We start from the raw sequence: 71,751 nt of genomic DNA, 5'->3' as shown, positions 1-71,751 counted from the left end.
CGTTTGAAGGGGCGGGATGCTTTGATCAGGTGTGCGCGCTCGGGGCGGTAGAAGTGCGGTTTGCACTCTGCGAGATGTGGCAGTCACGGGTTACTGACCTGACTTCCACGATGGAGAAAGGCAGGTTGCGGGCCTTAATGAAATGGTAGAGGCGGGTCACCCCTGGATGGCTTAAATCTACTTACTTCAGAGCCAGCCTGTTACCCGTTGAACTCTCGATGAACTGCAGGCTGGCTCGGGACAAGGGTATTTATACAGCAGCCCAGGGGGAGGATTCATGGGTGGAGCCAAGCGTGGAGCCCTGTACAAACTCCTGAGCATTCCCAGAGCTACTCCCCCTGGTGGTCGGATAATGCTGCTGCGCTTACAATGGTATTGGTAAATACAGTGTGAATTACTAAGTTACATTCACCACAGTAATTAAAGGAATTGTATTTACTGTAATTAATAGTATTGTTTCAGGGGTAATTGTAAGCTATTTTCGGGTGTGATGTTAAAGAGTTTAACATTGTGTTAATAATAAAGTTTTGTTTTAAAAATAGCAAATCCTTATTTTTATGTGCAATCACTTTTGGAGCGAAATATTCTTTCTGTACAGTCTTAAAAAATAAACTAAAAATAAAAACTAGTAAAAAACTACTCATCAACATGGTCCAGGGAGGGTGGCATGTGGCACCGTGGTTAGCACTGGGACTACAGTGCTGAGGACCCGGGCTCGAATCCCGGCCCTGGGTAACTGTCCATGTGGAGTTTGTACATTCTCCCCATGTCTGCTTGGGTTTCACCCCCACAACCCAAAGATGTCAGTTGGTCTGTCAGTCAGGATTGTCAGTTTGAGTCAGTGGAACTCCCCTCTCCAGATTCATAGAATTTACAGTGCATGAGGAGGCCACTTGGCCCATTGAGTCTGCACCGGCTCTTGGAAAGAGCACCCTACCCGAGGTCAACACCTCCACCCTATCCCCATAACCCAATAACCCCACCCAACACTAAGGGCAATTTTGGACACTAAGGGCAATTTATCATGGCCAATCCACCTAACCTGCACATTTTTGGACTGTGGGAGGAAACCGGAGCACCCGGAGGAAACCCATGCCCACACGGGGAGGATGTGCAGACTCCACACAGACAGTGACCCAAGGCGGAATCGAACCTGGGACCCTGGAGCTGTGAAGCAATTATGCTATCCACAATGCAACCGTGCAGAGTGGGTTAATGTGCTGATCAAGGATGTGAGTGCAGGGCAGCACGGTGGCCTAGTGGTTAGCACAACCGTCTCACGGCGCTGAGATCCCAGGTTCGATCCCGGCTCTGGGTCACTGTCTGTGTGGAGTTTGCACATTCTCCCCGTGTATGTGTGGGTTTCGCCCCCACAACCCAAAAATGTGCAGAGTAGGTGGATTGGCCACGCTAAATTGCCCCTTAATTGGAAAAAATAATTGGGTAATCTAAATTTATAAAAAAAAAATTTAAAAAAGGATGTGAGTGCACAGACTGACCCTCCCAGTGCTGCGCTGTTGGAGTGCAGCACATCCTCAGCACTACCTTTTCACAAGGGGCTTTTCACAGTAACTTCATTGAAGTCTACTTGTGACAATAAGCTATTATTATTATATTACCACTCTGCCAGTGCAGCACACCCTCAGGACGTGGTTGGAATCAGAGGGTGGTTGGAATCTGGAACTCACTGCCTGAAAGGGAGTTAGAGCTGGGATCTCTCACAACTTTTAAGAATGATTTACATGCGCACTTGAAATGCCATTGCATAAAAGGCTATGGACCAAGTGCAGGAAAATTAGGTGTTTGATGGTTGGGACAGACACGATGGGCCGAAGAGCCTCTTTCTGTGCTCCATAATTCTATCAATTGAATACTAATGCCAGTTTTTGCCTTCTTTCCTTTCAGTGTCATCCGAATTCTACAATAAATTTGACTTGGCGATGTATTTTGACAGCAGAGGGTTTTCCTGCCTTTGGAAAATCTGCAATGAGGCGGGTTAAGCCAGCCTGGGGGTAGGGACATAGGAATAAAGGAATAAGGAGCAGAAGTAGGCAATTCAGCCCTTCAAGCCTGCTCCTCCACTCAATCGTATCACGGCTGACCTCTTCCTCGTCTCAAATCCACCTTCCTACCTGTTCCCCACATCCCTTTAACCAGCTTTTTATTAAAAATATATCTATCTCCTTCTTGAAACCATTTAATGACTCTGACTCCACCGCACTTTGGGGCAGCGAGTTCCACAAATTCACCACCCTCTGCGAGAAGCAGTTCCTCCGCATCTCCGTTTTAAATCTACCACCTCTCAGCCTATACCTGTGACCTCTCGTTCTAGATTGCCCCACAAGGGGAAACATTTGGTCTATGTTTATTTTATCAATCCCTTTTGGTATTTTATATACCTCGATCAGATCCCCTCTCGTCCTCCTAAACTCCAGTGAGTATAAGCCCAAACTGTTTAATCGCCCCTCGCACGTCAACCCTTTCATCCCCGGAATCAATCTGGTGAACCACCTCTGAACTGCCCCAATGCCCATCATCCTTCCTCAAATAAGGAGGCCAAAACAGGACACAATACTCCAGATGTGATCTCACCAACACCCTGTACAATTGCAACAACACTTCTCTACTTTTATACACCGATCTTTTGCAATAAACGCTAAAATTCCATTTGCCTTTTTAATTACATGCTGTATCTGCATATCGACTTTCTGCGATTCATGAACAAAGACATCCAAATCTCTCTTCCCAGGCGCATTTTGAATCTGCTTTCCATTTCAATAGTAATTTGCCTTTCTATTTTTTTCAGGCCAAAAGAATCATTTATATAGATTGTAAACAGTTAAGGTCCGAGGACTGACCCCTGTGGCACCCCGCCAGTTACAGTTCCCCAGCCAGTGAAGGACCCATTTATACCGATCCTCTGCTTTCTGTCAGTCAGCCAATCCTCAATCCAAACTAGTATTCTACCCCGAATCCCCAAGATCTCAACTTCTGGATCAGTCTTGTATGCGATACCTTGTCAAATGCCTTCTGGTCATTGTTAATGATCTACAACACTGCTCCCACTCACAGTCTATCAGGTATTGAATGTGATCAGGAACAGTTGAGGAAAGACTAAACTGTAAGATCTGCCCCAGTATTGGAGCTGGAATGACTGCAGCCCAGGATTGGGGATGGGATATTACAGACAGTTAGAAAATGACCAGCTGCCTGCTGGCACCGGACCCATCCCTCCCTCTCTTATTCTATCCCTCTCTCTTCAATTTTCCCTCTCTCTCAGCTGCTCTCTCTTTCCTCTTCCTCTACTTCCTCCTCCTCCCCCCCCCTCTATCTTTCCTTTCTTCCTCCCTCTCTCCCAGACACTGGAAGTTTGTGTTTTTCTCTCATCCTGAGCTCATTTCCTGTGGCTGAAGCTGAGCGGAGCGGATCGCAGACGGAGTGAGTGTGTGTGAGCGCGCGGGGGGGAGAGAGAGAGAGAGGGGGAGCGGGGACTCCGGGCTCGGCTCGGCTCAGCCACCCCGGCTGGGGTCGAGGGTTGAGGCCGGGGCCGCTGTGTCTCTGCCGGGAGGAGCCGGGTTTGACCCCCCCGGGTGGAGCGGGGTCTCCGGCACCTCCCCCGGGGCTCCGGCTGGACTTTCTGCAGTTCCCCCAAACTTCTCCCCTCCCCCAAAATCACCACCTCCAATCGCCACCCCAATCATCCTCTCCCCCCCCCCCCCCCCCCCCCATCGCCCTCTCTCCAATTCTCCAATACTCCTCCATCCCCTAATCTCCATCACGCAAAATCGTCCACCCTGGAAACCCCCTATTCCCCGAATTGCCCTATTCCCCGATTCACCCTATCCCCAATTCACCCTATCCCCAATTCCACCCTATCCCCAATTCACCCTATCCCCTCGAATCACCCTCTCACCTCGAATCGCCCTCTCCCCTCTCCACTCGAATCGCCATCGCCCCCCGAATTGCCCTTTCCCCCCGAATTGCCCTCTCCCCCGAATTGCCCTCTCCCCCGAATTGCCGCCTTCCCCCGAATTGCCTTCTTCCCCCTGAATCGTTCTCTTCCCCCCGAATCGTTCTCTTCCCCCCGAATCGCTCTCTCCCCCCCCCGAATCGCTCTCTCCCCCCCCGAATCGCTCTCTCCCCCCCCGAATCGCTCTCTTCCCCCCCCGAATCGCATCTCTTCCCCCCCACGAATCGCTCTCTTCCCCCCGGAATCGCTCTCCTTCCCCCGAATCGCTCTCTTCCCCCCGAATCGCTCTCTTCCCCCCCGAATCGCTCTCTCCTGCCCCGAATCGCTCTCTCCCGCCCCGAAACGCTCTCTCCCGCCCCGAAACGCTCTCTCCCCCCCGACCGAATCGCTCTCTCCCCCACGAATGCTCTCTCCCGCCCCGAATGGCTCTCTCCCGCCCCGAATGGCTCTCTCCCGCCCTGGCTCTCTCCCGCCCTGGCTCTCTCCCGCCCTGGCTCTCTCCCGCCCTGGCTCTCTCCCGCCCTGGCTCTCTCCCGCCCTGGCTCTCTCCCGCCCTGGCTCTCTCCCGCCCCGAATGGCTCTCTCCCGCCCCGAAACGCTCTCTCCCGCCCCGAAACGCTCTCTCCCGCCCCGAAACGCTCTCTCCCGCCCCGAAACGCTCTCTCCCGCCCCGAAACGCTCTCTCCCGCCCCGAAACGCTCTCTCCCGCCCCGAAACGCTCTCTCCCCCCGCCCCAAACGCTCTCTCCCGCCCCGAAACGCTCTCTCCCCGCCCCGAAACGCTCTCTCCCGCCACCGAAACGCTCTCTCCCGCCCCGAAACGCTCTCTCCCGCCCCGAAACGCTCTCTCCCGCCCCGAAACGCTCTCTCCCGCCCGAAACGCTCTCTCCCGCCCCGAAACGCCCTCTCCGCCCCGAACGCCCTCTCCCGCCCCGAAACGCTCTCTCCCGCCCCCGAATACGCTTTCTCCCCGAATCGCTCTCTCTCCCCCCGAATCGCGCTCTCCCCCAGAAGTGCTCTCCCCCGCAATCGCTCTCTCCCCATCCCCCCCGAATCACCCACTCCCCTATCTTCCCGGAATTGGCCCTCTCCCCAATACCCCGAATCGCCCTCTTCCCAATTCTCTCCACTAACCCCCCCGAATCGCCTTCCCCTATCCCACCGAATGCCCTCTCCCTAATTCCCCCAAATTGCCCTCTCGCCATCCCCCCGAATCACCATCACCCCTACTCCCCCGAATCGCCCTCTCCCCATCCCCCCGAATCGCCCTCTTACCCATCCCCCCGAATCACCCTCACTCCATTCCCCCGAATCGCCCTCTCCCCATCCCCCCGAATCACCCTCTCTCCCATCCCCCCGAATCGCCCTCTCCCCATCCCCCCCCGAATCACCCGCTTCCCCCCGAATCACCCTCTCCCCATCCCCCCGAATCACCCTCTCCCCATCCCCCCGAATCACCCTCTCCCCATCCCCCCCGAATCACCCTCTCCCCATCCCCCCGAATCGCCCTCTCCCATCCCCCGAATTGCCTCTCCCCATCCCCCCGAATCGCCCCTCTCCCCATCCCCCCGAATAACCCTTTCCCCTATCCCCCATACTCCTGAATTGCCCTCTCCCCTATTCCCCTGAATTACCCTATCCCCTATCCCCCATCCTCCCGAATCGCTCTCTCCCCTATTCCTCCGAACCGCTCTCGCCCCAACCCCCAAATTGCCCTATCCCACAAATCGGCCCCCTTTGCTATAACCCCCGAATCGCCTCCTATGCCCCTCGAATCGGCCTCCTATGCCCCCCTAATCGCCCTCACTCCTAGGCCCCTGAATCGGCCCATCCCCTTTACTCCTTTAATTGCCTTCTCCCCCCATCACCCCCTTTTCTCGATACCCTTGTGATCGCCACACTCCTGTGTTGTTTCTCTTTTCCTCTCGCACATTTCCTCCCCTTCTGGCTTCCCCTGTTTCCATCTGTGATTCCCTCCAGCTCTTCCAATTACCCCCCATCCCCTCTGATTTTCCTTCCGATTTCCCACTCCCCTCCCCATTTCCCCTTTCCCATACCCCCAATTTCCCCCTCCGATTTCCCCGTCCTTCCTTCTCATTTTCCCCTTTCTCTTTCCCTCCCTCCCACTGCTTTCTCCCCTCCTCCTTCCAATTCCACTCCCCATCGCTCCCCCCTCCAGCCTGGGTGGGGGTTCAACCCCCCTGGGTGGAGGTGGAGTTGGCATTCGTGGGGTTAGGGAAGTGGCAGTGTGGCAGGCTGTTGCGGGGAGGTGGGGAGTTAAGCTGCAGAGACAGACTGCTACCTGGCACTGTTTGCAGTCAGAGATTATCTGGTCTTGGGCCTCTGTGCTTGAGGTGAGTATGTGGTCTCGACTGGATTGCATTCTCTGTATTTTTAAAGCACAAGTATCCATTCACCATCCAGCCAGAATCTCGAGCAGGCAGGTAGAACGATTAGGTGGGTGGTGATTTGTTGAAGTGCTGTGTAACTATAGTGACCGGCGAAACAGCATATGGCGTCGACTCTATGTGTGCCTGGCACAGGCTTCTGTCCCCTCGATCTCTGCTTGTCATGTGAAAGCAGTCACAGATTTGGTGAAAGGTTTGTAGCTGCGTTCTCATCTCTTGAATCTCTTGTCTGTGTTTTCTCCCTCTGTCTGGTGTCTTTTGCTTCTCACTTGGTGACTTCCTTCATATCATGTCCCCCCCCGGGTTGAGTGTCACTTTACAGGAGCATTGTCACTATGGCAACAGAAACTGATACTGCATCTCGGTGTGTGTGTACGTACGTGTGTGTGGTGTAATAGTGTGTTGTATACGTGCGTACGTGTGTGTGTGCGTACGTGTGTGTGCGTACGTGTGTGTGCGTACGTGTGTGTGCGTACGTGTGTGTGCGTACGTGTGTGTGCGCACCTACGTGTGTGTGTATACGGCACGTGTGTGTGTGTCGTACGTGTGTGTGTGTGTGGTGTATAGTGTGTGTGGTGTATAGTGTACTTGGAGATCCTGAGTGAATTGACAGCTTTTAAAAATTACAAAATTATTGTTGCAGATCCGAGCAGCATTTCCAAAAGTTCCAATTCTGCCCTGCCCTTGTCAGACTGCCTCCGAGCTGCCTGAATTCAGTGCTTGTTTCCCAGGAGAAAGATATTTGTTTCTTTACAGACAGACAAGGTTCCGCCGTTCCATAAGATCATGGCCGATCTGGTTGTAAATTCCCGCTGCTTATCCTGCTCACCCCTTTGCTGATCAAGAATCTGTCTACCTCTGCCCTGAGAAATATTCAAAGGCACTGCTTCCACCGCCTTTTGGTTTATTTTCCAAGACTGGGGGGTGGATTGTGAGGTTGGAAATTCATTGCTGTAGATGGGGCTTGGTTCTCCAGATGGGGTGCTCCGTAGCTGCTTTGCTCCGGAGATCCAGCACAGGTTAACCTCACACTCCTGAGCTGCACTCATTGCATGGTGAGTAGCTGTTCCTTCTGCTGCCTCACGGGAATGGGTGAGATGAGACAGCTCATTGGGCCTCGTGCTCCCGTGAACATCACAGACTGTCGCTGTCTGCCCAGCTTTCTGGCCTCAGTCCCCCCTCTCTCAGCTGAGTGCAGCTGCTGAGCACTTCCTGCCTTGCATCCGAACAGCAATGACCTCCACTCCCTTGAAAGGATTGTTCCTGGGTTACAGCCAACTTCTGATAGCATGAACTTGGCAGGTGAATCTGTGATGGGTCCTCTACCCTCGATCCATCAGTTTGGGGTTCTCCTGACCTCGGATAAATGGGTAGCATCCCTAAAAGAGGTGCTGGGAACTAAACGCTTGGCGGGTGGAAATCTTAAATCAAATGTTGGAATAAACGCAGCAGGTCTGGTAGTATCTGAGGAGAGAGCAGCAGGGCTAACGTTTAGAACTCCATATGACTGTACAGAGCTGAAGAGGGATAGGAATATGACAGTTTTATACTGTTGAAAAGAGGGGCTGGAGCAGGTGGAGCAAATAGGAAAGTCTGGGATGGATGGGAGCAGGAGAGGTTCGGACTGGGGACGTTAATTCTGTTTCTCCACAGATGCCTGCTGGACCTGCTGTGCTTTCCAACATTTTTCTGTTTTCATTTCAGACTTCCAGCGCCTGCAGTATTTTGCTCTTATTGTTTGGGGAAAATCTTAATTGGCAGGGGTGAGAATTTATTGTGAGGCAATGACCTGGCGGTCCTAGGTTCCCTTGTTGCTTGTTGGCACTGAGTTGTGTTCAAGGTTGATATAAGCACAGGCTGAGTAATGAAGGCCTCTGCCAACTAAGACCCTGTTCCTGTACTTTAGGTTTAGCTTGTGTTAATTTCCTGGACTCTTGTTTTATATTATACTAAAAAAAGTGCTTGATCAGGACGTGGGGGGGGGTAAGGGGGCCAATGGGTGGGATTTCCTCACCCCACCCCCTGTCCCACCCTCACCATCTTGGCCGATCTGACGTTGATTCCAATCCCACATCCAGGATTGCAATTGTTGACAGAAAGGAGATGAGCAGCCATGCACGGTAGCATTGTGGATAGCACAAATGCTTCACAGCTCCAGGGTCCCAGGTTCGATTCCCGGCTTGGGTCACTGTCTGTGTGGAGTCTGCACGTTCTCCCCGTGTGTGCGTGGGTTTCCTCCGGGTGCTCCGGTTTCCCTCCCACAGTCCAAAGATGTCAGGTTAGGTGGATTGGCCATGATAAATTGCCCTTAGGGTCCAAATTGCCTTTAGGGTCCAAATTGCCCTTAGTGTTAGGTTGGGTTATTGGGTTATGGGGATAGGGTGGATGTATGGGCTTGGGTAGCGTGCTCTTTCCAAGAGCCGGTACAGACTTGATGGGCCGAATGGCCCTCTCTGCACTGCAAATTCTATGAAAAAAAAATGCATTCGTAGTGTTAGCTGGGTATCTGCTGGTTGCACCGTCAGGATGCGAGGGTGCATGCAGATCTGGCTGTAAAGTACATATTTCCCAGAGAGATTTTCGCTGTAAGCAATGTTTCTGTACCCCACTCCTGTACGGCATCAAGGAACATTCTCCATATTGCACATTCTCCCCTTATCCTTCTCTGCTTTAATGCTTTAAGGAGGACAACTTTTCCACCTAACTGAAATTCCGCAATTATGGTACCATTCCAGTAAATCTCCCCTGCACCCCATCCAAGGCTTTGACATCCTCCCTGAAAATGTGGAGCTCTTACTGGGCACCATGGCTCATAAACATTCGAAGAAAGTAATGGGACACTTTCCTTTATTGGCTGAGGCATAGAAATAAGAGCTGAGAGGGCTGTCATGGAGCTGTATAAAACGCTGGTTAGGCCACAACTCGACTACTGTGTACAGTTCTGGTCGTCACACTATAGGAAGGATATGATTGCATGAGAGAGAATGCAGAGGAGATTCATCAGGATGTTGCCTGGGCTGCAGTGTTTCAGCGATCATAAAGAGGCTGGATAGGCTGAGATTGTTTTTCTTATAGCAGAGAGGCCGAGGGAGGCCTCATCGGAGTGTATAACTTATGAGGCACATTGATCGAGTGGATAGGAAGGAACCTTTCCCTTAGTGGAGCGATCCGTAACAGGGGGCATAAATTTGAGGTAAGGAGCAGAGGTTTAGAGGGGACGTGAGGAAAAAACCTTTTCACCCAGAGCGTTGTGAATCTGGTACTCAATACCTGAAGGGTGATGGAGCCAGAGACCCTCGTGACATTTAAGAAGCATTTAGATGAGCATTTGAAATGCCATAGCGCACAAAGCTACTGACCAAGAGCTGAAAAATGGGGATTAGTATATATATATATAGGTGGTTGATGGCCGACACAGATGCATGGGCCGAAGGGCCTCTTTCCGTGATGTAAAAACTCTTATGACTCGAATTGGGCAGATAGAGACAAATTATTTCCTCTGGGGGGGTGGGCGGGGGCAGGGTGAGGTGCTGGGGTGCGCGGTCAAAAACGAGGAAAAGACAATTTTAATTTAAAAAATTATTTCCTGGGATGTGGGCAACATTGGCAGGGCCACGATTCGTTTCCCTCGAACCGAGTGGCTTGTCACACTATATTAGAGGGCAGTGAAGAATCAACCACATTGCTGAGGGCCTGCAGTCACTCAGGTAAAGGATGGTAACCTCCTTCCCTAAAGAACATTAGTAAACCAGTTGGATTTTACCATCTGATACTCATCATTACTGAGACTAGCTTTATAATTCCAGATTAATTAATACAATTTAAATTCCACCAGCTGCCAGAGGGGGGGATTTGAATGCACGGCCCCAGAGCATTAGCCTGTGCCACTGGATTACTGGTTTGTTGACATTACTGTTTCACCACCATCTTCCTTAATTAGAACTTGCTATGCAGGAATGAAAACAGTAAGCCCTTCTTAAGACAAAGGGTAGTGAAAATCTGGATCCCTCTCTCTCCCCAACGCTCCAACACAGTTGAGTTATCCGGATTTTTATTTATCAGAATGAATATCAAGCGATGGTGGTTAAATGAAGCTGATGTCCAAATCCGCCAGTGTCTAACTGCCTGGCAGAGCAGGCTTGAGGGGCTAAATAACCTGCTCCTGTTTCGAATACCTCTGAGCTTATGTCTTCTAAGATATGGGAGGAGATCCTTCCTGGCTCGCCAGCCCCGTTTTACTGGGCAACACACCCTCACCGGCACTTGATTCTCTGTTCCCCGCCACCTCTGCCAATGGGTTTCCATTGTGGCCAACCCACGCCTCTGGAAGCCTGCGGGCGTGGGTGCGTGCCAGCGCAATGGAGATTCTCAGCCGGCAGAGCATCCAGCTCATGGTTTCTTGCTGTTTGCTGGGCTCATTCTAATTCTGTTCTCACATTCTCACAAATCTAACATTTGGCTCGGTTCATTACCCAGTACCAAATCCAATGTGGCCCCCCCTCTTGTCGGCCTATCCACATATTGTGTCAGGAAACTCTTCTGCACACACTGTACAAAAACTACCCCATCCAAACTGTTCGACCTATCGAGGCTCCAATCAATATTTGGAATGTAAAGTCACCCATGACAACTACCCTGAGACCTCCACACCTATCCATAATCTGTATTGCAATTTCTTCCTCCGCATCTCTATTACTATTTGGGGCCCATAGAAAAGTCCTAACAATGTGACCCGCTCCTTTCCTATTTCTAACTTCAGCCCATATTACCTCAGTAGGCAGATCCCCTTCGAACTGCTTTCTGCAGCTGTTAAACTATCTTGATTAACGATGCTACTCCTCCATCTCTTTTACCACCTTCCCTACTCCTACTGAAACATCTATACCCCGGAACTTCCAACAACCATTCCTGTCCCTGTTCTAACCATGTCTCAGTAATGGCCACAACATCGTAGTCCCAAGTACCAATCCACGCTCCAAGTTCACCAACCTTATTCCGGATGCTCCTTGCATTGAAGTAGACACACTTCAACCCACCTTTCTGTCTGCCGATACACTCCTGCGACCTTGATACCCTCCTCAGTAACTCACTACTCTCAACACTGGCTTCTGGGACTACAGCTCGTTTTCCCAGCCCCCTGACAAATTAGTTTAAACCCCCCTGAAGAGCCGTAGCAAATTTCCCCTCCCAGGATATTGGTGCCCCTCTGGTTCAGATGCAAACCGTCCTGTCTGTACAGGTCCCACCTTCCCCAGAATGTGCTCCAATTATCCACGTACCCGAAACCCTCCCCCCCTACACCATCCCTGCAGCCAAGTGTTTATCTGCACTCTCTCCCTGTTCCTCACCTCACTAGCAACAAACCGGCACCGGCAACAAACCAGAGATGACAACATAGTTTGTCCTGGCTCTCAGCTTCCACCCTAGCTCCCTAACTTCCTGTTTAAATCCCCGTCCCTTCTCTTACCTATGTCGTTGGTACTGATGTGTACCACGACTTGTGACTGTTCCCCCTTCCCTTCCCCCTTAAGGATTCTGAAACACGGTCCAAGACATCACGGACCCTGGCACCCGGGAGGCAACATACCATCCGTGGTCTCTTTCGCTGCCACAGAACCGTCTATCTGTCCCTCTAACTATCGAGTCCCCAATAACTATTGCTCTTCTGCTCTCCCTCCTTCCCCTTCTGAGCCACAGGGACGGACTCAGTGCTGGAGATACGTTCACTGTGGCTTACCCCTGGTAGGTCATCCCCCTCAACAGTATTCAAAGGCGGTATACTTGTTACTGAGTGGGACGACCAGAGAGGATCCCTGCTCTGACTGCTTCCTCCCAGCCCCTCTCACTGTCACCCATCTATCTTGATTCTTCGGAGTAACTACATCCCTGAAGCTACTATCTATGACGACCTCTGCCTCCCGAATGATCTGAAGTTCATCCAGCTCCAACTCCAGTTCCCTAATGCGGTTTCTGAGGAGCTGGAGATGGGTGCACTTCCCACAGCAGGCGTCCCTCACCTCAAAAATTCTGCAGGAGGAACATTGCACTGCCTTCCCTGCCATCCCCTCTAGATTGAAAAAAAGAAAAAGAAAGAAGAGCTTACCTGTTATTCACTCTACCCCTTAGGTTAAAGGAGGTGGAAGGGTGGGGGACACTACAAGTGTAGTGTCTTGGGTTTAGGAACTGCCCAACTTAAACACAGGTAAAAATAAAACACTTAACCAGCAACCCCTGCGCCCCACACCACTACTTTGTGGTGGCAAAGTTGAGTCAGCCAAGCTCCTGGTGAAGCTGAGGGGAGTGGGGTTGGGCAGCTAGTGGAGGTTTGAGCTGGGCCCTGGTTCACATGACCCCAACTCAGAAATTCACGAGGTTGAGGGAGGGGTGGGGGTGGGGAAGATTTGTTGGGCAGCAGCTTTTCCCCCTCCCTAAATTGACAGAGACAGGGTAGGGTGCCAAGGATACCCACCCGGCCAATTATTCAAATTAATTGTCCTGTTTGTGTACGGAATTTGATATAAATGATTCTGGTGTGTCAATATTTTCAATTATTTTTTTCCAAGTTTGATATCAATCGTGTGTTTTGGTGGCTTTTTTAAAGCTTTGTTCAACATTTTAAATAGCTCTCACTATAGTATTAAGGGAAAATTAATAAGAGGTGTTCAAAATTACGGAAGGTTTTTGACAGCTTCGATAAGAGTAGCTGGCAAGAAGGGGGATTTGAGGGAAAACCTTTTAACCAGAGGGAGGTGACGGTCTGGAATGCACTGCCTGGGAGAGTGGTGGAGGCAGATTGCCTCACATCCTTTTAAAAGTACCCTGATGAGCACTTGGCATGTCATCACATTCAAGGCCAAGAGCTGACAAATGGCATTAGGTAGGCAAGTCCAGGGGTTTTTCATGTGTAGGTGCAGACTCGATAGGCCAAAGGCCTCTTCTACCAATTTGTGTGATTCTGGGGAAAAGAACGAGAGAGGCGATGAGGTGATTAATTGTACAAAGTGAGTTGTGAAGATCTGGTTTGTACTTTGTGAAATTCTGTACTAACTTTCAAAGTGTATTGGGTTTGTACCAATAACTTAGGAATAATTTAGAAGGTTATGAGGAAAGAGGAGGGAAGTGGGACTATTGGATAGATCATCCAAAGAGCTGGCACATGTATGATGGACCGAATAGCCTGCTGTATTGTAAACATCTGTGATGTTAAATATCTCGATCAGATCGCCTGTTGATCTTGCGGATGTGAATGACTGATGAATGCTTGGCGCTAGCTGGGAAACATTTAAGTGACCCATGGAAACATAGGCCGCAATTTCCACAATCAAAATGGGTAGCTTGAGCTGGCCTATTTCACAACTCAGCAGATTGCTTCAGCTTAAAGGGCTCTGGCAGACCAGGGAGACAGGGGTGGGACAGAGTTGGGCTTGTCGACCCTGGAAGCAGATCGTAGGTGGCCTGGGGGTGGGCGAGTGCCTGTGAGGGTTGTTTAGAAGTTACCCTCCCCCATCCGTTCCATGGGACAATTTACCTGTTGTTTAGGAGCTGCTAGGCCCTCTAGCCATCACCCCCATCTACCTCCCATGGTGTCTCTGTGCCAACTCATGCACCTTGCCCTTCCCTATGCCCTTTCATAGTTCCATATCACCTTCATGTTCCCTCTTGCCCCTCCATGAACCATCAATAGCGACTGACCCCATACCCGCCATAGGCAGACCCCAGGAGCCATTTGGAGATGAAAATAAATAAACTAACAATCAAATACAGCCCTGACTCATGCACACTTGATAGCAAAATCTCCCATCCATGGAAACCCATTCAAAGTTTTAAAATCTGAGTTGTTAATCAATCATAAAAACTAACATGCTTCTATTCATTAGCCATTCAAAGATAGCTCATCCTTTACTGCCTCTTTAAATTGTCAATCAGACTCTGAACTCCGAACCCCCTGCTGAGATAAGTGGTTTTAAAACTTAGCCAAGCATTCATAATGAAATAATAATAACCCCGAGGAAAATGCCAGCAAAGAATTCTATTGAAACTGGAATGGGTAGTTATGTTTTTGGTTCTACCCTTTCGCAGATGACCTGTCAATCAAGCAATGCAGCAGACTTTTTTTAAACTTTTACTGACAGCTTGAGCCTTTGTTCCCAAGTATAAATAGCAGGGATTGAAAAAAAACTTCAATCATGACACTGAACCAGACCTTATCTGCCCTTAGAGACTATTTACTGCCATCAGTTCAGGACTCCCACATTGTGAGTAAGGCCCTCGCAACAGACAAAATGGTGTCTGTTTGAACTCGGTTCGAAATTCAAATGAGCTTGCTGAGTTTGATTTTCCGCCTGTGTGATTCAAGCTCGCCCGCTTCCTCCTGTTTGCATAAGTTGGATCTGTCAAAGAGCGGGACTGGGACTTCTGCCCCTGGGCCCTGTCCGCCATTTTTAAAAGTCGACAAAGACTTCTTGACTCCACAAAAACCCAGCCCATAATCTTTTCTGCTTTAAAAGGTAACTCGTGATGGAACACAAAGTGTTATATTGAGCGCCTCCAACGGGCAGCTTCATTGCGAGCGGAGACTGAAGCTCAAAGGGTGTTATGTGATCTTGTGTCAGTCTCCCACAGTCCACGTCAGTTTTGTACCAAAAGGGCACTTTAGCAGTGGAACTGCCTCCTTATAAATAGTCGTTTAGTCTTTTAGTTTAAGTTTGGCCCAGTGAGTACACTTCCACACTGTAATGCATATTGCAGGAGTGTTGGGTGCATTTATCTGGTGTGATTGTTCTAAGACAAAGGATTGCCAGGTGTGTCCAGGCATGTTGTTTGGTCACTCGTTTCCAAGCACTCGGTAGCAACTGATACAACATAGCTACACCGAGGAGTACCTGCCGTTTGCTGCAGTTTAGGGGACTGAACCCAGCATGTTGGAGAAATGGTAAGGACTGGAGAGCAGAGTGTGACTTAGGTAGCGTGTATCATTGAGCCACCGTTTGACTGCTCCACATTATATGCAAAGCATGTCAAAATTCCTGTACCAGCGCTCTGCAGGCTCCTTCCTCCATAACTTCATAAATGCAAATTTACTTAACGTTAGCTATTCTGCTGTGGGATTGCTCGTGGATGGAGTGGCGTGCGTCCCTGATACTCGGCGTTCTTTCATCCAGGCTGTGGAAGGGTGCATAGCAAGTCACAGATATGAACACTACTGCATCTCAAGGGTTTGACAGTGTTGTGGTGACCAGTGGCCATCAGTCGGGGAAGCAAAATCTCTCCCTGTGACTGATTTGGAATCGGGTCACTGAACATTGAGATGCATATTTAAAGCAAGAGTATCTTTGAATGATTGATAGCAAGTGGTAAGCACTGCTGCCTCACAGCTCCAGGGACTTGGGTTCTATTCTGACCGTGTGGAATTTGAGGGTTCTTCCCGTATCTGTGTTGGTTTCCTCCCACAGTCCAAAAGTGTGCAGGTTAGGTGGACTGGCCATGCTAGATTGCCCCTCAGTATCCAAATGCTAAGTGGGATTGTGGGAATGGGATGGGGGATTGGGCCTGGGTGGGGTGCGGTGCTCTTTCAGAGGGTTGGTGCAGATTCGATGGGCTGAATGGCCTGCACTGTAGGAATTCTATCATTCAATGGTTCTAAGACTGGCCATCGATGAGTAAGCCTTAACTTCCTGTTTTTACGTTGTGTCCCGTCTTTGTTCCACATTCTATCAGCCATCGAGCATGAATGGCAAATTAAAATTTGGGTTTAAAGTCTACCAGAATAACTTGCGCATTGACACTGGTGGATTTTTTGGGTCTGCTATTTGGTTATTTTGTTAGGGATGTGATAAAACTTGAGGACCAGGCCTCCCGTACTGATGGAGGCTTCTAGAGGAGTTAAACAATTATCCAAAACAAATCAACCTAGTTGGAGAACATACTTTTGTGACTGAATTGTGTCCTCTTTCCCTTTGAGCTGCCTGCTGAAGCCCATCTTTGATTGGTAATTTTGAATCTGAATATTCTTGCTTTTGAATGGCTCTCTGTTCTCGGTCTGCTTTGTTGGTGTGCTATGATTGGGAAATTGAAGCCAATCAGTGTATGTCATAGAATCATAGACTCCTTACAGTGCAGAAGGAGGCCATTCGGTCCATCGAGTGTGCACCGACCCTGTGAAAGAGCACCCTACCCAGGCCTACCCCTCCACCCTATCCCCATAACCCCACCTAACCTACACATCCTTGGAAACTAAGGGGCAATTTAGCATGGCAAATCCACCTAACCTGCGCACTGTTTATGTGCCACTACCCTTTGGTGTGTCGTCGGCATGTGCTATTTTTTAGAGAACAATGGACAGTCTATTGCAAGGTCTACCACAAGTCGGAGTAAACCTGAATGAGTTTTTGATAAATGGCTGGTCAGAAGCTGAACACCGAGCTAACTTAATAATAATAATAATCGCTTATTGTCACAAGTAGGCTTCAATAAAGTTACTGTGAAAAGCTCCTAGACGCCACTTTCCTGCGCCTGTTCGGGAAGGCCAGTACGGAAATTGAACCCGCGCTGCTGACCTTGTTCTGCATTACAAGCCAGCTGTTTAGCCCACTGTGCTAAACCAGCTCCTGTTTGCAGGTGTTTGCACCTGAGGGAAGGTGCTAAAGACATTTCTAGAGGCTGGAGGAAGAAGGATAAATGTACTTTTCAAGCGACTGAGGTAGCCTATCTTTGGTATCGTGTAGATGCACAAGGATTACGTCCTATGGAAGATGAGGTCAAAGCCATAAAGAAGGCACCAGCCCCCAGAAGCACATTTGAGCTCAAGTCCTTCTTGGGAATGGTGAATTACTATGGGCATTTTCTGCCAAATTTGTTGACATTATTGGTCCCTTCGCATATGCTACTAAAGAAGCACCAGAGTTGGGTTTGGAGGACGCCTCAGAGAGAAGATTTAAACAGAGTAAAGCTATTGTTACATTCATTGAGTTTATTGGTGCATTTCAACCCGTCTAAGGCTGTGATGCCTCTTCAAATGGCGTTGGTGCAGTATTGTCCCATAAGAATATCTCGTGCACTCTGTGAGGCCAAAAAAGGCGACTCTCAGGCTCGTCAATAGTATGTGGGGTAAGTGAGTTCCACCAGTATGTACATGGCAGGCACATTATTGTTGTTACGGCCCACAAACCGCTCTTGGGTCTTTACAGAAGATAAAGCTATTCTGCCAATTGCATTGGCAATAATTCAGCATTGGGTGTTAATTCTGTCTGCCTACGAATATACATCCAAGCACTGACCTGGGACACATACCACAAATGCAGATGCGTTTAGTCACCTGTCTTTACCAGAGTGTAACACCACCCCCCAGTACCATGAGAAATTGTCATGGTGATGAATTTCTTGGATGTGTTGCCAGGTTTGGTGCAGCAAATCAAGTACTGACCAGCAGAGATCCGCTGTTGTCTACATTGAGGCACAGGATACCAAGTGATCCAGTGAGCCAGTTTGTGAAGTGGTCAAACCATACAATATAGGAAAGGATGAATTAAGTTGCGATGATGGCATCATACTTTGGGGAACCAGAGTAGGCGTCCTTGTACCAGAAGGGAGTTGCTCCTAACCGAATTGCACAGTACCCATCTAAAATGAAGGGTGGCTTTGAGCCAATCACAGCCCAAAAGACTTGGCTCTTGGCCAGAGTTATGCAAAGTGGCCTGGCGTTGATGCCAACATTGAGAGGAGGATCAGTGCCAAATGCAAGGTTGCCTGTTACAGCTCCCACTGTACCCTTGGGAATGGCTGGGCGGGCCATGGGTACGAATTCATGTTGATTATGTGGAGCCATTCTTGGGCTCAATGTTTTTGCTCCTTGTTGATGTCCATTCAAAGTGGATGGAAGTGTTTGAAATGAAATTGACGATGTCGTACACCGCAATTTAGAAATTGCATCAGTGTTTTTCGATCCACTGGACATCAGAAGTCATTGTGTTGGATAATGGAACAGCCTTCACGAGTGCTGACTTTCAAAATTTCACCTCCTTGAATGGTATCAAACACATCAGGACTGCGCCTAACCACCCAGTATCTATGAACTGGCTGACCGAGGAGTCCAAACCTCCAAGTCGTGTCTTAAGAAACAGTCGGGGCGACCCTGGAGACCAGAATCTCACCTTTCCTTCTGGGCTATAGAACCACTCCTACTCTACAACGGGAATGCCACCCAGCAGAGTGTCTTAGGACCAGACTGAGCCTGGTATTTCCCAATTTGCCAGGGAGGGTAGAGGCCAGTCTGCAGTCAAAAGAAAAATCATGATTCAGGCAAATCAACAAGGTTGTTTTTGTGTGTGTCAGAAATGTTGGATGCTGCTCGAGTTGGGTCCTGATGTTTTAGGCGGGTTGGTTTGACGTTGACTGCAACTGGATGCAGAGAAGCTAGAAACAAACGTCTAACACCGGAGATGATCCAACACGGTTTTATTTAAACTATGGACGGCTGTACATGTTCAGCTGTGGGTTGACTCTCTACTAATCCTACTGACGACCTCTTACTGGTTCGACCAGACTTACTAGCTACCACATGGCAATAATGTCCACTGACTTGTGCACTCAGACTGTCTCAGTGTCTGGGTCCCGAAAAGAGCGGGAGTCTTAATGCCCTGTGAGCTTTATAGTGGTGGTGTCTTGTCTGGTGATTGGTTGTTCTGTGTTGTGTGTTCATTGGTCATCCTATGTGTCAATCACTGCCTGTCTGCATCTCATTATATACATGAGTGGATATTATGACAGGTCCCAGGAGTTGTATCAAAAACAGGACCTTTGTCTTATGAGGTGGATGTACAAGGAAGAATCATCTGGATACATGTAGACCATTAACGAGGGTGACAATTGTCCCAGCAGTCACTACTGCCACCTAAAACCAGATTGCCAGCAGGAAACGCTGTTGACTATCCAAGCAGTGAAGTGAACGAGCCTGTGACATGCATGTCTGTCGTCCCCATGGAAACGGATGAAGCTGAGCTACCAGTATCTGAGGAGATGCTGGGTATAGTGGTTTCTGCAGAAATTTCCCCAGTGGAAGCACCCTCGACAGAGGAGTTACTCTTCTCCACTAGAAATCGGAAAACACCAGAAAGACTCAATATATGATGGACTGATTGCATGTGTTTATTATTCTAATTATTGGGGACTAAGTAACTTAATTATCATTGATGGGTAAAATAACTTGGAGAGGGAGGGATGCAGTGTTTGTCCTCTTTGTGGGGCGATCTGTTGAGAGGATGACATTGCCCGGTACCCAATCAGGGACCGGGGTGGGGGGGGAATCACTATAGAAAGTGTGGGGTTTCTATATCCGTTTGATCCTGGAACCTGACTTAGAGCCACAAGGCTGTGAGCCTCTGCATTGAGGTGGTATGGAAATAAACATTGCAGTTGCCATTTTTCGAACTGGTGAATGGGAAATATTACAGAACCGTAACAGTAATTTTGTGTCTCAATAAAAAAGCTAGTTGCTGGCTTCACAAGATTAATACCCGTAGGAGAAATAGTTCATTCCTTTGCTGCTGAAGATTCTGATTGTTTTATAACGGTATTGAATTCAATTTGTGGCATCGTTGTTATTTTAAATTGGAATGCACTGCGAGCTGTCTTTACGTGATCAATATATTCTTGTTCTCATGGCGATTACAGCTGTTTAATTCTTCCATTCTGAAAGATTTGGTCAGATTTTTTTCTCGATCAAACTCTCTGCCCTTCTCCCCCCTGCCATTCCCCCCTCTCATCAGCCCCTTTCCACCCCCGGCAGCCTCTTCCCTCCCCAGCACCTTTTCCCACCTTGCACTGTTCAGTACCAGCCTATTCCTCTCTCTCTCTTTCCCCCTCCCCCACCTCCTCCTCCTTTGCGGGTCTTGTTGTGAAAGGGCTGGTTCTGAGTTCTTGTGGAGGAGATTGTGGTGCTGTGTGGTATTTGTTTCCACGCGGCCTGAAGGTATCTGACCTGTTCAGGCTCGAGTGTCTGTCTTAAGATCTTTGCTGCAGGAACGGAAGTGAGATAACAGGCTGTCTGCTCAAAACTGTAATTTCCCTTCTGCGCCTTGGGGAATTTCATGAGCCTTAGTGGCAATTTGTGCTTGCTCAGCCTGTAACAGAATAAAATTGCTCAAGATCGGCTTCACAGAGGCCGGTCTTGGTGACTGGAGGGAAAGAGTAAGGTGATGGAATTATGGCCAAAGATGTCGATTTTGAGGAGGGTTCTGTTGGGAGACGAATGAGATCGCAAGATTGTGACTGCGGGAGAGTTTTGCAGAGTGCGGGTTCAACCTGCACATGCAGAGTTTTATTGAAGTGGCATCAAATTTCTGTAACTTGAGGGTGGGGACAGTAAGAGAGGTAGGCCCGAGTCGGATGAATATTTTACAGGCATGTCGTTGCAGTTGTTATTTAGCTAACTGGTGAATGGGAAATATTACAGAACCTGCACACAAATTTTTCTTAATAACAGGTTAGGTACTGGAGGAGGTAGGGAGTGAGTGAGAACATGGAGGAGCCTGCAGGACATAAGCAGGGTTTTCAAATTTGATGTGTTGTTGAACAAGGATCCACTAGAGGTTGACCGGGACTGAAGTCAGAAGGCAACATGCCTTTGGGCAAGATAGGGTGCAGATGAAGGTATTTTAAAAGAGCAAAACTTTCAAAAGTTCCCAAACTCCCAGCCAGAGCGTTCACAATGATGAAACGTGCCAATACTGATGGACAGGGTTTCACAAATTCTGGAAGTTGTGGGTGAGGGAGGAAGTTATGTAGCCTACTCAAGGGGAGATAAAGGCACAGTGGTTATGTCACTGGCCTAGTAAGCCGGGGACCCAGGCTAATGCTCTGGGTTCATGGGTTCAAATCTCACCTTGGCAGCTGGTGGAATTCGAACTGGAATATCAAACTAATCTCAGTAATTGATTGTTGTAAAAACCTTCACTGACTGAGAATGTCTGAATGGACCCGGAAGCTGGTTGTACCTTTCATTGTGATTCCTGAAAATAGAAAGATTTGCATTTGAATTGTGTTTTCACGATCAGCAGATGTTATAAAGTGCTTTACTACCAATGAAGTATTCTTGACCAGTAGTGATTGTTGTAATGTAGCAAATGAGACAGCCAATTAGCACTCAACAAACTCCTCCAAAGAGCCATGTGACAATAACCGGATACCCAGGATTTAGAAATGTTGGCAAGAGGGATGAATGTTGGCCAGGGCAACCAAGGAGAACTCCCCTGCTCTTCCTTGGAGTGCTGGCATGGGATCTTCTATATCCGTCCAACTTAGCAGGCCTTCATTTAGCACCTTGCCTGAAAGAAGGCACTCTTGGGAGTGCAGCACTCACTCTACTGCTGTGGAAATGCTGTGCGAAAGAATGCAAATGGCGGAAGCTTTATTGTGCAGGACGTAAGATTGAACTGGAAAGTATTCTTTATTTTGAACACGGGGAGTAGGGGTGGGGAGGAAGGAAAGATTTTGTTTAACGTTTCTGAGTGTGGGGCGGGGTTGGTTGGGGGACTGTGGGGTTGGGATGGTTTAAATGTTGGGCAGAATTCGTGATCAAAGAACAAAGAAAAGTCCAGCACAGGAACAGGCCCTTCGGCCCTCCAAGCCTGCGCCGACCATACTGCCCATCTAAACTAAAATCTTTTGCACTTCTGTGGTCCGTATCATTCTATTCCCATCCTATTCATGTATTTGTCAAGATGCCCCTTAAACTTCACTATCGTCCCTGCTTCCATCACCACCTCCGGCAGCAAGTTCCAGGTACCCACTACCCTCTGTGTAAAAAAACTTGCCTCTAACATCTCCTCTAAACCTTGCCCCTCGCACCTTAAACCTATGCCCCCTAATAATTGACCCCTCTACCCTGGGGAAAAGCCTCTGACTACCACTCTGACTATGCCCCTCATAATTTTCTAGACCTCTATCAGGTCGCCCCTCAACCTCCGTCGTTCCAGTGAGAACAAACAGAGTTTATTCAACTGCTCCTCATAGCTAATGCCGTCCATACCAGGCAACATCCTGGTAAATCTCTTCTGCACCCTCTCTAAAGCCTCCACATCCTTCTGGTAGTGTGGCGACCAGAATTGAACACTATACTCCAAGTGTGACCTAACTAAGGTTCTATACGGCTACAACATGACTTACCAATTTTTATACTCAATGCCCCGGCCAATGAAAGCAAGCATGCCGTATGCCTTCTTGACTACCTTCTCCACCTGTGTTGCCACTTTCAGTAACCTGTGGACCTATACACATAGATATCTCTGACTGTCAATAGTCTTGAGGGTTCTACCATTCACTGTGTAGTCCCTACCTGTATTAGACCTTCCAAAATGCATTACCTCACATTTGTCCAGATTAAACTCCATCTGCCATCTCTCTGCCCGAGTCGCCAAACGATCTAAATCCTGCTGTATCCTCTGACAGTCCTCATCGCTATCCGCAATTTCACTAACCTTTGTGTCACCCGCAAACTTACTAATCAGACCAGTTACATTTTCCCCAAAATCATTTACATATACTACGAACAGCAAAGATCCCAGCACTGATCCCTGTGGAACATCACTAGTCACAGTCCTCCAATCAGAAAAGCACCCTTCCATTGCTACCCTCTGCCTTCTATGACCTAGCCAGTTCTGTATCCACCTTGCCAGCTCACCCCTGATCCCGTGTGACTTCACCTTTTGTACCAATCTGCCATGCGAGACCTTGTCAAAGACCTTAATGAAGTCTATATAGACAACATCCACTGCTCTACCTGCATCAATCTTTGTGACCTCCTCAAAAAACGCTCATTTTCGTGAGACATGACCTCTCCTTCACAAAACCGTGCTGCCTCTTGCTAATTCGTCCACTTGCTTCCAAATGGGAGTAGATCCTGTCTTTCTCCAGTAATTTCTCTACCACTGACGTAAGGCTCAGTGGCCTGTAGTTCCCTGGATTATCCTTGCTACCCTTCTTAAACAAAGGAACAACATTGGCTATTCTCCAATCCTCTAGTATGTCACCTGAAGACAGTGAGAATCCAAAGATTTCTGTCAAGGCCTCAGCAGTTCCCTCTCTTGCTCCCTTCAGTATTCTGGGGTAGATCCCATCGGACCCTGGGGACTTATCCACCGTAATATTTTTCAAGACGCCCAACACCTTGTCTTTTTGGATCTCAATGTGACCCAGGCTATCTACACACCCTTCTCCAGACTCTACATCCACTAATTCCTTCTCTTTGATGAATACTGATGCAAAGTATTCATTTAGTACCTCACCCATTTCCTCTGGCTCCACACATAGATTCCCTCCCTGTCCTTCAGTGGGCCAACCCTTTCCCTGGCTACCCTCTTGCTTTTTATATACGTGTAAAAAACTTTGGGATTTTCCTTGATCCTATTTGCCAATGACTTTTCGTGACCCAGGGTGGGCATGGTCTATGGAGAATGTTGGTTGAAATGGAAGATGGGTGGCATGACTATATTTCCTTTCTTCCCTCTCCTGTAGCCTTTCATCAGCAACGTTTATTACCCCTCTCCGTTCCAGTGGACAAGACCACAGCATTCTCGTGTGGCAGAGTTCATGATATCATCGCAAGGCCAGTACACGGGAATCGGGATGGGCTTTGGGGCCTTGTCGCTGGGCCCTGGCGGACTGCCCGTTTTCAAATTCCGGACAAGACATGAAACCGTGGACTGGAGACGCTTTAGCGCTATAGACGTGGACCGGGTGGCGAGAGAACTGGATGTCGCCACCTTGCAGGAGAACATTATGAGTGTGACCTTCTGCAGCCTGGACTCGGAGAGGTGCCCGTGGTGCCAAAACTCGGTTGACCCCGTCCTGTTGAAGGTGTTCAAGCTGGCCCAGCTGAACACCGAGTACCTCCTTCACTCTCAGGAGCTCTTCACAAACAGCATTCAGTCCCTGGAGGAGCAGCTGCAGGCTGCCACTGAAGAGCTGGAGAAGAGCAGGCAGGAAATCGGGAAACAAGCGGAGGAATTGAAGGCTGTGAAAGAGGAGGGCCGGCGCCGCAAGAAGATGATCACAACTCTCCAACTGCTCGTACAGGCGGGGGCCAATAACTATCACAAGGTACCTGTACCTCAGTCTGAATCCGGTTCACTCATATTTTCTCCTTGTGTGCGAGTTTGAGATGGATACAGTTTAAATCAGGGCATGCCCACGCCATCCTATGCCAGAATGAATTTCAGGCCTATTAACTTATTGGCCCTGCGTATCAATAGGTCCATCAGTTATGTAAATCCTAAGCCTGATGGTGCACCATTGTCAGTACTAACAGAAAGGGGAGGAAGGGCTTTATGATGGCATTTGGTTGCAATCTCCCACCATCTAGGTTCCAAAATGTCGGATAGCTGTTTAACACTTTTTCCCTCCCAATCTGATAACATGTCTTAATATTGGTTGAAGCTGAAATCTTGGCCAGGACAGTGGGCAAACTCTTCTACTCTTCCACAGAATCCCAACAGTGCAGAAGGAAGTCATTCAGCCCATAGAGTCTGCACCGGCACTCTGAGAGAGCACTCTATCTAGGCCAACTTCCCCCATCCTATTCCTGTAACCCCGCACGTGGCCTATACACCTAACCACATCTTTGGAATATGGGAGGAAACCGGAGCACCTGGAGGAAACCCACGCAGGCACGGGAGAAAGTGCAAACTCCACACAGATAGTCACCCAAGGCCGGAATTGAACCAGGTCCCTGCCGCTATGAGGCAGCAGTACTAACCACTGTGCTGCCCATGGTTATTTGATGTGCAGCTGAGAGGGCTTGAATTTCACATTCTATCCAAAAGGTGACATCACTGATAGCGCCGCAGTCCTTCAGTACCAGACTGAAATGTCAACCTGGATTATGTGCTTGAGTCTCTGGTAGGGTGGCCAGCAGTGTAGAGTTAGCAGCATGGGACAAAATCAGGCAGGTGACTTTGTTAAATGTGGACAGGAGGACAAGAGACTAGTCCTTTAAGCTGGAGAAAGTCAGTTGCAAATATGTGAAAAAGACAGGAGAAAAATTGCATTCAAACATGATGTGACCACGACCAGCATTGGTCCACAACCCCAGATACATGACCTCCAGCAAGGTAAAAAGAATACAGAGGCAAATTCAAGTAAAGCTTAAAAGAATTGAGTAAAATATGACAAAATGCCTATAACCATTAACAAGCCAGCAACATCTGTGGAGAGAAAAGCAAAGTTAACATTTCAGGTTAATAACCATTCATCGGAACCTACTCTCACAATGAATAGGATTTTTCTAATCCCTCTACTTTGCAATTTACCCTCCTCTCTCAAGCATTGGTCCGGCTTTCCTTTGTATCGCTACAGGGAATCCTGAATCCAGGGATTTCGCAAAGCTTTACTTAATCTGTTCCACAGGGTAAGGATGCATTGTGAATAGCAATCCTTCTTAACATCCCTCTCCACACTACCCCCTTCTGGCTCCAATATCTCCCATGACTTAAGAACTGATTTAATGTCAATCTGTCATATTCCCTATAAGCCGGTATTTCTTTAACGAAAATAGCCTCAGCTCTTGGAGCCTTAAGACTGCCCATCACTTTGTTCATCTTTCTCTGGGGCTTTGATGTGTCCTTCGGTTTGGGGCTCAAACCTGGACACACTACCTCCAAGTGTGGCCACACAAAAGCTTTCTACAGACTTGAGATTAGTGCCATTGGAACTATATTGTCTTGTCTGAGCAATAAAGCCCTACCTGCCTCCTTCATGGCATTGTAAAGGCATGACATCTGAGGACCTTGTCCTCCTTTATTGAATCACCTAGCGTTTCAGAAGCTATCTTTGATCTGGCTGAAGTTTTGCCTTCTGTATTGTGTGAGGGAAGCTTCTCATATATCTATGTGACAGACTCTGTGTCTACTTGGACTTTACTTGGAAAGACAGGAGTCATATATCATAGGCACATATTAGTAAAGGTACACACATGTTAGCAAAGATACGTACACCCACATTAGGAAACATACATACATATTAGGAAACAAACACACCACAGGCATACAAACACGCTTACAAAATACACTTGTGAATGCGGGCATTAGGAAACATGCATGTGTGTACAGGCACGCGCATGTTATAAAACAGGCATATGCACACGTTAGGAAATGGGTGCATGCTGTGCTTCCTTTTCTGTTTGCACATGTCCACGTGCTTCCTAGTGTGCGCAAGTTAAGTATAACTAAATCACCTGGCTGTCTCTCTCTCTCTCTCTCTCTCTCTGAAGAAGCCCCCTACTTCCTTGGGGTCCTTCCCTCCCAAATGAAGGAAGCTATCACCTTGTTGACTCCAGGAAAGAACGATTTGGAGAGAAAAGTGGGGAGACACTGAAAAAGAGATAAAAACCTCGGGAGGACATTGATTTTAACTATCTGAATCCTGCCCGCCAAGGACAAGGGGAGGTTATCTCACTTTTGCAAGTCAGATTTAACCCCATTCATCAGACTAGCATAATTTAATTGATGAAGTGAGGCCTCATGAATTCCAGATAATGAAAGCTAGACCTGGCAAGGCGAAAAGGTAACATCCCCAGATAGGCTCCCCTCCCTGGGAGATTCCCAGTTGTCCAAGTATTCGCTCATGTCCAAATCCATCGTATACCCCGAGAAGGAGCCAAAATGCCAAAGTAGCTTCGTTATCTCATTCATGATGGAGACTGGGTCCGTGATATAAAGAAGCAGATCATCTGCATAAAAGGACAGCCTATATTCCTTCTCTCCCTGCTTTATCTCCATCCAGTCAGTGGAAGATCTTAACACTATGGCCAGTGATTTGATTGCCAAGCAAACAGAAGTGGAGACAATGGAAGGCCCTGCCTCGTGCCCCTATTCAACTGAAGTAACCCGAGCTCAAGGTGTTTGTGTGAACACTAGTGGTGGGAGCCCTGTACAAAAGACAAATCCAAGATATAAACTTTGGCCCGAAACCAAACCTCCCAAGAACCTCAAATAGTTGCTCTACTCGACCCTGTTGAATGCTTTTGCGGCGCACATTGAGACAATCTCCTCCAGTTCGGGCACTGGAGAGGGGGAGAGAACGATATTTAATAACAGCATATATTGGTTGGCAGCTGCTGAGCTTGACAAAACCTGTCTGTTCTTTCGAGATCACCACTGTAAGGCAGGGCTCCAACCGCATTGCCAGCACTTCAGCATTCAACAATGAGATAGGCTGATACAACCCCCACTCTGTAGGAGCCTTATCCTTCTTCAAAATCAGGGAAATAGAAGCTTGCACCAATGTAACTGGCAATACCTTCCCCGGTACTATGAATCATTAAACATGTCCAATATCAGTGGGATTAACTGACCCACAAATTTCTTGGAGAACTTGATGGGGAATCCGTACGGGCCCGGAGCTTTACCTGACTGTATTAAACCGATATATTCATACCCTCCTCAGGGATCAACGGGGATTCCAGCTCCTCCCTTCTCTCCCTCTCCACCACCGGGAAGGACAACCTCTCCAAGAGCTGCATCATGGGCGACCTCTCCTCTTGGGGGGGGGGGGGGGGGGGGGGCTCCACCTCAAGGATGGAATCTACTAGCCTCTGCAGCTCCACCCTCCCAATCCTTTCCCTGTGTGACTTGTAGCGAATTATCTCTCCGCTAATGACCGCCTTAAGGGCCTCCCATAATGCAGAAGGTGAGATAGACTCTCCTATTAAAAGTAATGTATTCCCCAATGGCGGAGGATATTGTGGTGTCTGTAAAACCTCAGACACTTCGACCAGTTTATTCATCAAACGTTTTACCCGGATATCTTTATGTACGAGGCGAACAAAGGACAACACACGTATTAAGTTCAACCAAGTTTATTTAACTCAACAGCACTAACCCTTAAATTATCCCAAAATCATTCACTTTTTTAAAAGAAAATATTTTATTGAAGCATTTGTAAGTTTCACAGTTTAACACATTAATATTTCTTAAACAACCGCGCGGGCCGACACACGCAAAACACCTAAATAAAGAAAAAACAGAAAGCATTGCCCCCTAATTCCCTGTATACTAAGTTCCCTGTCCTTATCTAACATTGCCATGCCACCTGTTTTCCTCCCCCCACCCCACTGCTGACGTTCAATTTTCCTTGACGAAATCGATGAACAGTTGCCATCTCCGGGCGAACCCCTGAGTTGACCCTCTCTAAAAGCGAATTTAATTTTCTCCAGATTGAGAAACCCTGCCATGTCGCTGACCCACACTCCTGCCTTCGGGGGCTCCGAGTCCCTCCACCCCAGCAAAATCCGTCTCCGGTCCACCAGGCAGAGAAGGCCAGGATATCGGCCTCCCTCCCCCTCCCCCCTTGGGCCCCGGATCTTCCGATACCCCAAATATTGCCAGTTCTGGACGCGGGAGGTGCACTCCCTTCCAGGACTTCTGACATAACGTCCGCGAATCCCTGCCCGAATCTCCACAATTTCGGGCATGCCCAAACCATATGTACATGGTTTGCCGGGCTACCTCCACCTTCTCAAAGGATCTGTTCATCCGAGCTGCCGTCATGTGGCCCCTGTGGACCACCTTGAACTGGATCAAGCTAAGTCTGGCACACGACGAGGATGAATTGACTCTCTTCAAGGCTTTTTCTCACAGTTCAGTTTCCAGTTCTCCTCCCAGCTCCTCTTCCCACTACCTCAGGGGTGGGAAAACTACGGCCCGCCAAAGGTCTTTATGCGGCCCACCAAGTCATTAAAAAAAAAAAAATTTTTTTTTAAACTTTTAAAAAAAAATTTTAATTATTTTTTTAAGGTCAATGGGGGGGGGGGCTGTTGGGTTACTTACTGGTATAGGGTGGATACGTTGACTTGAGTAGGGTGATCATTGCTCGGCACAACGTCGAGGGCCGAAGGGCCTGTTCTGTGCTGTACTGTTCTATGTTCTATATGAGGCGCCCAGAATCATAACCGGGTGAAGTAATTTATTTACTTAATATACTATGCGGCCCTTTAAAATTGTGAATTTCTGAATGTGGCCCTTGCACGGAAAAGTTTGCCCACCCCTGCACTACCTCTTCACCTCTCTGATAGGGGCCCCTTCCCACTCCATCAACTCCTTGTTTATCCCTGAAACCCTCCCCTCTCCAACCCCTATTTTGACATCACCTTATCCTGTAGTCCCCTCAGGGGGAGGCGAGGAAAGCTTTGAACCTGCCTCCGTACAATTCCCGTACCTGAAGGTACCGAAACCCGTTCCCACCCGGCAACTCAAACTCCTCCTTTAGTGCCTCCAAGGTCGGAAAGCCGTCCTGGATGAATAGGTCCTCAAATCTCTCAATCCCTGCCCACTGCCATCTCTTAAAGCCCCCATCCAGCCCAGCCAGAGCAAACCGGTGGTCGTCACAAATCGGTGACCACACTGATGCCCCCTCCAATCTCATGTGCTGCCTCCATTTCCCCCACACCCTTAGGCTGCCACCACCACAGGGCTTGTAGAGGACCGAGCCACCGAGAACAGCAGAGGCGCCATTAGTAAAGCCTCCAAACTCGTCCCTTGCAGGATGCCGCTTACACTCGCTCCCAAACCGACCCCTCCCCCACTACCCACTTCCTGACTATTGATATGTTGGCCACCCAGTAATAGTTAATCAAGCTCAGGAGGGCCAAGCCCCCTTCTCTGCAACTTCGTTCCAGGAGTGCCTTCTTTACTCATTCATTTTCCTGAAAACAGCCTTTGGAACAGAAATCGGAAGACATTAAACAAAGAAGAGCAGTCTTGGAAGGACCATCAGCTTCACCCTGAATCTGCCACACCGGCGTCAGCAGGAGCATGTCCCATCTGTGGAAGTCTCTTTTCATTTGATCGACCTCTTTTCCCAGATTTAACTTATGAAGCTGCCCCCAATCCTTAGCCACGTGAATCCCCAGATATTTAAAACTCCTCTCAGCCACTTTAAAAGGTAACTCCTTCAGTCTCCTTTCCTGCCCCCGTGCCTGGATCACGAACATTTTGCTCTTTCCCATATTTAGCTTGTAGCCTGAAAATTGCCCAAATTCTCCTAGTATCCTCATGACTTCGGCCATCCCCCACACCGGGTCTGTGACATAGAGCAGCAAACCATCCGCATAGAGAGAGACCCTGTGCTCCACCCCCCTCCTCACTATCCCCCGCCAGGCATTCGATGATCTGAGGGCCATTGCTAAGGGTTCTATGGCCAGGGTAAATAGTAATGGGGAGAGTGGGCATTCCTGCCTTGTCCCCCGACAGAGACTAAAGTATTCTGACCGGACTTGGTTGGTTTGCCACCGGAGCCTGGTATAACAACCGAATCCACTCCACTAATCCCTGCCTGAACCCAAACATGCCTTAAATATCCCATAGTTACTTCCACTCCAAAGCCTTCTCCTACTGCCACCTCAACATTGTGCCTCTCCGCTGGTATCATTATAACATTAAAAAGCCATCAGGTCCCTGCCCTTCACAAATCCTGTCCGATTTTCCCTGATTACCTCCGGGACACGATCCTCTATTTAATAAAATTCCACTGGGAATCCATGAGGTCCCGGGGCCTTCTCCGATTGCATTGCCCCCAATCCGTCTATCACCTCCCCGATCCCAATTGGGCCCCCCCCAGGACTTCCACCAGCTCCTCATCTACCTGACGGAATTCTAGCCTCTCCAAGGAATTGATTCATACCCTCCTCCCGACCGGAGGTTCCGACTCGTATAGTCGACTATAGAATTCACGGAACACGACGTTAACCGTCCCCGGGTCCATCACTACCTTTCCCCTCATATCCTTTATTTTCCCTATTTCTCTCGCCGCCTCCTGCTTCCTCAGCTGATATGCCAGCATCCTGTTAGCTTCCTCCCCATCTTCATATATTGCCCCTTTTACCCTCCTCAGCTGTCCCTCTGCCTTCCCTGTGGCAAGGAGCCCAAATTCCATTTGGATTCTCTGACGCTCCTTTAGGAGACTCCGCATATTTCCTGTCCGCCTGTACGATTTCTCCTACCAACCAGTCCAGCTCCACCTGTTCAGTCTTCTCCCTATGAGCCCAAAACAAAATACATTCCCCTCTAATAACCGCCTTCAATGCTTCCCACACCACACCAGCCGCGGTCTCTCCTGTGTCATTGTCGTTTATATACCCCCAAATGGCCTCCCTCACTCGCTCACAGATCTCATTGTCCGCTAACAGCCCTGCATCTAATCTCCACTGTGGGCGCTGGGACTTTCCTGTGCTTACCCGCAGGTCTATCCAATGTGGCGCGTGGTCGGACACCACAATTGCTGAGTACTCGGTGTCCTCCACCCAGTACAAAGAAATCTATCCTGGAGTGTGCCTTGTACACATGAGAGTAGAACGAATAGTCCTTGCTCCGTGGCCTCTCGAAACTCCAAGGATAAACCCCTCCCATGCGCTCCATAAACCCCCGCAGTTATTTCGCCATTGCTGATACCTTCCCTGGCCTAGAACTCGACCGGTCCATTCTCGGATCTCGGACCGTGTCGAAGTCACCCCCTCCCATAACCAACCGGTGCGAGTCAAGGTCCGGGATCATTCCCAGCACCTTCCTGACAAACACAACATCATCTCAGCCTGGGGCATATATATTTACCAACACCACTGCCATTTCCTCCAGTTTCCCGCTCACCATAATGAATCTGCCTCCTGGTCTGCCTCTATCTTCCCTACCTCAAATACCACCCTTTTGTTAATCAGGGTGGCCACCCCCCCCTTGTTTTAAAGTCCAGTCCTGAATGGAATACCCGTCCGACCCATCCCTTCTTCAGACTAACTTGGTCTCCCAGCTTCAAGTGTGTCTCCTGTTGCATGGCCATGTCCACTTTTAGCTGTCTCAAGTGTGCAAACACATAGGCCCTTTGACCGGCCCATTCAGCCGACAAACATTCCACGGAACCAGTCTGGTGGGGGGGATCATGCCCCCCTCCCCTGTCGATCAGCCATGGCCTTTCCTAGGCCAGCCTTTAGCCCATGTCCCACACCTCCCCTGGCCCGCCCCTCGGCAGCCACCGCCATCTGGTCTCCATCTCCAACCTCCTAAAAGTCCCCTAGTCTTCAGCCCCCCCCCCCTCCCCCCCCTTACCCCCTTACTCTGTCTCACTGTGAGAACATAAGTTCTCAAAACAATAGCAACAAACACAGAAAGCAAACAAACAATCCCCCCAAGGTCCGTGCGCAGAGGCCCACCCCTTCTCCCTTTACAGCATCTTATCAGTCCCATCACCTTCAGACTGAGCCGAAAACAATAGAAGAAAAATCAAACGGGATAAGAAAAAACATTTTTTGCGTGCAAAAACTCAAACATCTCTTTTTACTTTCCCTCCCCTAGAACATCGGAACTTAAAAACTTTTTTTACTGTACCTCAGTGCATACAGCGACGGATCAAAATCAAACCAATCCGAGAGATCTTTCTTTTCCCGATCACCGCAACTTAAGTTAGTGAAAGACTGAGATTTTAAAAAAATATAAAGCGGCACAAAACCTTTAACTCGGCCCACTACCATCTAGATTTTAAAGTCGTTATGCCTCTACCAGATTATTTTCCTTCATGAAGATCGCCACTTCTTCCGGCAAGCCAAAATACACTTCCCGATTCCCGTAGGTCACCCAAAGACAGGCCGGGTAGAGCAGTCCAAATGTTATTCCCTTTGCATACAGGACCGCCTTAACCTAATTAAAACTCGCCCTCCTTTTTGCGAATTCTGGTCCCAAGTCTTGATACCCCCCCGATCTCCGAATCTTCCCACATGAACCGTTGCGTCTGCCTGGCCCACCTCATAATACGTTCCTTGTCCAGGAACCGATGCAGCCTCACCATCATCGCCCTCGGGGGGGGGGGGGGGGGGGGGGGGGGGGGGGCTCACAACCCTCGGGTTTACCGGCCTGTTGAACGCATCTTCCTCGAGCATCTTCTCCAGCATCTGCCCCACATACGCACCGGCATCCGATCCCTCCTTTCCCTCTGGCAGACCGCCAATGCGGGTATTCTGGCTGCGAGAACGGTTCTCCAGGTCCTCCATCTTCTCCAACAGCCGTTTATGTTGAACCTGTAGAATATTAATTTCCATTGCTATCACAGTGGACTGCTCCTCTCGTTCCACCGCCAGCTCCTGCAACCTTTTGGATAGCCTGTCCCACGGTCGTCACTTTCTCCTCCACCCGGTCGACCACCTCCTTAATCGAGGCCACCGCCCAGGCCAGGTCCTCCGCACACTCCTTACAATGCCGGACAAAATTCTGATCTAAGTTTTTAACCCACCGATCCATCGTCCATTGAGCTGGCGTGGCCGAACTCTGCTTCTCTGCCATTGCATCCGCCAAACTCTGAACTTCACTCCCAACCGACTTTTGATTTCTTCTTTTCCGATTGTTTCTTGGGCGCAGCACCATAAACTAGGGGTTGTCTTCTTCTCCTCTCGCTTTTATCCACTTATGTTGAAAAATTCCCATGGAAATCCAGCTTAAAGGCCGTTAAAAGACCACTGAGAGCGAGAGCCGCTAAATGTGAGACCATTCACCCCATGGTCACCACCGGAAGTCCCCCAAAATCATTCACAAAAGGGTCTCGCTGGCTGCTTCCTTCCGTCTCTGGTCAGTCTTCCGAATCGTCACAGTCACCTTCATGCCGAGTTTTCACTAGGGTGTGTCCTGATGGTCTACCTTTACTCCCCTCCCTTTGAACCTTTCCAGAAATGTCTCTGGCCCTCAGTCAGGTCTTGGGAGGAGGTCCCAACACCCAATGGTGATGACCGCTTGACGGGACACCAGGGACCCGCCCCCTGGTGTCCATCTCCGGTGGCGTTGTTGCATGTAACCTGTTGCTGCATCAGGTAACGACGGAAAGCCAAAAAGTCTGACTCGATCTGGGCAACGCAAAACAAATCATAAGAACATAAGAACTAGGAGCAGGAGTAGGCCATCTGGCCCCTCGAGCCTGCTCCGCCATTCAATGAGATCATGGCTGATCTTTTGTGGACTCAGCTCCACTTTCCGGCCCGAACACCATAACCCTTAATCCCTTTATTCTTCAAAAAAATATCTATCTTTATCTTAAAAACATTTAATGAAGGAGCCTCAACTGCTTCACTGGGCAAGGAATTCCATAGATTCACAACCCTTTGGGTGAAGAAGTTCCTCCTAAACTCAGTCCTCCCCTTATTTTGAGGCTATGCCCCCTAGTTCTGCTTTTACTCGCCAGTGGAAACAACCTGCCAGCATCTATCCTATCTATTCCCTTCATAATTTTATAAGTTTTTATAAGATCCCCCCTCATCCTTCTAAATTCCAACGAGTACAGTCCCAGTCTACTCAACCTCTCCTCGTAATCCAACCCCTTCAGCTCTGGGATTAACCTCGTGAATCTCCTCTGAATACCCTCCAGTGCCAGTACGTCCTTTCCCAAGTAAGGAGACCAAAACTGAACACAATACTCCAGGTGTGGCCTCACTAACACCTTATACAATTGCAGCATAACCTCCCTAGTCTTAAACTCCATCCCTCTAGCAATGAAGGACAAAATTCCATTTGCCTTCTTAATCACCTGTTGCATCTGTAAACCAACTTTCTGTGACTCATGCACTAGCACACCCAGGTCTCTCTGCACAGCAGCATGCTTTAATATTTTATTATTTAAATAATAATCCTGTTTGCTGTTATTCCTACCAAAATGGATAACCTCACAGTTGTCAACATTGTATTCCATTTGCCAGACCCTAGCCCATTCACTTAACCTATCCAAATCCCTCTGCAGACTTCCAGTATCCTCTGCACTTTTCGCTTTACCACTCATCTTAGTGTCATCTGCAAACTTGGACACATTGCCCTTGGTCCCCAACTCTAAATCATCTATGTAAATTGTGAACAATTGTGGGCCCAACACGGATCCCTGAGGGACACCACTAAGTGATTTTGGATCTTTAACAACTCAGTCAAGCATTCATAATGAGCTCAGCTGGAATCACCACCCTTGGGAAATGTCAACAAGTCTATTGAAACTGCAGGAACAGATAGTAATGGTTTTCCTAAACTAGATCAGGTGGCCTGTTAATCAATGCATTTCAGTGTGTTCCTTTTTTACTCTATAACTGACAGCTGCAACTTAGTTGTTTTAAAGGGCTGGGAATTTAAATACTTTCAGATCATGATATTTAAACGGATGGTCTGCAGATTTATGACTCCATAAATGTGTGATTAAAGGTCTTTGAATGGGGAGAATAGGTTCTGTTTAAACTCGGGACACATTTCAAATGGCCCAACAGGTTTGTGTTTTGCTCCTGTGCAATTCATGCCCCATTCCCTTCCCTCTACCGACCAAAATTTGACTGGCTTAAAATGGTGGTGGGTATCCCATGTCCAGATCCTGCCCGCTATGTTGAAAGGCGTGCAGAGCCATCCTACTCCATGGAAATCTGCCCTTAGTATATGGATATCTGCCCCTAGTACACACGGGCCTGCAGCTTTTTGTTCAGCCCAAATTGTCAACGCTCTGGTAATCACAGTCGGTGAGTGGTCAGAATGGCTGGTGTGAGAATGGGCTGCTGTGTGGGTGAGCTTCACGGGCAGTGGAGTGGCACATTGGCATGTGTGCAGAGAGCTATGCTTTGCTGTATTTGAGCTGCAGATACTTAATGCTCTACTCTGTGTACCTGAAATGGAAATGTTGCATTTTGCACCGTTGATCTCCCTTAAACTGATGAGTACATCGGGTGAGGCTCAGTCTGGGAATCCTGATTGTTTTTTCCCACCATTGATTTTGTTTTTCCCTTTGCAGTGTCAGCTTTGTGACAAGGCATTCCTGAACTATTCCTTCCTTCAGGGACATGTTGAGCGCCGACACCCAGAGATTACTGAGAATGGTAAGCGATCTTTCTCAAATTTGCAATTGAAACAAGAATGGAACACGCTGGAAGCTTGCAGCACATCATCCGTAACCCCAACAGATCGGCGAATGTTTCAGTCAATTCTGCCTTCCTCAACATTCACTGTTCTTGTTTGAATTTTCATCATTTGATGCTTTATATGCTTGTTATTTCAAATTCCAGTTTAGTTGGATGAAGCCTATTGGTGCAGCTTTACACAAATATCTCTGATCTTTCATTGTTTCTTTAAATGTTGGTAAGAATGTACATGGGCATTAAGAGTCAACCCCAATGTATGGGACTAAAGTCCTATATAAGTCAATCCTTGCCTCCAGGATCTCCCCCTGCCCCAGCCACCCCTCGGTCATCAATTCATCCCTTCCCCACCTGCGTTGGCTTTCAAACCCCCCCCCCCCCCCACGCCTTCAGACCTTCCCTGTTGTCTCCAGCCTTCTCCAGCCCACACCTCCAAAGCTCTCACCCGTCTCCCCCCAACTGCCTTAGACCCTCATCCCCTTGCCCCCTTGATCCAGACCACTCCTTCCCACCTCTTACCCCACCCCACGACTGCCTCCAAATCGTCGCCTCCTCACACCCTCTTGCCTCCTGACCTCCTTTCCCCCCCATCCCACCCTCCAGCTTCTCCTCATCTCCAGGCCCCCCCTTCCAGCCCCCCCCCCCTCACCCACCCCATATTTTGGGGGACCTGACCATCAATTAGTATCTAATGACATCTGAAACAGCCTTTGGTGGGGTGACCGTGGATCAGACTAGGCCTGTCAGTAGGTTTTCCTTTCAGTTACGTGTCACGTTAGATCAACCTTTGCTGTGATTGTCTTTCAGAGAGAAAGAAGCAGTATCGGACGGAGCAGATCGAGGATGAGATCATGGAGCTCAGGGAGCGGCTGCGGATCAGCCAATCACAACTGGAAGTTGAGCGTCAAACGGATTCCCTCCGCCGTGGCAAGGTTAGCTGCGCTGGAGATGGGTGGGTGGGTTGGGGGGGGGGTCCTCGTCGCTATACATGATTTCAAACTTTGAGCAAATATGTGTCACGTGGGAGGTCTTGTGGCGCAGTGAGTAGTGTCCCTGCCTCAGGACCAGAAACTCCAAGTTCAAGTCCCACTCGATGGTTAAGGAACGTGCGCTCATAAAGTTGATGGCACAGTGGCGCAGTGGTCAGAGCTGCAGCTTCACTGCGCCAGGGACCGGGGTTCAATTCCAGCCTCGGGTGTCTTTCTGTGTGGAGTTTTTACATTCTCCCCAACTGCGTGGGTTTCCTCTGCGTGCTCTGGTTTCCGCCCACAGTCCAAAGATGCACAGGTCAGGTGAATTGACCAAGATCAATGCGCAGGGTTACGGGGATAGGGCAGGGAAGTGGGTCTAGGTAGAGGGCTCTTACGAAGGGCTGGTGCAGACTCGATGGCTCGAGCTGTCTCCATCATCACTGTAGGGATACTATGGACAAATGGGATGATTGTCAACTTGCAGCTTCTTCCTATGGCAGGCAATAAGGGCAGGAGAGATTCCAGGTCAGTTCCTCGCCCTGGATAAATAGGGAGGGTTAACGGTTGGAAGGGCAGCTGTCAAACCATCATTAATTTCCAACAAATTGATATCAAGTTCCCAGGGCAGGGAACGTGGGGAAGGCGGAAGGATGAAGAGGGAGGGTGCAAGTATCACCTGAACTTTGTGTGCGTGAATTAAACACGCACAGGACACAAAACATGACAGGAATCCCTTTGGTGGATATCTATGTCCACTGACTCATTAGAACAGTATCAAACTTGTGGCAATGTGATGTCAAATACTAAATTGGTTTGCATCATCTTAATTGAAGCTGGTGTTGACACAATTGCGGTTGTGGTTTCCTGTACCCACTCCAGTTTCTGACAGTGAGTGGGTGGGTAGGTATCTAACGTTGATGCTAAAATCTGGATGGACCCAAGGCAAAGGGCATCAGAGCAGCAACAACCAGCAAAGCCCACAACGTGTCCGGACACAGGGTCCCAGTTACTTTGCCGTGGAGAGGGGATACATGTGAGCAGGGCACATCGGAATGGGGGCTGCCCTGGGCCCACCACAAGACCCTGAGTAGGCCTGGGAGCAAAGCTGGAAAATCCGAGCCAAGTCTGAGGCTGGTACCACATAACCAAGGGAATGCGAGGCGCTGGTTAACACAAACCGTTACGGCAGCACAGGAAGGGAAAGAAAGAAGATTTGAATGGGGTGTGTAGAATAAGATTACTGGGGTTTGGCTAAAGCTCAGCAGCTGGTCCCAGGGCCTGTTGTATTCCCGAGATTTACTCCGAGCAGCTCCTTGCTAGACGGATATTTGAGATTGACGGTACTCACAGTGTGCTGGGTGGATATTGTGAGTCAGGACCCCCTGTTGGGAAGGTGCTGCTGGCTGGGCTTTGCTGGTCTGTGCCCAGAGCTGTGTGGGCGCTGTCCTGCTGTCGGCCTGTACCCAGAGCTGTCGGCCTGTACCCAGGGCTGTCGGCCTGTACCCAGGGCTGTCGGCCTGTACCCAGAGCTGTCGGCCTGTACCCAGAGCTGTCGGCCTGTACCCAGAGCTGTCGGCCTGTACCCAGGGCTGTCGGCCTGTACCCAGCGCTGTCGGCCTTTACTCAGCGCTGTCGGCCTGTACTCAGCGCTGTCGGCCTGTACTCAGCGCTGGCGGCCTGTGCCCTCCCAGGGCTGTCGGCCTGTACCTAGCGCTGTCGGCCTGTACTCAGCGCTGTCGGCCTGTACCCAGCGCTGTTGGCCTGTGCCCTCCCAGGGCTGTCGGCCTGTACCCAGCGCTGTTGGCCTGTACCCGGCGCTGTCGGCCTGTACACGGCGCTGTCGGCCTGTGCCCGGCGCTGTCGGCCTGTGCCCGGCGCTGTCGGCCTGTGCCCGGCGCTGTCGGCCTGTGCCCGGCGCTGTCGGCCTGTACCAAAGGCTGTCAGCCTGTACCCAGTGCTGGATGAGCTGCACTGTTGGTCTCTGCTGGCACCGGGAAGGTGACAAGCCCCGGTGACGCTGCTCTTTTGCCTCACATTTGACAGAAGTCCCTGCTGTTCTGCCCTCATGCCATGTATGGGGGATGGGCAACTGGCTTGACTCCTGACCCCCACCCCTCCTCGCGGTTATCACCATCTGGCTGTTACCCTCTGTGTTGGAGGCATTACCATTGACTCAGTGAAATACTTGTAGACTGAGCTGCTGCAAGTCTTTGTGCTTCTCAACCAGGAATTGGAAGATTCCCGCAGGAGAGACGAAGGAGTAAGGAAGGAGTTTGATAACTGGAAGGAGGAAGAAAGGAAAAAGTTCTTCCAGGAGATGGAGCGTCTGAGACAGCAGCTCCTAATGGAGTTCCAGGATATTGCGGTGAAGAACCAGTCCATTGAAGCAGTAAGTGAAATGTGTTTGAAATTGCTTCATTTGGTTTAATTTGACGTAGGAAGTGTGTTGGTTGGGATGTGGCCGCAAGGATTTCAGAATAGTATGGGCTGCAATAGGTCTATTCAGCCCTGCTGGTCCATGCTGGCGCTTGTGATCTGCGTGAGCCTCCTCACACTCTATCAGCATATTTCCATATTCCTTTCTCCCTCGTATTTGTATCCAGCTTCCTCCTAAATGCCTCTCTTCTATTCTCCGTTAGCTGTGTGGATCGCACTCTTGCCAGTCTCTGACTACAAGCTAAGTTTGTAAATGTTCATACTCTAGTCTGTTTGAATGGTGACAGTCTGCCACCAAGACCTTTTCCAGTCAGAGTTGTGTGTGTGTGTATGTGTCCACCGAGAGCTGGAGGCCAAAGCTGCGGGGAAGGCTTTATGGATTGACAACCCATGTGCTGGTGACTCCAGGGATCCATCCACCACGACCACCACCACCACCACCCACCCACCCACCCACCGGATCCATCCACAATCACAGCCCAATCTTCTCAAATCCCTGCACTTCCCATCCTTCCTTATGCTGCCAAGTTATCAAACAAAATGCATCAAACAGCACTAAATTGAACTGATTTGAGGTTGTGTTTGGCTGTAGGGTTATAGTTTTCGCCCATTGAAGATGAATAAGCAGCATTCTGTGCGTATTGGTACCTGTACGTGCTAAATACATTTAGTGTGTGCGGTGGACGTCATTTTATGATCCATTGCTGGATTTTAATACTTCAAACAAAGGCTTTGCCATTGTTCCAGGCAATGATGCACCCAGATAAATGTGTGTGAGCATGCCAGGTCGCTCGGCGACATCCCCTCTTCACAACTCTCTGGATGTATGGGTGTCCCCCCCCCCCACTTTCCAGGTGGCTTCTCCCCCCCCCCCCCCCCCGCTCTTTGATTGACTGAGCACCCCCCCGCCACCTGGGCGGGTATCTCCCCCGCCCCTGCTCTCCGGGAGGGTGGGTATCCCCCCGTCCCTGCTCTCCGGGAGGGTGGGTATCCCCCCGCCCCTGCTGTCTGGGAGGGTGGGTATCCCCCCGCCCCTGCTCTCCGTGAGGGTGGGTATCCCCCTGCCCCTGATCTCCGGGTGGGTGGGTATCTGCCCCGTCCCTGCTCTCCGTGAGGGTGGGTATCCCCCTGCCCCTGCTCTCCGGGAGGGGGGGGGGGGGGTATCTGCCCTGCCCCTGCCCTCCGGATGGGTGGGTATTCCCCTGCCCCTTCTCTCTGGGAGGGGGGGGTATTCCCCTGCCCCTGCTCCGGGAGGGTGGGTATCCCCCCGCCCCTGCTCTCCGGGTGGGTGGGTGGGTACCCCCCTGCCCCTGCTCCGGGAGGGTGGGTATCCCCCCTGCCCCTGCTCCGGGAGGGTGGGTATCTGCCCCGCTCCTGCTCTCCGGGAGGGTGGGTATCCCCCCGCCCCTGCTCTCCGGGTGGGTATCCCCCCGCCCCTGCTCTCCGGGTGGGTGGGTATCCCCCCGCCCCTGCTCTCCGGGAGGGTGGGTATCCCCCCGCCCCTGCTCTCCGTGAGGGTGGGTATCCCCCCGCCCCTGCTCTCCGGGAGGGTGGGTATCCCCCTGCCCCTGCTCTCCGGGAGGGTGGGTATCCCCCTGCCCCTGCTCTCCGGGAGGGTGGGTATCCCCCTGCCCCTGCTCTCCGGGAGGGTGGGTATCCCCCTGCCCCTGCTCTCCGGGAGGGTGGGTATCCCCCTGCCCCTGCTCTCCGGGAGGGTGGGTATCCCCCTGCCCCTGCTCTCCGGGTGGGTGGGTATCCCCCTGCCCCTGCTCTCCGGGTGGGTGGGTATCCCCCTGCCCCTGCTCTCCGGGAGGGTGGGTATCCCCCCGCCCCTGCTCTCCGTGAGGGTGGGTATCCCCCTGCCCCTGCTCTCCGGGAGGGTGGGTATCCCCCTGTCCCTGCTCTCCGGGTGGGTGGGTATCCCCCTGCCCCTGCTCTCCGGGTGGGTGGGTATCCCCCTGCTCCTGCTCTCCGGGTGGGTGGGTATCCCCCTGCCCCTGCTCTCCGGGTGGGTGGGTATCATCCGCCCCTGTTCTCCGGGAGGGCGGGTATCGCTTGTCCCTGCTCTCCAGGTGGGTGGGTATCCCCCTGCCCCTGGGTCTGCTCTCCAGGTGGGTGGGTATCCCCCGCTCCTGCTCTCCATGTGGGTGGGTATCCCCGCCCCTGTTCTCCGGGTGGGTGGGTATCGCCTGCCCCTTCTCTCCGGGAGGGTGGGTATCCCCCTGCCCCTGCTCTCCAGGTGGGTGGGTTTCGCCTGCCCCTGCCCTCCGGTTGGGTAGGTATCCCCCTGCCCCTGGGTCTGCTCTCCAGGTGGGTGGGTATCCCCCTGCCCCTGGGTCTGCTCTCCAGGTGGGTGGGTATCCCCGCCCCTCCTCTTCAGATGGGTGGGTATCTGCCCTGCCCCTGCTCTCCGGGCGAGTGGGTTCCCCCGTCCCTGCTCTCCGGGTTGCTTGTTATACCCCCCACCCCTTCTCTCCAGGTCAGTGGGTATCCTCCCCGCCCTTGTTGCCTGAGAGAGTGGGTATCCCCACCCCTTTCCGGGTCGGTGGGTATCCCCCGGCCCTGCTCTCCGAGTGGGTGGGTATCCCCCGCCCCTGCTCTCCGAGTGGGTGGGTATCCCCCGCCCCTGCTCTCCGGGTGGGTGGGTATCCCCCTGCCCCTGCTCTCCGGGTGGGTGGGTATCCCCCTGCCCCTGCTCTCCGGGAGGGTGGGTATCCCCCTGCCCTTGTTGCCTGAGAGAGTGGGTATCCCCACCCCATTCCGAGTGGGTGGTTATCCCCCGACCCTGCTCTCCGAGTGGGTGGCTCAGTGTGAGCCCGCTCACCGGGTCGCCTTCAGCGATATGCTTAACATCATATTCAATGACCTGCTTCTTGTGGTTATCATGAGCCCTTTTTAACTGTTCCGATCAGCGAGTGGCATCTAACAGCAAAAACTCTTGGATCCTAATCAGTAATATGCACACCTACTCTGACCATTCATGATGGATGTATTTGCCCACGTCAATCTGGCAGCCACAGCCATCTTGACTGTGCTTCCTCACACTCATAATTCCTGTAAGGACTCTGTTTCATTCTCCCACTTTCTGCATCTCTTCTGATGGTGCATATTTCCACACCAGCTCTTCTGACATGTCCTTCTATTTCCTCAACTGAAGCTTCATCCTCCGCTGGCGGTTGGCAGAGCCGGCAGTGGGCGGAGCTTGCGGTTAGTGCCGACAGTGCCCTCCAGCTCAAATCCCAGATGGGAAAAGGGAGAACTCCCTCGTGAAGAGCTTGTGAGTCTCCAGCAGAACTAATGAATTGCCTCTTAATAGGGACACAGTAACAAAAAGAAACTTTAAAGAAAACTTAACAAATTAAATCAACATAACGTTTTGGGGACTAGTGCTGCTCTCCAAACCCTGTGGTGTCCGCTGGTTGCAGAAGGCCTCAAGTGCACCAATCGGTGCTGTGTTCTCTGTCTCCTGGGACATTGGGATGCGGATGTAACCACGGAAGTAAGGTAGATAGTTGGCTTAGAAATTATAATTCTATTCTGTGATCGACCGCCCGCTGCCTGAACCTGTTAATGGCCACCTTGGCTAGGCCCAGGTGCAGGCTTTTAAAGATGGTCCTCTGCTCCACCCATCAACCCCCACATCAGTGGCCAGTGATCAGAATAAGGGGCTGAAATGCAAAGAAAGCTTGAGGAGCAGCCCCTTCCAATCATAGAACAGGGGTTGCAACCTCACCCACCCTATGCACGCATTGACCGCGAACTGGTCGCGGCTACAGAACATACAGGCAGCCTGGGAGCCTGTAAACATCTTTATCCTCTATTCCATGGGTCTGCTGCATGCAACGCGGTAGCATAGTGGTTAGCACAGTTACTTCACAGCTCCAGGGTTTCAGATTGGATTCCCGGCTGGGTCACTGTCTGTGCGGAGTTTGCCCGTTCGCCCCGTGTCTGCGTGGGTTTCCTCCGGGTGCTCCGGTTTCCTCCCACAGTCCAAAGATGTGCGGGTTAGGTGGATTTGCCATGCTAAATTGCCTTTAGTGTCCCAAAAATGTTAAGTGGGGGTTACTGGGTTACGGGGATAGGGTGCTTCAGTCGGGTGCTCTTTGGTAGGGCTGGTGCAGACTTGATGGGCCGAAAGGCCTCCTTCTGCACTGTAAATTATGTGAAACACCTTCCATGGCAAATCCCTGAAAAAGGAGCACTCTCACACTCTATATTCTTCTAAGTATACTAATAAAATAAAATTAACAATCTCTGAATGTGGCACGGACTGGACTCTCTTCAAATGTGATCCCAGTCCTTAATCAAACAGTGCCCTTTATCTGTGTATCCTTAACAACATAATCAACAAACCATTAACACTGAGCACTCTGTGTTCGGCCTCCAGCCACAAAGGTTCCAACAATGCTTAATTGATGCTTGAGGAACAACCTCTTATCTTCTGATCAGGCACTCTACAGCCTTCTGGACTCAACATGGAGTTCAGCAATTTCATACTCCAGTCTCTGCCCCGATTGTTCCTGTTTTTGTCAGCAGTAAATGATTCTGCTTTTCCTCATTCATCCCTCCTTCAGATACATCTTTAACTTCTTTTCGTGTCTTGCACCATCATCATGTTTGACATTTAATCTCAGCCTGTCACAGACATACGAATAAGTAGTAGTAGGCCATTCAGCCCTTCCGGCCTACTTCGCCATTTAGTAAGATCATGGCTGATCAGATAATCCTCAAACATGCAGCCCACCTATCCCCGATAACCTATCACCCCCTTGCCTACCCGCGGCGACGCAGTGGTTAGCACTGCTGTCTCACAGTGCTAGGGACCCGGGTTCAATTCTGGCCTTGGGGAACTGTGTGGAATTTGCACATTCTCTCCGTGTCTGCGTGGGTTTCCTCCGGGTGCTCCGGTTTCCTCTCTCAGCCCAAAGATGTGCAGGTTAGGTGGATTGGCCATGCTAAATTGCCCTTAGTGTCCAAAGATATGTAGGTTACGTTAAGGGGTTATTGGGATAGGGTGGCAAAGAAGTGGGCTTGGGTGGAGTGCTCTTTCCGAGGGTCAGTGCAGATACGATGGGCCGAAAGGCCTCCTTCTGCACTGTAAGGATTCTATGATTCGAATCTATCCACCTCGGACTGAGAAATATTCAAAAACTGTTTCCATCACCACCATCTCTTTTGTCCTGTTTCTCCTCCATTCTCCTTTCACAGCCTCTACACTTATTTTAAACCTTTTGCATCTTTAACCTTTTTCCAGTTTTTCATGAAAGGCCGCAGACCTGAAATGTTAACCCTGTTAACTCTCTCCCCACATGCTGTCAGACGTGCTGGGTATTTCCAGCACTTTCTGTTTTTATTTCAGCTTTCCACTACTGGCTGTATTCTGCTCTTGTATCATCGATTCATCGAGTCAGAGAATGGTTAGATTGCAGCTGGATAACCAGCGACCGATTATCCAGGAGGGTTAGCATATCCAGAAAGGTTGACAAATTGGACCTTCTTATTGTTAGAAACTGCAGGAGATTCAAGTTGCTGCTCCAGTTCTGCCAAACGTGGGGACGTTTCACGCTGAGGATCACACGGAAGAGTTGAGAAACTGGAAGGAAAGATTTGTGAAACTGGTAGGTGGATAAAGTTTTCAAACACTCACAGTGAGGGATGCAGCAACACCAGAGGGGCTGGGCCGGGCTGTGCATTATTTGTTCTCAAACGCAACAAGCTTTTACAGTGAAGTTCCTGGGGGTCAGAAAAAGAAAGGAATTTTCATGGAGGAGCTGAGAGGCCATGAAGGGAGGAAAAAAATCATTGCCATGCCGTTGTCAACCCAGCCCATGTTCTCTTGGCCTCTCCACGAACCACGCCCCATCATGAACTCATGAACATGGCCAATGCTCCTTAAAGTTCTCTGCCTCGTCCAATTTATCTCCCCAGTGAAAGTTCTGAGGGCAGCACGGTAGCATGGTGGTTAGCATAAATGCTTCACAGCTCCAGGGTCCCAGGTTCGATTCCCGGCTGGGTCACTGTCTGTGCGGAGTCAGCACGTCCTCCCTGTGTGTGCGTGGGTTTCCTCCGGGTGCTCCGGTTTCCTCCCACAGTCCAAAGATGTGCGGGTTAGGTGGATTGGCCATGATAAATTGCCCGTAGTGTCCTAAAAAAAGTAAGGTTAAGGGGGGGTTGTTGGGTTACGGGTATAGGGTGGATACGTGGGTTTGAATGGGGTGATCATGGTTCGGCACAACATCGAGGGCCGGAGGGCCTGTTCTGTGCTGTACTGTTCTATGTTCTTCATCAGTGCTCCAGGATCCTCGAAGGCATCAGGTAAAACTCTTAAATATCTATTTATCTATATTCTGGCTCGGCCACAGAATTACTTAAAAATTGGCCCTTGCTGGTGTTTACGCTGCACACAACCCTGGAACCGTTTTATTCCTTTCTAACTTCTTTATCCAGCTCTACCTTATACGCAGCTATGTTATTTACTTCAACTACTCCATCTGGCAGCAAGTGGGAACACCTTTTCTGCCTCTACCCCTATATTGTGAATCTAGTTTGTGGTTCCTACTATTTTTGAGGCAATCTTTAGTTCTGGGAAGATTAAAGTTGTAAAGGTAAGGTCATTAAAATGCTGGGCTTTAGAGATTGCCAGAACACCTCGAAGAATGGCAGTTTAAAAGATGACCCATGTTTGTTTAATAAAGTAAGAAAAAGAAAGGTAGAGCTAAATAGGGCCTACTTAGCTATTGAGCTGGAGACTTCATGTCCGCAATGATTATAAGAAAGGCATTACAGAGCAACATGTTTGTTTTAGCATCTTGAGCTAAATCAAGCTATAACGGTTTTAGTGAACTCTGAAAAATTGTAAAGACCTACCTATTTCATCAGGTTACAGGGAAAACTGTAAATGGGAGATCATGGGAGATTGAATCGCGCCACGACGCCCCGATGCCGGCACGCGCCGGCGTGGTTGGTGCGGTGCCGGTTGTGAGCCGCTCTACTCGGCCAGCCCACGATTCTCCGGCCCGGATGGGTCGAGCGGCCGTAAGAAAAGAGCCGAGTCCCGCTGGCGCCGTTTTAACCTGCTCTGGGCCGGGGGGACCTCGGCGTGTTAGGGTCGGGTGGCGGCCTTTTGGGGGGGGAAGGGGGATCTCCAATGAGGCCTGGTCTGCGATCGGAGCCCACCGATCGGCGGGCCTGCCTCTGTGGCTGGGGGCCTCCTTTCCTGCGCGCCGGCCCCTGTTGTCCTGCGCCATGTTGCGTCGGGGCTGGCGTGTTGAAGGAGGCCACTGCGGATGGGTGTGTTGGCGCCGGTGCCATTGCGTGTGCATGGATCCCGCGGCGCACAGTTCCCGCCGGGATCTGCAGCTGGAGTGACGAGAAATGCTCCAGCGCCGTGCATGCCCCCTGGAGGGGCCAGAATTAGTCGTGGGAGCGATCCGTTCACCCCGTCGTAAAACGCGACGCCGTTTACGATGGCATGGACCCTCTGCCATGAGATTGGAGAATCCTGCCCCATTAACCTGAAGATCAGTTTGAGGACATCCCACAGAAGGTTACGTTGTCCTGGATATTTACACATTCTAATCTTTTAATGTACCACTTTCAGTTCTTGGCCTTGATCTTATACGTGTTTTTCTATCCACAACACCTTTGTCAATTTCCACCTATCGATGACCCTCTATCCAGTCCCAGTGCTCCATCTGCTCCCCCCCCCCCCCCCCCCCCCCACACACACACAGTATAAATCTGACCCTTTTTCCAGTTATCTCCAGCTTTGACAAAGATTCATCCAGACTCAAATCATTAGCTCCCTTCTCTCTCCACAGATGCTGTCAGACCTGCTGAGATTGTCCAGTATTTTCTGTCTTTGTTTCAGAGTCCAGCATCCACAGTAATTTGCTTTTACCGACGTTGTCCTGGGTATGGTTGGGGCAGAGGGAGATCCTCTGGTTCCAAATTATTCGGGTGTTTGCTGACACAGTTAGTTGCAGCTTGGTACTTGTGTGGTTTGCAGCTCACAAAGAGATGGTCAAAGTAAATGATCGTACCTGTCAGTGAAGTAAAAAGCTAACTTCATCATTAACATGGGAAAATGGGTGAGGCTTCATCTCAGTTTGAATTTTGTGAGGGAACAGAAGCTGGAAGTTTGCCTAGTTTGAAATTAGTGGAAGAATCCACAATAATCCTCCACAAACAGAGCCTTGTGAAAAAGAAAGTAACAAGCAGATGGGCGTGGCAGTATTGGAGAAGGTAACCAGAACGAGGGGCTGAAGCATCCAGAGGCAAGAGGTGGTAAATTAAAGTTTTACCTCTGAGAATAGGTGGAGTTGAGAAGAATTCTCGAGAAGATAATGGCATACTTATGGGTGGTTGCTACAGAAGTAACTACTATAAGATTGAAGTGTCTTACAAGAGAATTTGTGTGGAAAGTAATAAGTTAATCTGAAAGCATATAAGCTTCAGTGTTAACTCAATCATGTTCGCTATGTTTCATTTCTTTCATACATAATAAAGTTTGCGTTTTGTTTATTTAAAAAACAGCTTGAAAGCTTGTGGCGTAATTCTGTTGGTTAAAACGAGGAGTGAGGATATTTATTTAAATGTTAAAACAGTTCCTAATTGGATCATGACATCGAACAAACCACTTCATAGTTTTACTGATCCTGAAAGGTCACCCATCAACCTTCTCTTTTCAAGAGAAAAGAACCCCAACCTGATCAGTTTTTCCTGATCGGTATAACCTTTCAATTCCGGCATCGTCCTTACAATACAAATATATTAGGAGCAGGGTTAGGCCACTAGGCCCTTCAAACTTTCTCTGCCATTCAATGAGATTGTGGCTGCTCTGATTGTGAAATCAACTCCACATTCCCACCTACCCCTGTCAACCTTTCACCCCCGTGTTAATCGGGAACCTATCTAGCTCTGACGTGAGAACATTGAAAGGCTCTGCTTCTACCGTCTTTCGAGACTTCCAGAAACTCACAGCCCTCTGTGAGAAGAAATTTCTCCCAATCTCTGTCTTAGATGAGTCACCCCTTATTTTTAAACAGTGACCCCCCTAGTGCTAGAAACTCCCACAAGAGGAAACATCCTCTCTCCATCCACCTCGTCAATACCCCTCAGGATCTTAAAGGTTTCCAATACTTACTCTTCTAAACGCCAGTGGATAGAAGCCTAGCCTGTCCAATCTTTCCTCGCCAATATTCTGGCAGCAATACTGTAGAACTGTTCTCCAGAATTAGCCGTGCTCCTATGCGCGCTGTTCCAGTGCAACACTGGCATCTACCTGGCAATGTCTAGCATTGCCCAGGTATGTCCTGTCCACAAAATGAAGGACATATCCAACCTGGCCAATTACCGCCCCATCAAGCTACTTTTGATAATCTGCAAAGTGATTGACACCGTTCTCAATCAGCTCTTGCTGAGCGATAAACTGCTCACTGACGCTGGATCAGAAGCTCGGTGACCTCACCTCTTTGAGTCTTCCATGCTACTCACCCATCTAGAAAGCACAAGCCAGAGTGAAATGGAATTCTCTCCACTTGCCTGGGTGAATGCAGCTCCAACAACACTCTAGAAGCTCAGCACCATCCAGGACAAACCCGCTTGACTGGCATCCCATTCACCACCTTCAACCTTCTCTCCCACCAATACCATGTGCAGTGTCAGCAGTGTGTGCCATCTCCAAGATGCACCGCAGCAACTCATTGAGGCTCTTTTGACAGAAAGTGCCAAACCCACAACCTCTCTAACCGGGCGTAGAAGGACAAGTGCAGCCGATACGAACACCACCACCCGCAAGTTCGAAGTTTGCCTGGGAGTCGGTCACCATCCTGAATGAGAACAATATTACTGGTCCTACACTATCACTGGATCAAAAGCCTAGAGCTCCCTTCCCAGCACTGAAAGTTGCCTTCACCGATAGACTGCAGCGATTCAAGAAGGAGCAGCACGGTAGCATTGTGGATAGCACAATTGCTTCACAGCTCCAGGTTCCCAGGTTCGATTCCCGGCTGGGTCACTGTCTGTGCGGAGTCTGCACATCCTCCCCGTGTGTGTGTGGGTTTCCTCCGGGTGCTCCGGTTTCCTCCCACAGTCCAAAGATGTGCAGGTTAGATAGATTGGCCATGATAAATTGCCCTTGGTGCCAAAATTGACCTTAGTGTTGGGTGGGGTTACTGGGTTATTGGGATAGGGTGGAGGTGTTGACCTTGGGTAGGGTGCTCTTTCCAAGAGCCGGTGCAGACTCGATGGGCCGAATGGCCTCCTTCTGCACTGTAAATTCTATGATAATCTATGTGACTTGTCACCACCACCTCAAGGGCAATTAGGATGGGTAATAATTGCTGGCCTAGCCATTGATACTCATATTCCATAAATGAATAATAAAAATATTCTGATTTTGAATTTTTCTTTTGTTGCCAGAAAAATGAATCCAAAAAGAAGTTTAAAGATCTTCAGATTCAGCACCTGACCGAAAAGGATGAGGTACGTTTAAAATTTGTTTGCCAATTCTTTCATCACTACACCTGACTAATTGCATATCTAGCGGGCAAAGTATCTTCGGGCAATTAGGTCTTTATTTGGTATTCATGGCAATCATTTTGCCTGAACTGAACCTGGGGTTTATCTAAACCAATGGTGTAGGCCCACCCAGAACCACATCCCTCCCTTGTTTTTATTAGTTCCCAATCCAAAGTCTCCATTCCTTATTTTTGTATCCATTTCCGATCAAACCTATCCATTTAAATTTCCCTCCTGGAACCACATTTCCAATGTGCCAGATCCCGGAGGGAAATGGTATCCTGTTGTCCGTCGCGGTGTGCCACGTAGGCATGCCGAGGGTTGGCATGCAGGAGCTGGACCCTCTCGACTAGGGGGTTGGACTTGTGTCTCCTCGCGTGTTTCCGGAGGAGGACAGGCCCCGGTGTTGTCAGCCAGGACGGAAGCGAGACCCCGGAGATGGACTTCCTGGGGAAGACAAATAGACGGTCGTGAAGGGTCTCATTCGTGGCTGTGCAGAGGAGCGACCGAATGGAGTGGAGTGCGACGGTGGGTGGGTGGGAACCTTCTGCCAGCGGGAAACCGGGAGACTTCTAGACCGTAGGGCCAGAAGGACGGCCTCCCATACCGTCGCGTTCTCCCTCTCCACCTGTCCGTTTCCCCGGAGGTTGTAGCTGGTAGTCCTGCTCGAGGCAATGCCCTTACCGAGCAGGTACTGATGCAGTTCATCGCTCATAAACGAGGAGCCCCGGTCACTGTGGATGTATGCAGGGAAACCGAACAGGGTGAAGATTCTGTGCAGGGCCTTAATGACAGTGGCCGCGCGGGCATGTCGGGACATGTGACGCCAAAGGGGAAACGGGAGTACTCGTCAACGACGAGGAGAAAGTACGTGTTATGGTCAGTGGAGGGGAGGGACCCTTTGAAATCGACGCTGAGGCGCTCAAAGGGGCGGCAGGCCTTCACCAGGTGAGCCTTGTCTGGCCGATAGAAGTGCAGCTTGCACTCTGCACAGACTTGGCCCTGACCTCCTCAGTGGAGTAGGGCAGGTTGCAGGCCTTGATGAAGTGGAGAAGCCGGGTGACAACCTGTGACAGAGGTAATTGTGGATGGTCTGAAGTCGGTCGTCTTGCCGCGGGACAGGGCATCTGGGGGCTCATTGAGCTTCACAGGACAATACACGATATCGTAATTATTGGTGGAGAGTTCGATTCTCCACCTCAAGATCTTATCATTCTTTATCTTGCTCCGCTGTGTGTTGTTGAACACAAAGGCTACTGATCATTGGTCGGTGATGAGGGTGAACCTCCTACCGGACAGGTAGTGCCTCCAATGCCTCCTGGAAGGGGATGGACTCGTCCACTGCGTGCATCGCGGACTTGGTAATGTCTGTCTTGATGTGGTTGAAGGCCAGACGGGCCTCAGTCGTCAGGGGAAAAGTGATGGCTTTGATTGGTGGGCGGGCTTTGTCTGCATAGTTGGGGACCCACTGGGCATAATATGAGAAGAACTCCAGGCATCTTCTCAGGGCCTTGGGGCAGTGGGGAAGGGGGAGTTGCAGGAGGGAGCATATGCGGTTGGTGCCGGGCCCGAGGACTCCGTTTCTATGGCATAGCCGAGGATGGCTAGTCGGGTTGTAGGTGAGATTCAGGGATTGTGCGGTTTGGAGGAAATTCTGAAAGTTAGTGTCGTGGTCCTGCTGATCATGGCCGCAGATGGTGACATTATCCAAGCGGGAACGTGGCCCGCAGCCCATACAGTCCATCGTTCTTTGGAAGACCAAGACCCCATTGGTGACGCTGAAGGGGACTCTTGAGGAAGTGGAAGAGGCGGCCGTGTAGTGGTGGTCTTCCGGGCGGATCGGAAGCTGGTGGTATGCGGACTTCAGATATACCGTGGAGAAAACCCGGTAGTGCGTAATCTGATCAACCATACCCGCTCTGCGGGGAAGGGGGTACGCATCGAGTTGCGTGTACCGATTTATGGTCTGGCTGTAGTCTACAACCATCCGGTTCTTTTCCCTGGTCCTGACGACCACCACCTGGGCTCTCCAGGGGCTATTCCTGGCCTTGATGATCCCCTCCCTCAAGAGCCGCTGAATCTCCGATTGATAAATGTCCTGCCCTGGGCACTGTACCGCCTGCTCCTGGGGCGACGGGTTTACAGTCAGAGGTGAGGTTCGCGAAGAGCGAGGGAGGGGCAACCTTAAGGGTCACCAGGCTACATACGGTGAGAGGGGGGTAGGGGTCCACTGATCTTCAGGGCCAGGCTTCTGAGGTTGCACTGAAAATCCAGTCCTAACGAGTGGAGCACAGAGATGGGGAAGGACATAGAGTTTAAAATTGGCGTACTCGGCGCCCTGTATCCCGAGGTTCGCGACGCAGTACCCCCGGATCTGCACTGAATGTGATCCGGAAGCAAGGGGGATTGCTTGGGACGCGGGGGAAATCTGGAGGGAGCAGCGCCTTACTGTGACCGGATGGATGAAGCTCTCCGTGTTCCCAGAGTCGAACAGGGCGTTTCGTGCCCATTGACCCAGACGGTTATCATGGAGTTCTTGAGTTGCTTGGGCCGTGACTGGTCGAGAGTGACAGCGCGAGCTGCGGGTAGCTGGCATAGTCGGCGGTAGCGAGGTGGTCCCAAGATGGCGGCCCCCGTCAGTTGCATGTGACGGGCGGCGTTGAAGATGGCGGCCAAGGTGGCTGCCCCCATGGTCACACATGGCGGGCTGGGTTCAAGATGGCGGCCAAGATGGTGGCCCCATGAGTCGCACATGTCAGGCGGAGTTAAAGATGGCGGCCCCCATAAATAGCACGAGGCGGATGAGAAGTCAGAAGGGGGGCGGTACCGGCAGGCACGCAGTCACGCTGTGGGATCTACGGGTCTATGAGTCAGGCCTGCGATTTTGGAACTTTGGGTCGGGCCAAGCAGACTTTGGCAAAATGTCCTTTCTTGCCGCAGTCGCTGTAGGTCGCGTTCCGAGCTGGGCAACGCTGCCTGGGTGCTGGTTCTGACCGCAGAAATAGCAAGACGGCCCCCCCCGGGTTGGGCGGGCAGCCGTGCGGCACAGGCCTGGGATATCCTCGGGTCGGGTGATGGCCGCGCCTCCGGCGCCCACGAGGAAATCGCATGGTTGGAGGGGGAAGCGTTTTAGGGTCTGGAAGGCTACCTCTAACAAGGTGGATAGTTTTACTGTCTCTTCTCGGTCGAGGGCGCCCTTTTCGAGCAGGCGCTGTCTGACATAGTTGGACCGGACTCCAGCCACATAGGTGTCCCAGATGGCGAGTTTCATGCGCTGCGAGGCCGTGACGTCCTTGTAGTTACAGTTCCGAGCGAGTACCCACAGGTCGTGTAGATATTCCTCCAGCGATTCCCCGGGGCGTTGACGACGTGTGGGGAGGAAACGCCGCGCGAACACTTCGTTCACCGGCCTCTCGTAATGTCTTTTCAGGATCGCGACCGTGTCTGCGTACGCGGTCGCGTCTTCGATTAGTAAAGAGATTCTGTGGCTCACCTGGGCGTGGAGGAGACTCAGCTTGTGTGCCTCGGTGATGGCGGGCGAGGAGGAGGAGGCGAGGTAGGCTCAAAGCAGCGGAGCCAATGTGAGAAGATTCCTTTGGCTTCGGCTGCCTGTAAGTCGAGTTCCAGTCGATCAGGTTTGAGGACGACTTCCATTGCAATATCGTAGCTTATTAAATTGATGCAACCATCAATTCACACGAGACGATTAGTAAAAGTGAACAGTGGTTTTAATAAGCTAGATCTGTGCCTGCCTGCGACTGCTCTGTACTGAGTGCCGCCTACAGGCTGTAGATCTATATACCTCCCCTGAGGGGGCGGAGCCATAGGCGGAGCCCACCGGGGCATCAACATTATACAATACAATACAGTGGTGAATTGCAGTAGCAATACAATCACTACACTAAGAAAGACGAAAATGGCGACGGAAAGGGAACAGAATAGGAACCGGAATGATCTCCCTCTGTCTGGCTTTCCTGTGACATTCGTACGCTGCACCGGAACCATGTTCAGGCACCTGCACATCAGTTATTTGCTCATTCTTGCCTTTATTCCCAATTGTTATCTTTTAGTTTTCTTTCTCCCCTTTGACTGTGTCTGCTGCTTTCCCACACACTTATTTTTTGCATCACACGTCAAGATCTCGGGCAGCTAGTTTTCACGCATGCCATTCAAATCTATTCTGGGTGCACTTACACGTGAGAAAAGCACACTTGTGGTGTTATATAGATGCCAATATTACAGAATTTATAGAATTCCTACTCTGCAGAAGGAGGCCATCTGGCCCTTTTTTTTTTTTATAAATGTTTTTATTCAGTTTTCGTATTTTATATTGAACAAATTACAAATTGTTAGGAGAGAGAAAAAAAAAAAACAAACAAAAACAAACACGCAAAAATTAACATACATATTTACAGGTAAGCATCTTCGTAGTAGTAACTGCGCCCCCCCCCCCCCCCCCCCCCCCCCACCCCCCCCCCCAACATGTTTATTTAGCTTGGTTTTGGGCCTTAGCTAGCCATCGAACCCCCGTAACGAACCTGTAGCCCCCCCCCCCCCCCCCTCCCGCTACCTCCCCCGACTATTCTTCCTCTTGTACATTGGCCACAAATAGGTCCCGGAACAGTTGCATGAATGGCTTCCACGTTCTGTGGAAGCGTCGTCCGACCCTCGGATGGCAATTTGATTTTCTCCATTTGGAGAGATTCCGAGAGGTCGGACAGCCAGTCCGCAGCTCTGGGCGGTGCTGCTGACCGCCAGCCAAACAGGATTCTACGGCGGGCGATCAGGGAGGCAAGGCAAGGGCATCCGCCTCCCTCACCAGGAATAGATCTGGCTGTTCTGAAAACCCGAAGACCGCCACTATCGGGCATGGCTCCACCCTCACTCCCACCACTTTGGACATTACATCGAAGAAGGCTGTCCAGTACTCCACGAGTCTGGGGCAGACCAGAACATGTGGGCGTGGTTGGCCGCGCCTCTTTGGCCACGTTCACATCTGTCTTCCACCTCCGGGAAGAACCTACTCATACGCGTTCTTGTTAAGTGGCTCTATGTACCACTTTTAGTTGCGTCAGGCTGAGCCTTGCGCACGTGGAGGTGGAGTTGACCCTATGCAGTGCTTCGCTCCAGAGTCCCCACCCGATCTCCATCCCCAGGTCGTCCTCCCATTTCCTCCTTGTTGCGTCCAGTACGGTGTCGTCCCTATCTACCAGTCGGTCATACATGTCACTACAGTTCCCTTTCTCTAGGATACTTGCGTCCAGTAGGTCTTCCAGTAGTGTCTGTCGTGGCGGTTGTGGGTACGTCCTTGTCTCCTTTCGTAGGAAGTTTTTGAGCTGCAGGTACGTAGCTCGTTCCCCCCAGCTAGCTGAAATTTCTCTGTCAGTTCGTCCAGTGTTGCGATCCTGTCGTCCGTGTATAGGTCCCTGACTGTCAGTGTCCCCCCGTCCTGCCTCCACCTTTTGAAGGTGGCGTCGGTCAGTGCTGGTTTGAACCTATGGTTGTTGCAGATGGGAGCCCTGTTCGACATTTTGGTCAGGCCAAGTTGCTGCCGCAGTTGGTTCCAGGATTGGAGGGTGGCTGTCACCACTGGGCTGCTGGAGTGTTTTTTGGGTGGGGATGGGAGTGCTGCCGTGGCGAGGGCCCGGAGGGAGGTTCCCATGCAGGAGGCCTCCTCCGCACGCACCCACTCAGCTTCTGGCTCCTGGATCCATCCCCTTACTCGCTCGGCTGTTGCTGCCCAGTGGTAGAATTGTAGATTCGGGAGGGCTAACCCTCCCCTGGTTTTTGTTTTTTGTAAGACCTTCTTTGGGATCCTAGCATTTTTACCCCCCCCATACGAACGCCATGATGAGTTTGTCCAGCGCTTTGAAAAGGCCTTGGGGATGTAGATCGGAATGGATCTAAACAGGAAGAGGAACCTGGGCAGTACGTTCATTTTGATCGTCTGAACTCTCCCCGCGAGGGAGAGCGGGAGTGTGTTCCATCTTTGCAGGTCCTTTTTAACTTCCTCCGTCAGGCTGGTGAGGTTCCATTTGTGGATCCCTTCCAGTCATGGGCTATTTGGATCCCCAGGTAGCGGAATTTATGTCGGGCTTGTTTGAACGGCAGCCCTTTAGTGCTGCCCCCCCCCCCCCCTTGCGGGTGGTAATGGGAAGATCTCACTTTTGCTCATGTTGAGTTTGTAGCCCGAGAAGGCTCCAAACTCTTTCAGGAGCGCGATGATTCCGTCCATGCTGCTTTGTGGGTCCGAGATATAGAGGAGCAGATCATCCGCATAGAGTGAGACTCTGTGCTCTCTACCTCCCCTTCGGATCCCCCTCCAATTTTTTGCTGCCCTGAGCGCGATTGCTAGCGGTTCGATTGCTAGTGCGAACAGCAGCGGGGACAGTGGGCATCCTTGTCTGGTGCCCCTGTGCAGCTGGAAGTATGGGAGTTGGTATTGTTGGTCTGTACACTCGCCATGGGAGCGTTGTACAGGAGCTTTACCCAAGCTGTGAACCCTGTTCCAAGCCCGAACCGCTCCAGTACCTCTATGAGGTATATCCATTCGACTCTGTCGAAGGCCTTTCTGCGTCCAGGGAGACGATCACCTCTTGTGTTCTCTCCCCGGAGGGGGTATCTGGCCCTTTGAGTCTGCACTGACCTCTGAATTAGCACTGTATCTAGGGCCAATCCCCAGCAACCCCATAACCTGCACATTTTTTAACACTTAAGAGCAATTTAGCATGGCCAATCCACCTGACCTGCACATCTTTGGACTGTGGGAGGAAACCGGAGCACCCGGAGGAAACACGCAGAAATGGGGAGAACGCGATAAATTATCCCACACAGTCACCCAAGGCCGGAATCGAACCCTTGTCCATGGCGCTGTGAGACAGCAGTGCTAACCCTTGTGCCACCGGGATGCCCAACACCTCTGACAAGAAAAGACACACGAGCTGTGCAAGTTTCATGGTATCTAAGTGCTCCAGGTATATTAAATTAAAATGAACAGAAATTTGGAATCTAAATGTTAAATGTTAGTTTTGTGACGTCTGATTTTATTTACATTAATATTCCAAAGCTTTGTGAAGAGTCTAATGGACAGTTAGCCATTTCCTAACATTGTGAATTTAACTGGCATTTGGACATGAATGAGCAAATTTTTCCTTTGCTTGATCAATGAGTAGTGTGAAGCCCTGCCATATTGTATCTGCAGGATTAATAATTGGAGTGGATTGTATCGATTGTTCAAATGGTATTTAGACAGGTACATTGCATCATTTGAAATTTACAAGCGAGAAATTAGCACAATTTTGGTGCTAGACTATGCACTGTATAAACTGTGTCTTGATCAATGTTTTGGCCACTGTAATATTACGTTTGCTTGGCGAACTCAGTTTGTTTGTTGCTGAAACCCTCCTCCATATTTTTTTTAACCTCCTCTCCAATTCTGCGCACCTTGAATTCTGACCCGGCACCTTAAGTTCAGAAATTTGCTCCTTAAATCATTCTGCCTCTGTTACAGATGGGAGCAGAGAGTTGCAAAAGAGACGGTGAGGGATTCAATCAATGGGGCAAAACTGGCAGCCTGGGTTCAAACGGTGGAAGTGTGAGGCCGTTAATTTTAGATCGAAGCATTTTGTAAATGGTGAGAAGCTAGGAACTGCAAAGGAACAGGGAGGTTTAGGGCTCCAGGTACAGAAACCACTGAAAGCCAGGTAAACAAAATAACTCAAAAGCCCGATGGATTGAGAGTCAAGGTGGCTCGGATACAATGGGCTGGAAGTAATACAATGGCCGGAATTCTCCCTCTGTTCATGCCGGTGGGATTCTCCAATCCTGTTGCAGTGAATGGCGTTTTGGTGGAGCATCAAATTCCCTGTTTGCTGGGCAGTGGTGGCGGGGCAAACGGGAATCGGAGAATCTCGGCCAACAGTTGTATTTCTGGTTAGACTATATTTGGAGTAAAGCATCCAATTCTGGTCTCTGCACCTCAGGAAGGATATACTGGGCTTGGAGTCAGTGTAGCACAGGCACACCAGAATGTTACCAAGGGTCGTAGACTATAAAGACAGGTTTGAGAAACTAGGTTTGTATTCTCTTGAATGAAGCAGATCAAGGGGTGATAGACACGAGGCCTTGTGAGTATTGGTTATGTTTCTGCCTCTCAAGCTCTGGGTTCGAGTTCCACTTGATGACAAGGAAGGTCCATTCATAATGTGGCCACACAGATTGAGTATCAACCATTCGCATCCTTTCAACAGTCAACGCTGGCAGGCGGTAAGATTGGGAGAGATTCCTGGTCAGCCGTGTGCTGGAAAGAGAATTGGAGCCTCGACCATCACCGTCCAGAGCTCCAGGCTATAACATGCCTGTAAAAGGGCTCCCACAGCTGCAAGGGCGTTAGAGGATACAGATCCAGGGCATTTAAATGAAAATTACATACAAATCAATAATGATCTAATTGAATGGCGCATGGGCTGAATAACCTGCTCCTGTTGTGATGTAATACCCGGAGTAAAATTTTAGTGGAAGATCTATATAGGAGCATGAATAGTACCTAGAGTGGTATCAAGGTATAGATGGACCATTTGGTTGGAAAAATGGGGAAGACTTGGTACTCTGCTGAAGAGGGATTTCAGGGTCCTCGTGCATGAGTCACTGAAAACTAGTATGCAAGTACAGCAGGTAATTAAAAAAGCCAATGGAATGTTGGCATTTATAGCTAAAGGAATAGAATATAAAAGTAAGGAAGTGTTGCTGCAACTGGACAGGCATTGGTGAGCCCACACCTGGAGCATTGTACACAGTTTTGGTCTCCTAATTTGAGGAAAGGTGGAGTCAGTTCCGAGGCGGTTCATTAGGTTTATTCCAGAGACGTGGGGTTTGTCTTTTGGAGAGAGATTCAGCAGTTTAGGCCTATACTCTCTAGAGTTTAGAGGGAAATCAAAACTGAGGTATATAAGATGATAAAGGTATGGATTAAAGTAGACGTGGAGCGGTTGCTTCCTCTTGTGGGGCATTCTAGAACAAGAGGTCATAAACCTCAGGACAAAGAGTAGCAAATTAAAACACAGATGAGGAAAAACCTACCTCATAGAATCCCTACAGTGCAGAAGGAGGCCATTTGGCCCATCGAGTCAGCACCTACTCTCCAAAAGAGCACCCTCTCTAGGCCCATTCCCCCATCCTATCCCCCATAATCCCACCCAACCTGTGCTTCCCTGGACACTAAGGGGCAATTTAGCATGGCCAATCCACCTAACCTGCATATCTTTGGACTGTGGGAGGAAACCGGAGCATCCGGTGGAAACCCACGCAGACACGGGAAGACCGTGCAACAACTCCACACAGACCAGTGACCCAAGGCTAGAAATGAACGCAGGTTTCCTAGAGCTGTGAGGCAGCAGTGGTAACCACTGTGCCAATGTGTGCCCAAACACAAACTACAACAAAAAAAAAACTTGCTTGGTGAGGTCCAGTCACATCGGAGACATTGGGTTTTCTCCTGTATGAACGTATGAACGTATAGTCATTTGGTTGCTCAGGGTATTGCTGAAAAAGAGGAATCTGTGAAATTCACTACCCCAGAGTGCAGTGGACGCTGGGACAGTGAGTAAATTTAAGGAGGGGTTAGACAGATTTTTAATTAGTAATGTGTTGAAGGGTTATGGAGAATGGGCAGTGGAGTTGAAGCCATGATGAGATTAACCATGATCACATTGAATGGGTGGAGCAGGCTCGGGAGGCTAAATTGTCTACTCCTGCTCATCTTTCCTAAGTTCCAAGAACTTTTCTAGCTCTTTGTCTGTAGTCCTGTAGATATCAGCGCCTCAAGCACAAATCTGGTGTTCTTGACTAATAAGGGGAGTTCTTGATTAATAAGGGGATCAGGGACTATGGGGCTGAGAACCATATTAGCCATGATCGAATGGTGGAGCGGACGAGATGGGCTGAATGGCCTAATTCTGCTTCTGTACTTCTAGTCTTCTGGATGTTGTCCAGTGTAGGGTCGAGGGAGGAGATATCGTCCAGTGTGGATAGAGAGAGGATCCCATGAATGAATAAAGAAAAATGTCGTAGTGGCCTTGTTTTTTGAGGCTGGGCGAGGAAAGTTAAATTCTTAGATTGTCCATTGACCCCTGTTGGAAATATAGTGTGTTGACATTGGTTGAGGACAATGATACAGTCCTTTGTTGAATAGCCTATCATTGACTATTGTTTGACCTCAGACATTGCCCATATGCTGAAAATAGAGACACATCAAAGCTTTTCACCTTCACAAGAATACCAGTATAACAGGAAAGCAACATTTATATCGTATGAGAAGAGAATGCTAACTGGTTGGCAAAAGGACTCGATCTAATCAGCAAAACCAATCAGCAAACCAATCAGCATTGTTTTATGCAGGTGTAGATTGTGGTTTTCCCTCTCCTACTGGTATAAAGTGTCCTGATGATGTGCAAAAATACAAAGCTTCGACATGTCTCCTTTTTCTCAGCAATACTTGAGCTACCAAATGACTACACGCCCATATGTGGATGTACAGGAGGAAACCCAATGTCTCCGATGTGACGACCTCACCAAGGAACAGCACCATCTAGTCAACAGATGGTGACATTGCAGGCGTGAATCTCTCTCTCCTTTAAGGTAGTCAAGTGAAAAACAATTATACAAAATGTCCTCAGTGGCCTGTCATGTTTGAAATGGGCTTTTGAGTTGATGTACGTTTGTTGATTGGATTGTGGGTTCTGAAGTTGCTTTGCTCTACCCCTTACAGATGAAGCTGAGAATGATGAGGCTGAGGTCCACCTTGTCCGCTGACCAGGAGAACGACGACTGAGTACTTCCAAAAACATATCAGTACGCTCAGCTCAAAGATCAAAGAGCAGGGTTCGGTCATCTCATCTCAGGAAGGTCAGGTACGCTGCCTGGAATATCGCTTCCTCCGTTCTCATTTTGATCTGGGCTTCCAAGCTGTTGTTTAGGTGGCCTTTCCGAAGGCATTTGATACAGTGCCGGCATAATAGACTTGTTAGAAAAATCAATGCCCATGGGATAAAAGGGCAGTGACAGCATGGGTACAAAATGGTTTCCGACTGAAGCAAAGTAATGGCCATTGACTGTTTTTCACGCTGGCAGGAAGTGGATGGTGGTGTTCCCCGTGCCTCAGTGCTCGGGACTCCTGGTATCTTTGATATATGTTCATGACCCGGACTTGGAGTGAAGGACATAATTTCAGTGGGTAAAGGACATAATGTTAGTGGGTAAATGACACAAGATTGGAAATGTAGTAAATAATGAGGAGATCATAACCGAGTTCAAGAGGTCAGCGACCTGACTGGTGGAACAGACACATTGTGTAATAAATTTAATATTGGCAAGTGTGATCATAGAATCCCTACAATGCGTCGGCCAAATGAGTCTGCACTGATCCTCCGAAAGAGTACCCTACCCAGGCCCACGCCCTATCACCATAACACCACCTAATCCTTTTGGACACTAAGGGGTAATTTAGCATGGCCAATCCTCCTAACTTGCACATTTTTGGACTATCGGAGGACACCAGAACATCTGGAGGAAGCCAAACAGATGTGATATATTTAGGAAAGAAAGATAAGGAGAGAGAATGCCAACGAAATTATATAATTTTAAGGGGGATACAGGGACAATGAGGAATGGGAGTTCTCACACATAAATCTTTGAAGCTGGCTAACCAAGTCGACATGTCTGATGAGACTCAGATAGGACCCTTGACTTTATAAATATAGGCATAGAATACAAAGTAAGGATGTTATACCAAACCTTTGTTAATCAAAGGTGAGACATCGGCTGGACCAATTCTTGACATTGCTTTTAGGAAGGATGTCAGTTCCTTGGAGAGGGTGCAGGGGAAATTTGCCAGAATGATACCCCCAGGGATGAGGGTCTTTAGTTATGGGGAGAGAGTTCAGAGAACGTTAAGAGTTAAAGTGTTCAATATTGTGAGTGTTTTTAAGAGACTAGATGGAGTGAAACTGTTTCCACTGGCAGTCGGATTGAGAACCAGAGGACACAGATGTATAATTGGTAAAATAATCTGGGGAGATGAGAATTTATTTTAATGCGTAGATATATCTGAAATTTGCTGCTCAAAAGGGTGGTGGAAGTAGTAACCTTTCAAAAGGAAATCTAATAAATAACTGAAAATAAAATAGAAGGGAAAAATTCAGTGGAATGAGATTACTTCGAGAAATCCTTCAGAGGACCAGATCATTGGCGACCTGGTCACAGTTGTACCAGGTCACAGTGGACCAGGTCACAGTGGATCAGGTCACAGTGGACCAGGTCACAGTGGACCAGGTCACAGTGGACCAAGTCACAGCGGACCAGGTCACAGCGGACCAGGTCACAGCGGACCAGGTCACAGCGGACCAGGTCACAATGGACCAGGTCACAGTTGTACCAGGTCAACAATGGGCCAGGTCAACAATGGACCAGGTCAACAATGGACCAGGTCAACAATGGGCCAGGTCAACAATGGACCAGGTCAACAATGGACCAGGTCAACAATGGGCCAGGTCAACAATGGACCAGGTCAACAATGGGCCAGGTCACAGTGGGCCAGGTCAACAATGGACCAGGTCAACAATGGGCCAGGTCAACAATGGACCAGGTCAAACAATGGGCCAGGTCACAGTGGACCAGGTCACAGTGGACCAGGTCTCAATGGACCAGGTCTCAGGGACCAGGTCACAGTGGACCAGGTCACAGCGGACCAGGTCACAGCGGACCAGGTCACAGTGTACCAGGTCACAATGGACCAGGCCATAGTGGACCAGGCCACAGCGGACCAGGCCACAGTGGACCAGGTCACAGTGGACCAGGTCACAGTGGACCAGGTCACAGTGGACCAGGCCACAGGACCAGGTCAACAATGGACCAGGTCACAATGGACCAGGTCTCAATGGACCAGGTCTCAGGGACCAGGTCACAGTGGACCAGGTCACAATGGACCAGGTCACAGTGGACCAGGTCAATGGACCAGGTCACAATGGACCGGTCACAATGGACCAGGTCACAATGGACCAGGTCACAATGGACCAGGTCACAGTGGACCAGGTCAACAATGGGCCAGGCCACAGTGGACCAGGTCACAGTGGACCAGGTCACAGCGGACCAGGTCACAGTGGACCAGTCACAGGGACCAGGTCTCAGGGACCAGGTCACAATGGACCAGGTCACAGTGGACCAGGTCACAGTGGACCAGGCCATAGTGGACCAGGTCACAGTGGACCAGGTCACAGTGGACCAGGTCACAGTGGACCAGGTCACTAGTGGACCAGGTCACAGTGGACCAGGTCACAGGTTGGACCAGGTCACAGGTGGGACAGGTCACAGTGGACCAGGTCACAGTGGACCAGGTCACAGTGGACCAGGTCACAGCTGGACCAGGTCACAGTGGACCAGGTCACAGTGGACCAGGTCACAGTGGACCAGGTCCAGTGGACCAGGCTACAGTGGACCAGGTCACAGTGGACCAGGTCACAGTGGACAGGTCACAGTGGACCAGGTACAGTGGACCAGGTCACAGTGGACCAGGTCACAGTGGACCAGGTCACAGTGGACCAGGTCACAGTGGACCAGGTCACAGTGGACCAGGTCCACAGTGGACCAGGTCACAGTGGACCAGGTCACACGTGGACCAGGTCACAGTGGACCAGGTCACAGTGGACCAGGTCACAGTGGACCAGGTCACAGTGGACCATGGTCACAGTGGACCCAGGTCACAGTGGACCAGGTCACAGTGGACCAGGTCACAGTGGACCAGGTCACAGTGGACCAGGTCTCAGGGACCAGGTCACAGCTGGACCAGGTCACAGTGGACCAGGTCACAGTGGACCAGGTCACAGTGGACCATAGGCCACAGTGGACCAGGCCACAGTGGACAGGCCACAGTGGACCAGGTCACAGTGGACCAGGCCACAGTGGACCAGGCCACAGTGGACCAGGTCCACAGTGGACCAGGCCCAGTGGACAGGCCACAGTGGACCGGTCCACAGGGACCAGGTCACAGTGGACCAGGTCACAGCGGACCAGGTCACAATGGACCAGGTCACAAAGGACCAGGTCAACAAAGGACCAGGTCACAGTGGACAAGGTCACAATGGACAAGGTCACAATGGACAAGGTCACAATGGACCAGGTCACAATGGACCAGGTCACAATGGACCAGGTCACAATGGACCAGATCCACTCCTTTGGTGATATGGGATTCTATAATTCTGAGCCCTTCCAGGTCAGAGTAAAGCTCCCTCTATGCTGTCCCCATCAAACTCTCCCAAGACAGCCAGAGCACAGGTTAGATACCGAGTAAGGCTCCTTCTGCACTGTCCACCAATCACTCACAGGTCATTAAAACGTGGATTTGATATGGAGTAAAATTCCTCCTATACTATGTCCATCAAATTCCCTCAGGGCTAGTACAGCACGGGGGTTAGATACTTCCATCAAACACTCCCAGGTGCAGGTACAGCATGGGGCGAGGTACAGAGTAAAACTCCCTCTACACTGTCCCTAAAAAACACTTTCAAGATAGGTACGTCATTGGTTTAAGCGCAGAGTTAAAGCTCCATACATACTGTCCACATCAAACACTCACAGGACAGGTACCAGCATGGGGTTACATAAGAGTAAAGCTCTCTCTACACTCTTCCATTAAATACTTGGAGGCAAGGTACAGCACAGGTTAGATACAGAGTGAAGCTGCTTTTATACTGTGCTGGGAATATTTGATGGGGACAGCATGAGGTTAGGCACAGAGAATAGCTCCCTCTGCATTGTCCCTTTAAGCACTCTCAGGGCAGGCACAACACCGGTTAGGACCAGAGTGAATTCACTTGACACTGTCCCCATCAAATATTCCCAGGGCAGGTCGAGCATGGAGTTAGATACAGAGTAAAGCTTCCTCTACACTGTCCCCATCAAACACTCCCAGGACAGGTTAAGCACGGGGTTAGATACAGAGTAATTCCCTCTACACTGTCCCCATCAAACACTCCCAAGGCAGGTCGAGCATGGAGTTAGGTACAGAGTAATGCTTCTTCTACACTGTCCCCATCAAACACTCCCAAGGCAGGTCGAGCATGGAGCTAGATACAGAGTAATGCTTCTTCTACACTGTCCCCATCAAACACTCCAACAGGCAGGTCGAGCATGGAGCTAGATACAGAGTAATGCTTCTTCTACACTGTCCCCATCAAACACTCCCAAGGCAGGTCGAGCATGGAGCTAGATACAGAGTAATGCTTCTTCTACACTGTCCCCATCAAACACTCCCAAGGCGGTCGAGCATGGGAGCTAGATACAGAGTAATGCTTCTTCTACACTGTCCCCATCAAACACTCCCAGGACGTGTACAGCATGGGATTAGATAAACAGCATATACCTCAGAAGTTTTTTTTTTACCTCGCCCTCTCTTTTACAAATGAGGCAGAATGTAAGTTTCATACAGGTCCAGTGACTGTGGGCATCACAAAGCAGCAACTTTTGTTGGAGTGTATTTTGTTACTCCTGAAAATACAGATTATCCAGCCCGAGTCATGATCTCCCTGCTTTGTTTTTAATTTTTGCAGATCAGAAAACTTTCTACCAGACAGTTCAAGGTAAGAACTCTTGTTCACTTTCTGTGTGTCTACCGATACATTCTATCTGAGCCTTGAATTTTTAAATCCCTGCCCTCCGTGTGGACATAGGGAAGGTTAGTGCTGGGAGTAAGGATCCATGTCTGATCCTCCAGGACTACGTGCCTCTCACTGCCCATTTCCTTTGCAATAGCTGTACCATTATTCAGAGTTGGAGTTTCCAGCGAGCATAGCTCTGTATGATATTATAGACCAAATTGCTATCGAGGACGTTTTGCCTCTGAGTGGGGGCTCCGTGTCTGTGGCTTGTAGCTGTGTTTTGTCCATGGCATTCATATTGTTGCCACAGAGAAGAGGTAATTTGTCCCACTCCTTCTGTGCCAGCTCTTAGAAGAACGATTCAGTCCAATTCCACTCCTCTGAATCCCCATATTCCTGCAACTTCTTCTCCTTCGGCCGATTATCCAAGCCCCTTTTCAAGGCTATTCTTTAATCTGTATCTGCCCACCCTATCAGCAGTACGTTCCACATCTGAACCACGTGTTGGTAAAGGACTTTTCCTCGGGTCACCTCTGGTCTTTTGCCAACTACCTTCAGTCCGTGCCTCTGCCTTATCAATTATTGCAAACTGTTCTTTCTATATTTACACTGCACAAAGCCCATCCTGATTTTCGAAACCATGCCCCACCAAATACCTCAAAGACTTGCCTGCTCAGAAAACAAATCCAGCTTCACCACTCTGTCCACACACCCTTGTCTGTGGAACAAGCAAATCCTCTTCTGTGGCCTTTCCGAAGAGTTTCCACGTCCCTTCTTCAGGCCTGGTGCCCAGAGTTGGACGCGCTGTCCACACTGGGCCGAGGTAGTGTTTATGGTTGTTATTGTACTGTAAGCCTCTGATATAAAGCTCGGGGTCCCAGATGGCTTTCTTTACCTGACCTCTCACCTTCAGTCCTCCGTGCACAAACACTCCCTTGGCCTAGCTCCCTGTTTAAAATCTATACTATTGAGGCTGGTGCTGTCTCTCCTCCATCTTCATGTCAAAATGTGTTTCCCACTTTTCTGGTTGAATTTTATCTGCTGTGTGTCTAACCATTCCACCAGCCTACTATTTACTCCTTGAAGCCTATTACTATCTTCCTCCGTGTTTACTAAGCTCCAGTCTCATGTTGTCCGCAAATGTTGAAATTGCGCCCTGTACTACCGAGTCTTTAATGCACATCAAAGCAACAGTGATCCTGGCGAACTCTGGGAAAACACTACAGTATGCCCTCCCTGCCCCCTCCTTCCAGTATGTCAAAAAAGCAGCCATTCACCGCAACTCTGCTTTTTGTACCCCTCTATCATTTTGTGTCTCTGTTGTCATTGCCCCTCTTATCCCATGGGTTTCAGTTTTGTCAACAAGCTCATTATGTGTCCATTTGTCAAACACCTTTTCAAAAGTCCAGATCCATAAACATCACCTCCGCTGCCCCTATTCATCCTTCCTGAAATCAAATGAAAATTGACAAGGCCCCAGCGGAGCAGAGGCTGCTCTCTCTCCTTTGTGTGTGAGAGAGAGAGAACTGACTGATGGTTATTTAACCTGAGGGTCACCACATCTCAGGCAAGAAGGTAAGGTTAAGAAAGCAGGGCCTTCATGAATAGGGGAAATTGAACAAGCGCTGTTGGCATCGCTCCCATCACAATCCAGCCATCCAAGCAAACTGACCCTATTCTCCCGATTACCTCTACAAAAACTCCAATCGTTTAGTCAAAGAGAAGGGCAGCACGGTGGCCTAGTGGTTAGCACAACCACCTCACGGCACTGAGGGTCCCAGGTTCGATCCCGGCTCCTGGGTCACTGTCCGTTGTGGAGTTTGCACATTCTCCCGTGTCTGCGTGGGTTTCGCCCCCACAACCCAAAGATTCGCAGAGTAGGTGGATTTGGCCACGCTAAATTGCCCCTTAATTGGAAAAAATAATTGGGTAATCTAAATTTATAAAAAAAAAGTTAGCCAAAGAGAACGTGTTGCCCGCGATTCTGTTTATTTTTTCAATGCCTGCCAATTTTTCTGCCAAAGGCTTTTTTCAGAGAGATTGAGGGAAGGATTACTTTGTTCATATGGGGAGGGAAGGTGGCCAGAGTTAGAAAGGTGCTGCTACAGAGGGGAAGGCAGGCAGAGGGTTTGGGTCTTCCGAACCTGATGTATTACTACTGGGCGGCGAATGTGGAGAAGGTGCGGAGCTGGTGTCAGAGGGGTTGATTCCCATTGGGTCAGAATGGAGGAGAGTTTGTGCAGGGGGTCGGGATTTGAAAGCACTAGCAACAGCGCTGCTCCCGATAGTCCCAGGGAAGTACTCAGGGAGTCCGGTAATATAGCTTCATTGAGAATTTGGAGGCAGTTTCGCCAACACTTCGGGTTGGGGCAGGGTCAAGGGAAATGCCGATTCGGGGGAACCACAGATTTGAGCCAGGGAGGTGGGAAGGAAATTTTCGGAAATGGGAGGAGAAGGGGAATTAAGACACTAAAGATTTGTTTTCTTAGGGGTCGGTTTGCAGGGCTGAAGGAGCTGGAAGCGAAGTATGGGCTGGAGCAGGGGGAAATGTTTTAGATACATGGCAGGTTTCGAGATTTTGCCAGAAAGGAAGATACAGAGGCTTCCTGGTGGAGCCGGCCTCCACATTGCTGGAGGAGGTGCTGACGACAGGGGGACTGGAGAAGGGGGTAGTGTCAGCGGTGTACAGAGCTATTTTGGAAGAGAAGGCACCACTGGAAGGGATCAAAAGCAAAGTGGGAGGAAGAGTTGGGAGAGGATATGGTGAGGGGGAGGGGTCCCCGCTAATCACGTTCATACGTTTTGGTCCTGTCCAAAGCTAGAGGATTACTGGAAGGAGGTTTTTAGAATAATTTCTAAAGTAGTGCACGTGAAACTGGACCCGGGCCCCCGGGTGGCCATATTCGGGTGTCGGACCAGCCAGGGTTGGAAATGGGTGCGGAGGCAGATGTTGTAGCCTTCGTCTCGTTGATCACCCGAAGGCGGATCCTGCTGGGATGGAGAGCAACCTTTCCACCCTGTACCCTGGCATGCGGGGGGACCTGTTGGAATTCTTGACTCTTGAGAAGGTTCAGTTTGAACGGAGGGGAAGGATGGAGGGGTTCTACAATTCATGGGCATTATTCATCATGCACTTTCAAGAACTGGATAACATGGAACATTAGTTGGGGGTGGGTGGGAGGGTTTTGGAGGGGGACGGTGTGTGTTGATGGTGACAATGGGTGATTCCTGATTCCTTTTTGTCATTTGTTTGTGCGAACATGTGGGATAATGTTTGGGATTTGGTGGGAGGATGGGATCGTTGTTATTGATGTGGGGATTGACATTTGTTACTGATTATTGTTTATTGTTGGTGGGTGCAAATTTCGGGAGAAAATGTGAAAAGGAGGAGAATAAAAATATTTTAAAAAAAGTCAAAAGAGAATTCCTCCTTTACAATCTGCATCGGTTCTAATTTATTAATCTCTGCTTCTCCAAGAGGCTGTTCACTTGGTCCTGGGTTAATGTTTCTCAGAACTCTACCCTTCACCCACATTAACTAACTGGCCTGTGATTACCAGCTTTATCCTGCACCACTTTCTGTGAACAAGACTGTAACATGTTGATGGAACCATCAATTCACCAGACACGTGTTTCCGATGTGAATCTAGGCTTTAATCGACTTACTTCAGAGCCAGCCTGTTACCTGTCGATGAACTCGTAGTGCACTCAGGTGACTCTGGACAAGGGTATTTATACAGCTGCACTAGGGGGAGGAGTCGTGGGCGGAGCCAAGGGTGGAGCTCGGTACAAGTTCCTGAGTGCTCCCAGCGCTACTCCCCCTAGTAGGAGGGTGCTACTGCGCTTACAAAGACAGTGTGAATTAACATATATACATCTATATTACATTCACCACCATGTGGAATTCTCCAGTTCTCTGGCACCTGCCCTGTATCCCAGGAGGATTGGGAGATTGTGGCCGGATCCTCCCCAATTTCCACACTTTCTTCCCTCAGCATTCCAGGATGGTCCCAGCCGCACATGGTGACTTATCCACTTATGGTACTGCTCGTCTTTCTAATCCCTCCTCATCACGTCATTCAGTTTTTGACACCCTTGTTGTTACCTTGGCTCTAACATAGTTCCGCTTCCATGGTAGACACCGATACAAAGTACTAATTTCGTAACTCAACCAAGCCACGTGCCTCCACCAATAGATCTCCATTGCAGTATCGAATAAACCTCACCACTCTGGCAACCCTTTTACTGTCAATGGGATATATTTGGATTCCCTGTCATCTCAACCACTAATCCATTCTCGTGCTCTCTCTGTGCCCCTCTTATTTCCTGATTACTTTTCCTCTAGTTTTTTAGATTTAGACTGACTCTCCCCTGTAGGATCGACCCTGACATCTATCATACATTCACTTGTAAGCTCATCCTACTATAGTCATAGATGTTTACAGCATGGAACAGGCCCTTTGGCCCAGCTTGTCCATGCTGCCCAGTTTCTATCACTAAGCTAGTCCCACTTGCCTGCATTTGGCCCATATCCCCTCTATACCCACCCTGCCCATGTAACTGTCTAACTTTTTTAAGGAAGATATTGTATCGCCTCTACCTCTGGCAGCCCGTTCAAGATGCTCACCACTCTGTGTGAAAAAAGTTTTCCACTGGGTCTCTTTTGTATCTCTCCCCTCTCACCGTAAACTTATGCCCTCGAGTTCTAGACTCCTCTACTTTTGGGAAATATGTTGACTATCTACCTTATCTGCTCTTCATTATTTTTGTAGACCTCTATGGATCACCCCTACACCTCCTACACTCAAGGTGAAAAGGGCCCCTGTATCTCTACTGATGTTAATCCAGCTCCCTCACACTGTCACCTCAGTAACCCCTCTCCTCCAGCACTCTGTATTACTGACTGTATCTCTACTGATTTCAGTCCAGTTGCCTCGCACTGTCACTATCCCTTTCCCCAGCACCCTGTGTTACTGACGTTAATCCAACTCCCTTACACTGTTACTCAGTAACCCCTCTCCTCCAGCACCCTGTGTTACTGACTGTATCTCTAATGATGTTAACCCATTTCCCCACACTGTCACTACTTCTTTCCCTGTGTAATTGACTGGGTTAATATCAGTGGAGATATAGCTCTACCACTGTCACTCTGTAACTTCTCGCAGGGAATCCTGTAACTGACTAGCCCCAAAGACAGCATGTTTTTGCCTGTACTCTCTTGGCAAGGACTGCGGGACAATGCGGGTGCAGGGAACCTGCCTTCAGAATGGCTGGATTGGAACAATGCCTAGTTTGTTCATCACTTCCTTGTTGTACTGCACCACCTAGTGAGCTTTGAGCAACATACAGTTGGAAGCAAAAACCCTGTTAAATATCTGGACTAAAGGAAGTGCAGGCACTTGAGTAAATATTTTACAGAAGTTATTGGGTTTTCGGTCATTTTAACAGCTTGTTGATTTTATTTGCTCGCCAATCACAAACAGAAATAATTTAGTTTTATTTGGTAGTGAGCAGACCTGAAGGGATACCCACTAACTGGGCCTGATCCTAATTGAGGTCTTGTGTGTTCTGGGGCCCAGTGCTTGCCGGCCCGGTCAAGCGTGAGAATTTTGATTGGATAATGAAATCTTAAATGCTTACAGTTAGATCGATTTGGTTAAACTTTCAGCTCAATCTTGGAAATTACCAGTTATTTCATCTTTCGGTGATGTGGATTGTGCCGGTTGTCGGTGTGTTTGTTACGTGTGGGGTGTGGTGATTCATCGTTTGGTTGTGCCTCATGAGAAGTTGATACCGCTCGGTTAGCATGGGCAAGCCACAGGGGGACAGGGTGTGAGGTAGAGAACAGGCAGCAGAGGGTGGAAAATGGGTGACTAGCTAGGAAAGATTGGAATGCTCATAAC

The 71,751-nt window shown here is 49.7% G+C and overlaps 1 protein-coding gene across 1 annotated transcript; it reads left to right on the top strand.

Annotated features, from left to right (window-relative positions):
- Positions 1-19,256: 19,256 nt before the first annotated feature.
- LOC119975606 (zinc finger protein DZIP1L-like) lies at positions 19,257-57,831 on the top strand. Its single transcript, XM_038815394.1, has 8 exons — positions 19,257-19,398; positions 23,886-24,470; positions 36,150-36,234; positions 37,081-37,205; positions 39,472-39,633; positions 45,188-45,298; positions 50,103-50,165; positions 57,712-57,831. Exons 1-8 carry the CDS (start codon positions 19,363-19,365, stop codon positions 57,829-57,831), a joined length of 1,287 nt encoding a protein of 428 aa, XP_038671322.1. The 5' UTR covers positions 19,257-19,362.
- Positions 57,832-71,751: the final 13,920 nt, after the last annotated feature.

Source organism: Scyliorhinus canicula, chromosome 13, assembly GCF_902713615.1.
Source record: "Scyliorhinus canicula chromosome 13, sScyCan1.1, whole genome shotgun sequence".
In the NCBI taxonomy this organism is placed as follows: Eukaryota; Metazoa; Chordata; class Chondrichthyes; order Carcharhiniformes; family Scyliorhinidae; genus Scyliorhinus; species Scyliorhinus canicula.
This window is presented reverse-complemented; position numbering and strand designations above follow the sequence as displayed.

Bases quoted from the DNA above. Each gene is read 5' to 3' on its own strand.
- LOC119975606 (XM_038815394.1), top strand. From the start codon at position 19,363: ATGAAGCTGAGCTACCAGTATCTGAGGAGATGCTGG. The intron at 39,634-45,187 runs GTAAGTGAAATG...TCTTATTGTTAG, and splicing joins AGAACCAGTCCATTGAAGCA to AAACTGCAGGAGATTCAAGT. The intron at 45,299-50,102 runs GTAGGTGGATAA...TTTTGTTGCCAG, and splicing joins AGGAAAGATTTGTGAAACTG to AAAAATGAATCCAAAAAGAA.